Here is a 72,089-nt window from a genome sequence, read left to right on the forward strand (position 1 = left end):
GAATAAATGAACAGTGCATAAAATACATGGCATGCATTAGCCTCTGTACACTCAGTGATGGGTCATTATTGCTCTTCGCAGCAATCGATCACTCCAGTCCCTTTTCCTATATTTGTATACGCATCATGCCCATCCAAGCTAAGAGAGCACATGTGATTTTAATTGTAACTTAAACAATAAATAATTAAATAAATTATATATATATATATATATATATAATTATATATATATAAGTTCAAATATAAATAAAAAAAATTACTGCATGCAATAAAAATATACATAGGCCATGCTAAGCTACATTTTTGCTTTCAACAAAAATTCTGTTCACCCTCATATCTAAGTAACTTTACAATGAAGAAGAATAAAAAGAGTTATTACAAAAATGTCAAAGCTGCTTATAATGTACAATGTAACTGACTAAAAAACCTTTAGGCTCAAATACAAATAAAAAATGTGCTATTTAAACTAATGAAACAAGGCACGTTTTACGTGTCTAAGGCAAAAGTCAGCCCAAAAATTAACAACAGTTAAGTGTGGTATTTCAAGCCTTAATCAAATTCAAACTTCAGTTTTAACTTGCTTCATCTTGCTGTGTGATGAGAAATGTGGAAATGTGTGTTTTTATAATTAGTCTCTGTTGTGGACATTTTTGCAGAGCTCTGGGACGTTTTAGCGCCTCACACTTAGGTCTGTTAATAAGCTAACCACAAGCACAACATCTGGACTCGTTCTGCTATTTTTAACTGTCTGTCTCTTATTTCTCAACAGCAACACTTTGATATCTTACTTTCTTCATGAAGGTATATGACTTAATGTTGTGTATTCTAACAAAATCAACTTCATCAACAATTGTTTAAATATAAAAAACATAATATTATGCAGTATGGCTGTAGTACAGAATATCATCTGCTGCTTCATCTAGACCATCTGATCTTCAGCTATTCCTATTATTAATAACAGAATCTTAGGTTGTGTATCAATCCATCTCTAGTTAAGTAGTAAGTACACTGACAAGTGAGCCATTTCTCAGGTCGTCCAATAATCAAAATCATTCCAGTGCACTGAAACATCACTCGCCAGGAATGAACTGAGCATCAGTTGCTCACAATATTCACTTAACAGAAACAGTGTCAAGTTCTCCAGTCTCATCCTCTGATAGGAAAAGCACCTAAACCTTTGAAACATTTCATCATATTTTTAACACTAGCTAGTATTTCATTTTAAATGATAGGCCTCAAGAGTACATCTACCGCAGGTACAGACATCAAGCCTGTAGTGGCTTGTATCAAGCATCAGGTGCAGTTCAGAGACAGTGAGATGACAGAAAAGGGTAGCAACCCCTCTGTGTAAGGACAGTCAGCTCACATTTCTGCCCCATCAGCGGTTCATCATTAATGACAGGGCACAGCAAGCATGCATGAACATGGCACTGTTTTTCAGTGTAAAGACACTCAACTAGGGATGATCTGGACAGCAAACACTGTTATTTGGCACAGAAAAAAACAATGAAGGTGACACAGGTGCAAATAACATTAACAAGTATACAGTTTAACAAACACAGTGAGAAATGATGCATAAACATATGATCATTAGAAATGCACCATTAACAGAAAAGGCTGAATTTTTTTCGGGGGTGTTTGCTTTAGGTAGGACGTGGAGTCGTGTTAAAGGGGTTTTATGATGAGCTTAAAATTTTACACACATTTCATTACACCAAATACACAAAATAATGTTCTTTTAAAGCAACATCATATAACCCCTTTAAAAAAGTTTGTCTTTGGCTTTCTACTCCATTCCACTGCACTGTGTCTTTTATTTCTAAACGCACGGACACCTTCTGAAACACAGCATCACAAGGCTTAGAAACATTCACGAATCATTTGTTTTAAATCACTGTTCGAAACGCATGTCATACTTAGTCACGTGATTTCAGCAAACTTAACTTCGAACTTTAGCCTAGCCGCTTCGAACTGTCATTAGGATGCTATTGGTTGTCTGTAACTTGAAATATATTGTTTTATCTGATCTTGAGTGAGTTTAAGAATTTAAGTTGATTATAATTTATTAATATTTAAGTAAAATTTTCTGTTACAATGTACAATGTTACAAAAAACAGGCATAATACAAGATAATAAATATTGATCACTAATAGCATTTACATTAAATTACACTTAAATTACACTTTTTTTGAAAGGAAACAATATTTTTTAAATAATTGTTTTCTTAACTTTCAATATGCCTAGCTTTTCTGGGGAATAAGCTATGATGTGAAAATTGGTAACACAATTGTTACTTTAAAGAGCTATTTCCAGCTGATTTAAGCCATTACAATTTTTACTGGTATAAATTATTGTTTTCAGGTTAATTTGGTGAAATTTATTTTCAGTGTAGAACTGAACATTTGCTGGGTTAGGCTAGGAAGTGAGACAACAAGGCACCTAGGTTTTAGACACAGCATATGTGTTTTGAGCTTGAGTTGACAGAAACATGTAAAGTATTTGCAATATGTGCTGCAGTCTTTCCCTCCTTTCTCTTCAGGGCCTCCTGCGCTCTTTTTCTCCGAGAGCATTCCGGGCAATTATTCCAATTAACTAAAGAGCAAAGTTATTAAGCATATGCACAGATCACTTAGGGAGAATTTCACCAGGTGTTTCTCTCTCTCTATAGCCTCCTCTGGGCCTGCTCCACCATTTAGAGGGGGGAAAGAGAAACAGTGTGGAATTTCTCTGTCCTGCTCGTGTCAGACTCTATCGTTTGTCTCTCAGGGACAGCAGATGCTCACTCTATAATTATTTTCGGTGTGGAAGCTGGCGGCTGACAGAGTAGATGTGCATCACTCTAAATTGGCTGGGAGTGACCCCTGGCCATCCAGGAGCACACCGGTCAGTAGAGATGGAGGAGAGGGGAGGCGAAGGAAAACATAGGTCCTAGCGTACTAACAAGCAGCCAACTCAGAACACAGAGGGCTGCAAGCATCAGTCTGAACTGCACAAACTTTATTCTTTCTCTGTCCCTTTTTTGCCTTTTTTACTCTTACACTTCTCGATTGTTCTGGATTCCTCTGACTAACAAGCAGCCGAATGTGTATGTGGGATCACTGGTGAGCTCAGCATCACTCAACAGTCCCCTCCAGCTGCCTAATAAGGATGTATTAGACCATTTCCCGCAAACAAACTGGACCAGGGCTCATCTAGTCACACTGGGAAAAGTTGAAAACATTCCCTGTTTGCTGGAATGCTAGACAGCAATGTGGTCCGGCATATTTTAATAAAATAACTGAGGCATTATAAGGGGAAAGAGACACATAAAATATGTTTAGTATGGTGACAGTAAGAATTAAGTCATGTCTTATTTTTTTTTATTTTGTATGTTATATATTTCGAATTTTATTTATTTATTTATTTGGCGTGCATGACATTCTAAGCAATTCTGATGATGAATGATCACAAGGAATAAAACTGTATGAACAAGATCTGTTAATTACAGTTACAATTACAGTTTTCAGTGGCCTAAAATAGCTCATAAGACATTTTTGAGTCTCTTTCTGTCTCTGAATCTGTGATTTTGTCCAGGTATGCAAGGCTAATCTCTCTCTCTCAGTCTCTCCAAATGCCTCGTTGTTGACCCAAACGGAGGCTAACATCTCTCTGTGATCCTGGGTCAGAGTCAGAACATGCTGACATCACAGCAGCATGCAATTATCGCCTCTTAGTCTCCAGACTGGGTGTCCACTCCTTAGACACATATTTCGGAACCATTAAGAGTAATTTCAGCATGTTTGAAGTTTGCCCTCAGAAGATCTTGACATCATTAGCATTAATATTAGACAACAGCTTAGAGCTGTGATTAGTTTAACCATCTGAGAGTTGAATTCATTAATTGACAGTTATTAACACGCAAAGATAGCTTGTCCTCTACCAAAGCGACACTTTAAATTGATTCTGAGTGGCTCAACCAGACGTTTAATTTGGAGAGGCAGAGTAATTCTCTGAATGTCCTCTTGACAAAATAATTCTTCTCTCTCCCTGAAGGACGTTTGTCCTCTCCAACTACTGAAAACAATTTAGGAGTCCTTTTGATTAAACATTGTTTAATTAGTTTAAAGGAGTGAGTGATTTCTGATTAATTACGGTTCTATTAACAGTGATTCCCCATTTTTTTAAAAAAAACCTTATCAACCAAATAATGCCCAGTACAGATGGATAAGGTTTATTGAAATGCAAAACTACCTCAAAAAGATTTAGTCAAGCCATTAACCCGGTCTTTTCTTCACTTTTGAAAATAAAGTTTCATTATTGGCACCTGTGGCTCCATGAAGAACCTTTAATATATGGAAAACGTTAAATAAAAAACATTTCTTCAGATTATTATTAAAATGTTCTTCACACTAAAAAAACGGTTCTTTTAAAATCACTGAAAGCTTTAAATTTTAATAGTGTTGGCCAAAGAGACTTGCTGGATAGAGAGTTTTATATCTACGGTTTTGTAGACTTTCTATAAAACTGAGCATTGCCTAAAATAATGTATGTAGCACATATATTAATAAAAGATGTTATGATACATAACATGCAATGCTTTAAAAATCCTTATTGATGTGTTATTGGAAAATAAACCATGATTAGTCTGATGCAGAACATCTGCTCATAATCAATCAATAAACTGATAAATCGATAAAGTGATGGACAGAGAGGTGGATGGACAGATGAATCGAGGTGACTACTGCAAAACAAACCCAGACACAGAGCACTCATTCATGAATCTTAAGGCTTCTGTTAAGAAAAAAATATTGGACCTGGGGTTGTGAATTTAAGCAACAGGCCTGGATCAAGTCATCAAGAAATACAACCTTACTTACTGTGGGTTACACTGTTTAAACAAAATGTTTAACTAAACTCCAAGGCGATATTTCATAAAAAAGCAGCAGCTAAAATTTTTAACATCCATGAGGCCACAATCTATTTTGTCCTGGTCTGCTCCGGCATCATCTTCACTGAAATATAATACCCTCAGAACTCTGGAAGGATTTTCTCCCATTGCATCACAGGGTATAAATTGATGGGCACTATCACATGTGAGCCAAGCAATCGAGTCTTAGATTAGATCCATATGTTCTCAGAGAGCCGGGTCAACTGCAGATACGCACTGGCTGTCTCTCTCTCCTGCTCTGACACAGGGGAATGAATGAGTGTAATTTCAGAGAGAGTGTGAGGGAGAGGCAGAAGGATGGAGAGAGGGAATGAGCGGGAGATAGAAACTTTCCCTTGAAAGTGTGCGGAAATCATTACGGTGCAGAAACCGGAGCGTTTGTATAGAATAAACAATCTGGGTTCTGTAAAGTAATACTGACAGTAAATAACATTTAGAAAATTATTCTGAAAATAGGGTCGATAAAAACTAAGTAAACAGCATGTACTCTCATTTTTCAGAAGATTACTATTTATAAGGCCAAGATCGGGCGCACTCAAGAGCTCTGAGCCATTTATAAATGATATTATTAAATAGTACGTATATTATGCAGTGTCAAGATCAGTTCTCTAGGTAAACGGCAGGAATACAGTACAGCAATCGATATTGATACTGATATAATCGACTGATAATATCAGCCTAACATCAGAACTTGGCTCCTCTCACAGTTTTAAATGAAGCCTTGAGGAGTTTGCTGATGTTTCAGCTTGTTTTTAATGCAGAAGGCCCTGTCATAAAAAAATTGCTATGATGAAAGCAACTGAATTAATAACAGAGGGGAGTTATTCACAACCTGAATCATCAGACACGTTTAGATGATGGAGCAGAGGACGCTTTAAAAGTTAATATATCCCATGTGCTCCAGTTCTATCTCTCTCTCTCTCACACACACACACACACACAATTTTCCCCATTCTCTGCCTACTTTTAAATTTAAGGGATTGTGCATAATGAAAACATTATCAAACTGCAAACAAATGAAGGCTAATCTTGCTGCGATAGCCGGCAGAATAGGTGGAGAGAGTCAATAGACGTGAGCCGAAAGGCAAGATGAGCTTGATTAGGGAGGACGGCCAGCGCATCCAACAAAGAGAATTACCCTCAGGTACACACCACGTGTCCTCAGTCACAATCTCATGTAGTCCTACCTCTAATCTTTCAAACACCTTCATTAGGGATTAAAAGGCCTTTCTATTTGCCTGCAAATGTAATGTGATTTTGAAAATCAGAATCTAATCAAAGTAGCTTTGACCTTTTGGTCCAGTAGAATTATTGTTAGACGAGCAATCTCATTCAGTTAAACAGGTCATTTATGTTGTTAGTCAGCTTTTTGTGCTGGAAGTGTCATGGGGCTTCTTTTAGCACACATTACAGCGGCCTCTTGTGGCTACCTCTGGAAGTGAAATACACTTGTACCACAGTACAAGAACATGCTGCTGTGTGACCATAACAGGATAGCATCAGATGCTAATGTCATGGTACTTTTATGAAAATAAATAAATCCGATTTTATCTATATGGAAATTGTATTTTAGTTGGATTGTCTAGAAAAGATTCAGAACTCATCAATTAAACAACATTACAGTTCCCGTGTAGTCATGTATGATAACTTTAATGACTCATTAGTACATATTCTCATTTCCATCATCCAAAGATCAGCTCTTTTAAAAGATACAAAAAAAAATAATAATAATAATAATTGTCTAAAAAGGAAACGAAAGACATAAAAACATGCAAACATGACACCGCACCCAATACTATGATTGCCCAGCAGAAACCTGCAGTGGCAGTTTGATTGCTCTGAAATCCATCCCAGACACAAACACAATCTTTCTGTGACTGATCCAGGAATGCATCCCAATATCATTACCACACTGGGTTCCTGACCGAATGGAATAACTGCCACTAATTGCTTAATTCTAAAGTTTTTAGAGTAATGGTCTGCATCCTTAGTAAACACTTTAATTTGATTGACTTAATGCATATTCAACACTCTGAGCAGCAAAGGACTTGTTAATATTCTTTCTCTCTCTGCACCCAGAGCTTCCGTTCTTCTTCATTACGCCAAACAGTATCCACTGTTTTGCAGAAAATAATTTATAAATTGCATATATCATTAAAAATTTTGGGGTCAATCAGATTTGTTAATGTTTTTGATAAGATAAATGACACGGCATTTATTTGATCAAAAACACAGCAAAAGGAGCAATACTGTGAAATATTTTTTAAATTTTAAATGACTATTTTCTATTGCAATGAAATTATTGTCATTACTCCAGTCTTCATTGTCACATCATTCTTAGATGCTTAAGAAATATTTCTTACTATTATCAATGTTGAAAACAGTTGTGCTGCTTACTATTTTTGTGGAAACCATTATATATATATATATATATATTATTAGGTCCTTTACACTGAAATAGACCCACTACATGAACCGTTTTAATTGATGACTTTGTGTTTACATATAGAATCGGAATTCATGATTGAGATTTATTCCTATATAGTATGTTTAACCACTTCTACTGTACAGGACACAGTACAGTAGCTACCACATTTGTAAAAGCAGCTGATTTACCAAACCATCATCACTTTTGTCCTGTTTATTAAGATGATTAAAAAAAGAAAAAAAAGTCTTTAATTGACTTGCAGTATGTCAACAATCTTCACGCTCAAACTCTGAAACAGTGGCCACACTTGTGAATTAACATACAATTTACAAAACGGAACAAGACAAGTGCCACAGAAAGGGCCAGCACTGGTGTTTCAGCTACACAGACACTTCACAAAATGAGTATGAAACTTGTCAGAAATCTTTTAACATCTACTCTACTACAATTTATTCTTTAAAAATCTATGTTTTGGCACAGCTTTTGTCTACTTTTATGACTTGGTCGAGAAGGAAGCACAATTGTGTTTGCTCTACTAGTGCATGAGATACATTCAGAGCCACGGACTTCACAGCGAAAACACTACAAATGCTTATTTAAAAATCATTTTTGATTGTGATTTCAGAACAGGAGATTTCAGTTGCAGTTAATGCTAATGCACATCCTTATTAGGGTGATTTATTGCTGAAGGTTTATGGTGGTCAATACTGTATGATCAATTATGGGATTTAAACTGAGCACTACATCTGATTTTATTACCAAAAAAAATTTTTTTTTTTTAAATCCATTGATTCATCCGACTAACTTTTTAATGACTGAATGATTTAAAATAGTGATATGCATTTAGCACACTACATGGATGGTCAAGCAAGTAATATCAGCAATATCAGTGTACTTGTGTACAATTTTAGTAAGTCAGATTTTTAAAGGGCTTACAGGTGTATACCTCACATTAAAAAGCGCCACAGGTGAAACTTAAGTGCTGTAACGTCAATAAATGTCTTCTCCATTTTATTCTTCTCATTTCTTACAGAATAAGTGCACAGTCTTTGGTCAATAATAAAAGCCTTTCCAGGCTTGTTCTAACACAACAATTCAAAGCTTCCTCCTTATTCAAAGTAACAAAAATCAAAGACTAATCTGAATGGCAATAGAGTGGAGGTAACGTCAGTGAAAATGACCCATGGCTTCAGCGGCTTTCACCCGCACGAGAGGATCTGGATCCTGCAGCAGCATCACCAGACCTGAAGAGAGGAAAAAAGGACATGAGAAAAGAAAAAAAAGTCTTTTAGTTTTTCCATTAATCAAAGTAAACAGATTTAACATACAAGATAGTTTATAACCAAACAAATGCGTAGTGCATTCATGTGTTAAGAGTTACAACAGCATTATATTCTACACTGCAGACTACCAGACAATATCACCATTAAATAGAAGCAAAAATAATATTCCTTTAAGTGCCACGAAACAGCAAATGTAGCAACATAACAATGATGTGCTGTCCTTCTTTAAATATATCTCTTGACTGCAGATATTATTCAAGAACTGTGGTACCTACCTTTGGTCACTGACCCCATGTTCATATGGGAGAAATGCTCATCAGGAAGGTTCCCCAGCAGAAATCCTAAACACACACACACACACACACACGTTTACAAAACAAAACATACATTACTAAATACTAAATAGTGAACTAATATATACATATATATATATATATATATATTTACCAATAAACATGGCAGCACTGGCTCTGATCTCAGCCCAGTTACTCTTGAAGAACTGAATGACTGTGATGTGGTAGAAGTTCAGCATGCCTGGAAAATCCTGGATCTTTTGAGAAAACACATTATGACTTTTTTTTTCTCTTTAGCTTTATCAAACAGATCACAGTTCAGGAGAAAAAAACAGCATTTCATTTTTGGGTGAACTACTAAATTATTTATAAAAAATCATCTATTCATTTCATAAACAGAAAAAACATTTGAGTATAAAAAAAAATCCATACAAATGTGACAGAGCAGTTATAATAACATTCTTTATAAAAGGGAATCTGTCAACACATAAGCACACTGAGTCAGTTATTCTACATGTGTTCTTATAATAAAGAAATCTTTGGCTCTTGCCGTACTAGGTATTTGGTGAGGTCATTAATGAACTCTCCATAATGCAATCCCTTCTCCTCAAGCAGATGTTTCTGGAACATGGCAGAGATCTGTTCTGAACCTACGACTGGAGCACATATGCGCATGGCATACTTGCATGCCTAGGGGAACAAAGAGACACGTACTAAACTCATACACAAGCAGACGTCATACTTTATATTCCTCATATTATAATTACTCTTAAAAGACTACTTTTTACATTATGTTTATAATTTTCAGTGTTTATAGACATTTCAAGAAAATCAATCTTTGTAGGAGTGTTTGTGTACTAAACACTGACCTTGACCACTTGAGGGTTGGGATCACTGAGATGCAACAGCAAGCTGACCAGAACATTGTGGATCTGATCTTTAAAGACAGGCTCACCCGAGCCAAACTTCGACAGGTTCCCCAGGAGCATGATGGAAGCACAACGGATCTCATCGTTCTCCTGACAGAACATACAGTAACAACGGATCTTTAAGTAAAGTCATGCAACTACAAAAAACCCATGCTTTCCAAAACACTGTACTCTTATAGCCTGTATTTACCAAAAAAAGACACAATTTTTACAAACAGAATGCAACTGGGCCTAAAACAGCTCAATTGTCAGCGAATGTAGGTGTTTAACCCTTTAGTGTGTTGATTGTCAGCTTCAGGAGGTCAAACAAAATATTATATTTGTTTTGTTTGAAATATTTGCAACCCTATTACTAACAATAGGGATGTCTCTACATACAGTTCAAAGCTGTAATAATTTGTTTAATTAATATAAATATTTATGAGTTAAATTATTAATGAAAAACAAGATTTTCCTTTAATATAATTTTTTTATTAATAATTTATTTATCGAATTATTTATGTCCTCCCATTATGCTGTATAAAGGGTTCCAAAATGTAGGACACACATAAAATGTTTTTGGTAATTGTTTTACGTAACATAACTATTAGCTACTAATAAAACACTGGGTTACTACCTTTTTATCCTTTTAAAAAATTGTGATACAAATTAACCTGTTTTTATCAGTAATCAAACTGAGGTTCTCTTAGCGCAGCAGCAGCATAATAACTACTGTGTGCAAATTCTAGCTTCACAATTGTCCCTTTGCGAAGACCCGCCCCGCTTCGTTACTGTTGCTACATCCATATTAAACTCTTCACTAGTTTAATAGCACGAAATAAACATAAGTGAAACGCAGATGCTATCTTTTTGTTTCAACCGCAGAAAGATGTCAATACACACCATTTTTCAAGTTCAAGTTTATTATTATTTTTTTGTTTTGATCGGTCAGATCGCCTGTTAATCAAGCTCCCAGCAAAGGGTCAATTTTTATTTAAATATTCTGTGTCTTGTCTCAAGACTCACATTCTCCAGAAATGGTTTAATCTTCATGAAGATGTAAACCACAAGCAGTTGGACGTTCTTTTGGTCCAGGTAAAGCAAAATCTTGGACATTCCAGACATGGCCTCCAGTGTGATGAGTTTCCCTGGATCGTCCTTTTCTTCCATACCCGAACTCATGGCTGCTAAAAGCTCCTTTGCATATTTATTCACCTGAATGGGAACAAAGGCACTGAGATGAACATACAGCAACATATAATTACACACTTAACTGACCACTTTTGTTACAATGCTGTTGTAAGTAATGAAAAAACTTCACTCGACTATAGAGAGAAGACATTAACTGCTAAGAAAAGAATAATAACAGAGCAGAACATGAGCGGGCGTTTTAAGCAAACAACACGGGGAACTTTGAGACAGCAGTTGTTAGGCAGCATTTCAGAATACAGACAAATTTCTGCAAACGTCCTTACTGACTGCTGCATGAACAAGCTGACATATGTCAAATGCATATGCCCAGAAAATCAATTAGACTCTTCATCCAATAAGTGTTTTCAGATGTCAAGCAGAGTGTCTATACCTTTTCAGGTGAACCCACAGCAATGTTCCCCAGGCCTCGGACCGCCAGCATGCGAACCGTACCACAGGTGTCAGTAATTCTTTCCATCATGTTGTTCATCAACATGTCCAAAATCATCAGTTCAGTCACTACATGGTGGTTCAGCAGCTTGATGGAGTAAACAAATAAATATTGACATCTAATTTACAACAGTTATTAGTACACATTAAAAAACAAAGGTGAAAAGGCTCCTGTATAAAAATAAATAAATAAAAATATATAAAAAAAATATATATAAAAAATAAAACACCCACTGTTTGGTACATTGCTGTTGCATGGTTCATTTCTGATCTAAAAATGCCTCAGAAACCGGTTCAAAGAACGAAAACAGGAAACAAACCAAATTTGGACAGGAACAGAACCAAAAACAGAAACGAAATCAAATTTTATAGTTCCTAACAGAATCGAAAATTTGAAATGAACATTAACCGGTTAATAACGTTATTTTATCATATTTGAAATTTGCTGTCAATCAATCACGAATTCCAGTAGTACGGCATATGCAAATGTGACGAAGCCAACGGGTGAATGTCCGCTCAGCTGTGAACTGATAGGTAAGAGTTTATCTGAGGATAGTGTGAGATGAATTCAACAGATCACATGCACCTGCAGCGCTTCTGTGAATGGAGAAAACAAGAGAACTATAGGATTACATAAAAAGGAACATAGGCATATACACTAAATATATTTCACTTAAATCATATTGACAGATTAACGAAACAAAAGAAAGAAAGTGCCAAAGTTCTCGGAAAGGAAAACGAAACAGCAGAGAGTAGTTTTTTTATTTTGCAGTTTACTTTACAGTTTAAATTATTTTGCAAAAGCTTGACAGCTTTGAATAATGTCTTGCTTCTGTAAAACCAACCAGCGTTGACCATCGCGCCGACACCTTATGCGCACACACAACATAATTTTGCTATATTGAAGCCTGTTCATTATCAAAATAAAATGGAGTTAAAGAAACAAATAAACAGTTGCACTGCTCTGTTGGACAAAATGTTGTGTTCAGCGTGACCGCGGCTCACTGTGCTGATATAGCCAATGTGAAGGATGATGTTTTATGTTGATGAAAGTACAAACACTATATAATAAATCATATTTTAGCATCCAGATACGTTGGGAATATGGAAACATTTGGATTCGTGGCGAATGAGAAGGTATGCATCAGCTTCACCTTAATTCGTTTTTTTGATTGACGTTTTTATAACCTAAACTTTAGATGATTTGTTTGGAGAGAAACTAATAACTGTTTTTACAATGTTTGTAAACATTTTGCATTAGACTACAGACATTTTAGCCTTCATTATTTCGGAAAGTTATAGGGCTAATAAAACGCAATGTGATCCGTCACTTAAGTCTTTTTTTTTACTCTTAAATATCTTAAAAATACTTTGATGTCTTTAAGGTGTTGATATATATATATATATATTTTAGTAGCCTACATTTGTCCAAAATCTAGAAAAGATTATGCTGTATTGGCTGTGACTAAACGCAGCGGGTTATTGGTTAACGTTAGATCTCTATTTTTTCCTTTTCTTTTTGAGTAAAGAAAACACTGTACTTTATTATTATTGTTATATTATTATTATTAGGCAAATTATAGGCAAATAATATTGTTTTAAAAAAATAATGTTATTAACCGGTATTTCTTCCACCCGAACCGGTTTTGGAACGGTAATAATATCAGAGGAACGCAGGAACAGAAACGTTAAAATATTGATTCTGATCGGAGTGAACCGATTTAATTTTTTTTTTTTTTTTTTTAAGCCCTGCATACAAGACAAACTGATTGATATTTGCATTATTTTGCAATTTATTGCACCCTTGCTAAACTGAAATATGAATATATAAAAAACTAAAAATCGAAATCACACTGACCCCAAACTTTAGTGCAAATCGAACCATGAGAAATTTGAACAATTACACTTAATTAAACTTAAAAAGAAAAAGAAAGACTAAGATTTTGAACCAAGAAAACTAAACTAAGATATATAAAACAAAAAAATGATCTCACCTCAGAGAAGAACGCTGTGACTGTGATCCTCTGACACTCATAAATATTACAGAGAGAAGGACACAGATTTTCCACAATTGCAGGAAGTCTTGGACCAGCATGCTTTGCCATTGCTCTGATAGAAAGAACAGCTTCTTCAATATGTAGTATTGTAGAAGATCACACTTAATCTTACCACAGTGGAACAGAAAGCAGCATGTTAGCTCCAAATTCTTACTTTTATGTCAGAACTTAATTTCCTTGAATACACTGCATGAGACCATGCATTTTAGAAAAGCTATAAATTGACATGTGGCATTCACAATATATGGTAAAAAAGACCAATTCTACCGTCATACAGATCTCCTTTATCAAAGTAGAAAAGTTCCAAGGGGACCGGGGTATGACGGAGGACAGGTGTGTGTACCTGGCGAGCAGAGTGACTCCTGTTGTGTGCTGCTGTGGGTTCTTCATCTTGTCCCAAGCTCCCTCCTGATCTAATGGTTTCACGACAGCATCCAGCTGAGCTCGACCCAGCAGGATCCGCAGGGCCTCCACTGCCACCCTGAACACACAGCAAAGAGAAACACAGGTGTCTTAATAACTGTTAGAGGTATCTAAATCCTGAATCCCATATTTATGCCACTCACCCGCAAACATCAAAATTGGCCACATTCATTTTGTTGGTTGTTTTACGGTCTGAAATGATGCTGTTGCTGTTGAGATCTTTAGGTAGCTGAACTCCCACGCTGGAGCCCAAACGCACCAGCAGAGAGCTGAAGAGCTTTGGAAACACGTATGCCACGGCGTCAGCTGACTGGCCATTCAGCATCATCTCACGTAGGGCACAGGTCATCTAGAAAACATTGCATTAAAAAACAAAATCCCTACTATTAAGAAATAAAATATATTAAAACAGAAATCAGTTATTTTAAACTGAAATACAGTAATGCACAATATAACTGCTTTAATCTATTTTTGATCAAATAAATGTAGTCTTGGTGAGCATAAGAGATTTCTTTCAAAAACAAATTACCAAGCCCAAAATTATGAACAGTTGAGTAAGCCATTGAATAAATAAATGGAACAAAAAAGATTTAAAAGTGTAACACCATTTCCTAACTAATATGACAATTAACTGCTTTCACTAGCATTTCTGTGAGAGTCAATGGAATCACATGTCAAGACTTTTTGCAAACAGTCTCCATTTTTGATGTGTTTAGGCACTGCTCACAGTAAAATCTTTAAATCCTGCTTCTCAAAGCTGCATTTTAAGCATTCGGTTTTAAATCTATGATTATTTGTTAGATTTTGTAGCTTCATGAAGCATTTCTCCTTCATTGAAATTATTCAACGCTGCATAATTGACACATTGTGCCTAGTTAGGATGAAGCGTTAAGGGTTTCAAAAGCCAAATTATATAAATCCTACAGATATTAATACTTACAGCCAGTGGTTGGCTTGTGGCAACTTTGGTCAAACCGGGTCTTAACATAGACTCTTTCTTATCTACATAGGGAACCATAACAGTCAGCTTCTCGATAATCATCTCCATGATTTGCAGGGCCAGAGTGCTGTCTGCTCCTAGAGCCATCCACATCTCACAGCTCCAGCTGGAGAAAACATACAATGACACAAACATCAGTATTATTATGCTTGTACATCATGGAGCACATGACAATGAATGCTATGCACATCACTAACAGTAATTACCTGTCGTATGGTAGTGGGTAGGCAACGAGCGTGTTGACCACTGTCTGCAGATGCTGTGTAGCGAGGATGAGGACGGACTGACCGATGGCCACCTTCACCTGCTCTTCACCAATCACCTGCAGCCGGTTGTGCAACACCTCCAGCATCTCTGGCACCTGACAAACAGTCAACACAAAAGAAGTGAAATCTGACAAGACAGAAAATAATTACAATTTAATTGAAAATGAAAACCTAAGTATGAAGAGAACACTTATATCCCATGTAAGGGGTTTGGGGAATGTTGGAGAAACGACTTTTAAACTAGTTTTCTGAGCTACTAGCAGTTAAACTCCACACTGAAATTGAAGTCTTTAGTCGCTAAAAATCCACTCTAGTGCTTCTTGCTTTGGTCACCTTACAAGTGTTACTCAATTCGACAATTAATTGTGTCTTCATGAATGATTCATTAACGAATCAGCTGAAGAGTTAGATTATCAGTGAATAATTACATAAATTGCAGATGCTTGGAGTCAATAAACTAATACTTTTATTCAGCAAGGATAAAGTGTTTGACATTGTTACAAAAGATTCTATTTCAACTAAGTACTGTTCTTCAAAGAATACTGGAATATATATATATATATATATATATATATATATATATATATATATATAAAACATTTAATTCAATGTATTCCTGTGATGAAAAAGCTCACAAAAGTACTTTAAAATAGAAATAATAATTCACAATATTACTATTTTTTTCTTTATTTTCCATCAAATAAATGCAGCCTTGGTGAGCATAAAAGACTACTTAAAAAAAAAAAAAAAAAACATAAAAAATGTTCACAGTTGTATTTTAACAACTGTTTCAGAACTTTTATGGGATTCAAAAGCTTGTAACAGTTTTAAGTATATATTTTGTGGAAAAGAAAATCTGTTTAATCTGTGGGTAGTTTATTTACATAAACTGTCCAAATAATCTAGTTCACTGAAATAAAAAGGATGATAGATACAAGAGATAACATTATCTCAGTTCATTGGTTTATAAAGATCCATGCCCAGTATAAACTGATCATGTCAGAACATTTGTTGAATGTTGTTAAAAATGTTTGATTTCCCAGAATCTGATGAAAGTGCAATGTACCAGATCCTGCAGGCCAGCACCTCTGTTCTTCAGCAAGGTGTTGAGGATCACGCTGGATGCTCTGGAACAGTTGGACTGGGAGTCCACCAAACCATCAAACAGCATAAACAATAGGGTGCTCAACTGCTGCTGAGGCAAACGCTTACTGATGATCTAAAACACAAGACACAGGGAGTGGAGAGAGTCAGTTTCAGAAAGACAGCTGGTGGATCTGTAAAGTTTTTTGGAAGTATCAGTATTTTCCATCAGGACAAATAACCTTAGTCAGCTCAGAGCATGTTTTATACAAGACTGAATGGTCAGGATTGCTTAGCTTCTCGCGAACATCTAACAGGGCCTCAACTGAATCATCCTTGTAGTCCAGTGAAAAGCCTGTCAGGAAGATGAAGGAGGCAAAATACTTTGCTAAGCATATCAGCATAACAACACAGTAAACAAGTTCATATTGACACAGTGTGAATCTGAAGCTCACCCTGGGTTAGACAAAACTGATTTGTGCTATAAAAACAATCATTACCTTCATAGCGCAGCTGTATGTACATTAGTCTATAGATGCAGTCTATGGCTGCCCGTCGCACCTCAGGGTTTGGGTCTGTGCACCGTGGGCCCAGACGCCCCACAAGAGCTCCCAAATTATGGAATGACACTATATTCTAGACGGAGAGAGAATGAAAGAAAAAGATTCATTAGCACGGAGTTGGAGATCCAGTAAAAAAATACTACATTTGTTTCCCAAAGCACATACTTCATTAAACATCTTTAAGGAAGAGCAAAATAAATGATCCTAGTTAACATTTCAGCTTGGGCAGAGTAAAATAAAAAATATTAGGTGTTCAAAGGGAATGCTTTGTATTTAAAGGATGTGAGAATTTGGGTTACACTTTATTTTAAGGTGTCCTTGTTACATTGTAATTATACATTTAAGTGCTGAGTAATATTAATTAACTACATGTACTTACTATATGGTTAGCGTTAGGATTAGGGTTTGGTTTAGGGTTATTGCTTGTAATTATGCATAATTAATTGTTATTATAATAGTAAGTACATATAACAAGGACACCTTAAAATAAAGGGTTACTGAAAGACACTCACACACTTATTTAACTTGGTTGCACAAGTATTCTAAAAATTGCTGAAATATGTTTGAGCATGTTGTGGATTTTACAAATGCTTAAAAAAAAAAATAACAAAAAGGTAATAATAATAATAATGAGTATCTCAACATTGTAACACACAACCCTTTAAACAAAACCTTTCCCAACATTAGAACTATCACTAATTACTGTATTAAGGATCTTACAGATGTGTAGGTAATATACATTCACACACACACATATATATTAGTTAATGCGGTTCCTTGCCTTCACACTGAGATTGTCCAAGTAGAACTGAAGGAGCTCTGCTGTGGTCTTTACTGCTCTCTCCCGCTCATGGTCTTGTCCTGAGCTCAGCCAGCTCTCTATATGCTGGGAAATGCACAAGCACTCAATAAAAGTGGCTCAGACAAAGGGATTACAAATTGGCAGGAAATGTTTATAGTTTCTTCTTTACCTTGAACACAGACTGCAGACCATCAGGACTCAAGTCTCTGGCTAACACATTCCTCAACAATTCATGAAGAGCATTAAAAGTGTCTGAATATAAGATCTGAGGAAAAAAGCATTGCAGTGAAAAATATTATTTTATGTTTAAAGCCTACAGGACAGAGTAGTCACATTCCCAGGTATGTGCAAATGCATGCATATTTTATTCTGACCTCTCTTTGCTGTGGATCCAGGGCTTCTTCATCTTTAGCCTTGTCAGGAGTGTCCACAGTAGGAAGCCCATAAACTCCATTAAGACATGTTTTTAACAAGTCAAAGTTTTCATTTTCCGTTAAAGGAGGATCTAAGTTTCTGAAGGCTTGAGTCAAGTACTTAATAGATTGTGGCACTGCATCACAATGGTCAAATGGGTAATTTTTTTAAAAATGAATGAATGCAGAAGCACAACAAAAAAAATGGTAGGATACATAAGGTTGGCACATGTGGTCAAAACAAGATGGCGAACAGGAGTCCGCATGACATCCGTTGGTTCTGCTTTTATGAAATCCTGCAGGTAAATAAAAGACAAATGTCAAAGAAGTCATGCATATTCTGAAACTGATCTGAGATTTACAAAAAAACAACAACAACAACAACAACACCACCACTTCATTTCATATCACATGATGTCATATTTATCTCCTAGATTTTGGCCAATGGAAACCAATGGAATTGATTTTTTTCTTACATTGAAAACATACATACATATACTGTATAAAACAACTGAATTATATACATCATCTCACCATCATAACACCCATCAGCTCTTGTTTGCGGGAGAACAGGAAGCCCTGTTTACGAACACTTCGGCTGATGGCCTTGGCAATGAGTCCGACACTATGAATAAGACTGAGCTTCATAGTCAGGTCCTATGAAGTGCCCATTTACATACATACACACACAAAAACACACACACAGAAAGAGATGTAAACACACACTCAAACTATGGAACAGTGCATGTGTCAATCAAACAGCACAGGCAAATCAAGACCTGGAATTAAGAAAGTATTTTCCTGGTCAAAGCTGTACTCAGCATGCTCATTATAACTCAATTTACATGTTTGACAGTGCTATAAGAGAAGAAACTCTATCAGATCTAGACAATCTATGACAATATAATTGTGATTCAATGAAAAAAGAGTTGAAGTGATGAATCAAGCCACCTAAAATCCACAAAAGCCAGAAAACCAAGTATCTAGACACTGTGATGCTTTAGTAAAACAAAGGTTATCTGGTTAGTGAGCACTTTTTGACCTTCTCAAAAGAACACTTTACTTTTATTTACGACTGTAGTGTAAAGCGAGTTTAAACTTATATATCAATAGACCTTTTTAAAAGATCCAGAATAAATAGGATGCCTACAAATGCTTTTTCAAATCCGTCTCAGGGTCATAAAGACATAGATGAGAGGTGTATGCACTTTTTTTGAGAAGCTCAAAAGGTTATACTTTAAAGGTTTTGATTGCAGCATCAAGACTGAAGAGAAAGTGAGTTAAAGTTTAAAGGTCAGAGGTGAGAGAAGCTCCCTGTGATCGCTTCCCTTCACGGTACCTTGGTCTCTACTTTAAATCCCAGGACCTGTACAACAATAAAAGTAATGATCCAATGTAATTCACAGACATTAAAGATAATCAGTTTTTTTAACAACAGAATGGATTACTGTATAAGAATGATGAATTATGTGACCCTTCAGATACTGTTTGTACATTGAAATGTAAATTTAATAAACACCTTTAGTCTGTTTTATATATAGTCTTTAGTCTATATATATATATATAACATCTCAGTTTAGCGAACTCGTTAGAGAAAAAAGCTACATTCTCCTCAAATCCCATCAAAGTCCAAGATGAACTCAACTATATTCAAATGGTACTGCAGAACATTAAAACTAAATGAGTTACATGGTTCCTTAACAGTGAAATTATTTTAAATCACACAATTACGTTCTGATTATTGATGAGGTTTGATTCAGTCTCGAAAAAGACAATTAATGATCCTTGTCATTAGAAATCATTTAGATCAAACTGTCATAACTGCAGCCTCCAAAGCAACCAACTGAATCTTGTCAACAATATACTAGGACTTTCAGAGGACTCGTTTAGCAAAACACCTAATTTCTAAACACATTTTTCAGTTTTGCTCCTCACTGCTGTAACAAACAATGAGAAATGATAAATGTATTAATTCTGATCAAATAAATGAGCTGTTCTCCTAAACATAATAGAACCACAGAGGCATGAGCATTTCAATTTATCCAAAAACCTCCACCAAGCATCCAACGCAAATGCAAGTCAAGTCATATTTTTGGACCATTTTCCCAGAAAAATCAGCTAGAAGTTACTTATGTTAACTTAAGAGAAATAAATAAATAACGCTTTAGAATTTGGAAAAAAATCTCAATTGAACCCAATGTGTTTTACCTTGGTGTTGAAGTTCTTGGAGATGTTTTGGAGAATGTCACTGTCTATGCGAGTGAGGAGCTGTTCTTCTGGAGCGTGCAACGCGACATATCCATAACACAAAATGAGAGTGCTCTTCATTTTCTCCACATCAACATCGTTTTTATCCTTAATGAGAAGACAAGTGACACACAACAAGATACACTGTGACCAGTTACATTTTGCAATTACTATTATTAAAATATATATATATTATGTTAAAACAATTAGTGCAAACCATATTTATAAGTTATAGTTTTTATAATAATCTATAATAATCTAATGTGGGAAATTAAATTAAATTTGCATCATGTGAGAAGTACAATAAAGCTCGGCCTACTTTGAGAAGACCAAATATCCCGGAGGCTTTCCTGAAAGCGTCAGACTTCCCAAACTCCTCCAGTTTTTCCAGAGTGCCATCGAGATGACTGCTGGCACACAGCCCGATTCCCATGGCAACACCCTGCATAACAATTACTGCCTGTTCATTATTCCTAATTAGCGGCTTTAAAATAACTGCAGAAACCTCAGATATCCAAACTGTGGAACATTTGAATCCATTTTATACCAATCTATGATTGGAAATTATGTGATCCATGTTCTCTTCAGATAACTGACACTAGACAGTTGAAGAATGACCTCAATTTGGGTAAAAGAATTGGTCAGAAAGGTTGACTGGTCATCTAACAAATGGCCTTCCATATTTTCCAGAAGTCATGTTTTTAATCACCTGAAACGTGATCGAATAAGTGCCATACCGTTCTTTCAATTGCATCATTGTGTCGAGTGCTGATCAGGATCTCCTGCAGCTGTTTCCTCACCAGCTCTTTATTACAGCACTGCTGGAGAATCACGCCGATACACCTATACAAAAAACTCTGAGAAAAAAAAAAAAAGAGAAAGAAAGAACAGTTTATCACAAGAACCCAGGAAATGATGTAGAATTTACATTCAAATACTCTGTTTGGGCTAACTGCATGGGAGATTTATTATGTAGGCAATAATTTAAAAAAAAGCTGAGAACAATTGTCTTGAACAGCTGTTTTATACACATTTATATTTCTCCAAATCAACAAATGATTACTTATTGGCAACAGCTGCAATCACAATGATGATTATGTGATTCATTGTCAAGCCCTACAAAATGACAAAAACATAACAAAAGTAATACAAAATATAATGAGACTTATAAAATAGAGGGGAAAAAAGGGATTCCTATAAAATTCCTAAATCTTTAGGACTTAGAATGTTTCTTTTCTGAAATAGGTCTATAAAATGAAAACTCCTAGATAGATTTCTAAACTGACCTTCTCCTCCAGAGCATTGTTGTAGGTTGGAAGATATCGTGTGGCTTCTACTGCAAGCTGACCTGTCCACTGGCTGTCGTCAATAGCTGCCAGGGTTTTAGACAGGAGCTTCATCACAATCAGAAAACAATGTCTGATTAGTCACATTAACTTTGGCCATTAGGATGTTTGCATCTTGTCAATGTGTATCTTTTACTTATTCTTCTAGATATAGATATAATTTATTCCTATAGATTTCTTAACACAAGCCTTTCTTGCAATACCAATTTATAAAGTTATATACATTACTACAGACCTGAAGTAAACTTTCTTCCCACTTCTTTTTATCCAGAGAATCATCTGTTGATTCTGGTTAGAAGACAGAGGACAAAATTCAGTCAGAGATGCATTCAAACCACTATCTGGAAAGAGTCAAAGATAATTGGGGTACCCAATATAATTTTTTAAAGCTGTGCTGTGTAACTATCTTGGAAGAATGTGAAATACGATTTATCATATTTAAATATGATTTTGGCTGTATCTTGGAAACATCTGGTTGTCTTGTGAGTCTCAAGGACAGGTGGTTGTGGTTTTGGAAGACACACGAGAGGTTTCACTGAAACCTCGTCAAAGCAGATGATTTAAGAACCTCTCCTTCAACTAAAAAGTGACAGAGCGAGTCTTAAGAACCTGTGAAGTATCAGTTACTAGACTAAATATGGTAATAACCTCTAATGCCAGAAAAACTTACTTCTCTAAAATATCACAGCAGGTTAGAGTAGACAGAGCTGATATCCAAAATTAGTTTTGAGATGGGTGGACTTTTGCAATCATGGTGAAACACTGATATGTGCAGCTGGATGTTATGACCAATAGGTAGCATGGTCTGGTTGCCTTATGAGGCTGTACCTAATCCACACGTACACTACATCACTGTGGTATATTTGAACAAACCTTCAAGATGACTGAGCAGCTTTGGAATCTCGTTTTCCCACAGAGGCTCGGCTTTAGGGTGAATGTTAGGGCTGAGAGCATTGAGCAGACTCAGGGAGGGAGCACCGTGACCCCTGCATCGAAACGGGAACGCTGCATTCACCTGAGGAAAATGCAACATTCATTTTAGATGTTTAAGGTCTGCATTTAGCAGTGACTGAATGACATCATGATTCAAAAGATTGTATGAGGAGAAACTGTCTTCAGAAAAAAGTCACAAAAAAAGGGACAAAGAAATGCAGCAATCAAGACTAAAAACACCAACTAAATGGATATTGTTAGCTTGAAATCAATATAGTGTTTATTATGCTTTTAGAAGTTTAGTGTTGGTATGACTATGTTTTCTTATGTTCATAAAGAATTCACAAACAGTAATAACAGTAATATTTTTAAATACACTTATTTTTAATTTCAAATAGCTTTTCTATTTGAATATATTGTACAATGTAATATTTAACATTTAAGCTGTCACTTTTGAATGAATTAATGCAACCTCGTTCAATGAAAGTATTGATTTCTTAGCAAAAAGAATCTTACTTTTGAACATTATTGTATGAAAGTAGTGCCTGGTATGTTGTAATAGAGAACGGTGAAAATATCCACTTTAACGGTCATCATAGAAAAATATATATTGATCAGAATCAAGAATCACGTATTCCAGAGACGCACATAAAAAATAAAAAAATAACTGTTTACCTCACTCATTGCCCGACTACAAACTGACAACAACCTAATTAAAAAATCACTAGGAATGCAAAACTTACCAAGAGCCTTATCATCAGGATATATTGTGAGGGAAGACTAGAGCCTGTGGGAACAAGGAAGAAACAGAGTAAGACAGAGGGGGGGGGCAGACAAGGGAAGTAACCCATTAGTGAAGCACATGATCCAAAAGCATTACAATTAACGAATAAATAATCACTGAACCTGGGACTTATTTGTCCTACTAGAGTTCAATTTAATCACTGTCAGCATAAGAAACAATTACAATCTGCCCCAAACACTTTATTAAATTGATAAATACCACTTTTCATTTAACTAATTAGAAACAGACTCAACAGGCAAAGCAAACGACTTGCAATGAAAACAAAACGTCGGCAAGTGCAATTTAGTTTCTGGCCAACATCGGAAAATAAAGGTTTAATAACTGCTGCTGCACTCGCCACACTGCCAAGAAGACAGAACGTGTGATTCCAGGGTGTCTTTAGGTCAGACAGTGGAAAAGCTCTTAGTCTGGGACTAGGCTCATCAGTGACATCATGACTGTATGTGTGAGTGTGAGTGTCCACACCTTGTGCACTGAAGTCGATGAAGAAGCTGGCTTCTTGGGCTGCTCGTTTCTTATTGGCCAGCAGAATTAAACTCTTGCACAAGGGGGTAGTGGCGCTGGCATACTGATTTGGGGTCAGGTAGCAAAGCAACATAGGCCACAGAACCTACACAAGAAATAACATAATTTCAAATGCAATAATTATATGAAGATAACCAAGGAAATACATAGAGGAAGTTTTGGTCAATTAAGGTTAATACCTCCCATCAGGGCAACAATTATTACATTAAACTCTAATGCAATAAACAAATTAAAGAATGTAAATGATATGAATCTTCTTATTCAAAAATTGTACATTTAACAGTATTTTACTGTAAATTTACATGAAATTTCTATTACCGTTTTATTAAATTTACACTGCACATAGTCTTTTACAATTAAAATTATGATGTTTACATTGGATATTTGTTTAACATTTTCCTTGAGGTAATATATAAATATGTATAATTATGTATGTGTGTGTGTGTGCGTGTGCTCTTGTTTTTGTGACATACCAGGACACAACTCTGTATAATGACATGGGTATGACACAGGTATTACAAGGAGACTTATGAGGACATAACCCATGTCCCCATTTTTCAAAACGCTTATAAATCGTAAAATGAAGCTTACATTTTAATATGGACAGTCATGGAACTTGTCAAAGTTAGCATACATTAATCAAATCAAATCTCCATATGGACCAGTAGCGGTAAATGTTAAGCCGCAAAAGTTGTTTGAAATATGAATCCGTGTTCTGCGCGTCTCTGTGTGAATTAATGAATGGCAGACGTGCGGGTTTTGTTTACTACATAGACTGAAGCGCATGACGCTTGCGTTAATTTCAGCATCTGAGCTTCAGAGTTCTCTCTCCATCAAGCGTTCTGAACTTTTCAGTTCATCTCAATGGACGCACAGCGCACCTGATGCTCTGTAAACTCTTTGTGAAGGCGCACGACTCACCGTCGCTTTACTGATAGCGCTGTTTCTCAAACATGCAAAGAGAGAGAGAGAGAAATAGTCTTACCACGCTGAATCGACACGCTATATGTAAACTATTCTTTGTTGTCTTCTCCTGTCAAAATAATGGAGTTCATTTAGAATTATTCATATTCATTTTCGAACAAGCAGAAGACATACCGTTTTCTCGGGTAGTGGGCGGAGCTAATGCGCAAATGGCAATTTCATTGGCTGGCGCTGATCTAGTACCGTCCCTGTTTTAGATTTCAGCAAATCAGTTTGACCGAACACAGACAACTTGATTAATATTCAATAACTCAGCAACTCATCAATTCATAGTGCATTGTATATACATTAGTATGATAGTAGAATTAGTAGTAGTATTATCTTTTAATAATAATTAATATGATCTATTACTATTTTTTTTACAGAAACCCTCAATGACCAAAAATAACTTAAGCATCACCACCAGTCTCAAGTTCAGTTAAAATGACAAATATGCATTCATTAGGCCTAAAAGTTAATTTTTACACAAAGGCATTGTGCTAGAAATATTACTATTATTTAGTAAAATGTATGTGATACTGCTACTACTGTTGAAAAAAATTTATAAAACTTTATTTTTTAAAGAAATAAATCACAATATTTCTTCCATTTTTTAATTTTAATAGCAAATCCCCTTTATTTACCAAAAATAAAATGTGTTTAAATTTCATAAATTAAAAGACAAATGAAATTTGGGTGAAACTTGTTTACTGTTTTTCATAATTATATAACTTGTAGAAAAACTTTAAACACAATTGTAAATAAGTATAAAGAATGGCATTGGTTTTATTTTTAGTGCTAAAAAGTTGTTTTTTTTAATTAGCATATTTTTGTGTTTCACTTTGGTACCGAAATTGGTATGGAGAACCGTGGATTTTTACTGGTATCGGTACTGAATACTGAAATTTTGGTACCATGACAACACTAGTGTGTATATATATATATATATATATATATATATATATATATATATATATATATATATATATATATATATATTTTATATATATTATTTTATATATATATATATATATATATATATAAAATAAAAAGAGTGCCATCTGGAATTTTCTTCTTAAATTAGAATCTTTATCTGGCTCCTACTGTATGTTAAAGTTCAGTAATTTTACTTTAATGGCAATGTATAGGACATTTTCTGTGCCATTAAAGTGATATATAAATAAAGTTTTTATATAAATAAAACAAAGGAAGACCTCAAGGAAAACAAATCAGTGTCTACCCTGATAAATCCCACAAAACATAAATCCATACTCACAATAAATCTCATAAAAGTCTAAACTCTGTGCTTTAAAACAACGTTAACAACAAAAATCTAAAAATAGTCTGGCTGTTTATTTTTTTCCTGACATTTTCCTGGTTTTCATTTGTTTTGGAGGAAGGAATGGAGACAGTCTCATCTGCACATAAACTGTCTTCGTCTGTCTGCTGAGGGGAGATCGCTGTCAACAGCCTGCTGTTGATGTTGGGAAGCTCACAGGAAAAAAGGATCTAAAATTTCTCTAGACACTCTCTCTTACAAGCGGCAGTGCCGGGCCGGGGCTGCTGACTTTGGCTGTGAAGATGATGGACTGTGCTGAATAACTGCAAAGGCCATCTCTCACTATGGAAGCGTTTCATTGAGTTGTCTTTAGGATAAGACGCATTGCAGATGTGCAGGTGTCTGATTTAGAGGCAGCAGGACTGTCACCACTATAGACACTGATGTTCTCCCTAATTAACCACAGTTTTATTATAGTAAAAGTGTGGTAACTATGTTTTTTTTGGTGGATTGAATACTTTATACACCATGGTTAAACTAAGGTTAGAGTAAGAAAACAATGGTTTAACTGCAATAACCATTGTTTCTTGATTTTATTTGTAGTAAAACCATGGCTAATTTTCTAAAGGGTATTTAGAATAATGAGTGATCAATATTGGTTTTTAAATGGTTGATTTTTTAATTATTACATTTGGACCCCACCAATACTGAAAATTAGATCAAAGATTGATCAACAGCCTTAAGATTGACAGTTAAGATATAACAGCTTTATGACATTTACCAAGCTCGCTTATAAGGGCATAAAATGACAAATGACATGCAAACATGGTCAATCATAATGCTGCACAACATTAACAGAATAAAGCAAAACAAAAGTGAGGACAGCACATTTTGAAAGAAGAACCGTGACTTCAAGTGTCAATATGAGGTAGGTGTAAATTGTTTGCACTCGTCTATATACTCACATCTGTCAGGCGACCCACTGTGGTAGTGAAAAGATGCAATGTGTTATCACACATGCTACGCAGAGCCTCATTGGTCACTTCCTCTGGGTCTGGAGGTCGCTGTCCTCGCTGTGTGAATAATAACAATTTATTAGCTATATTGGATCACACAACCTAGCATAACTAGGGCTTATAACAGTTCAAAGCTAACAAACAGAAGGGAATCACCCCTAGCTAATGTAAATATTTAAAAGCTGAGGAGTGCACTGACATATGACACAGCATGGGCTTTGAACTAAATTAAAAAAAACTTGCTACATAGATCTCAAACAAATCAAGGACAGTCAATTTTGGAATTCGTTGCATAAGAAATCAAGCAAGGAGATTTGTAACTCCAACAGAAGTTCAAATATGATCTACAGTCATGTGACACTGCTGATCTGCAGTAAGAGAGGTGTTAGTCAGTAATGGTTGTTTGTACATGGTAAGTGTCTGGTAGAGCACAGTGCTGAATGATGAAACGGACAAGCAGGTCTCCTCCCTCTATCTCCAGGTAACCATGATGAGCCATAGCACTGATCACCTGCACCACTCTCTTCTTCACCTGCACAGACAAAATGAGCATTTCAGCACAATTATCTCACATGAAAGAAACAGATCACATATATTTATATAACTTATATGGTTTGTAGTCATATTTTAACTTTTAAAAACATGAAACACATAAAACAATATACATTTTTATAAATATTTTATCGCTTAACCCTTGTCTGACTTTAAATGATAAAATAATCAACAAAGACTGAAAACAAATATTTATTGTGTTTATATATATATACACATACATTTTTACAGAAAGTACCACAGTTGTTAGTTTCAATTGCAAATCAATGCAGTGGTTCTCAATTCCACTCCTCGTGTACCACATTTTGTATGCATCTCTTATCACTTCAGACGTTTGTTCTATTCGACCATAAGTGCCCTGCAAAGTGGACATCACTGGATACTCCACCATGATTCCAGTTCAAAGGAAGCGTATATGTTCCATTCAAAGGGCATTAAAGTGTGCAAGACATAAATGTAATTTGTATTTATTTACAGAGGTATATTATGTCACACTTGTCTAGTAAGTTTCGTCTGTGTGTGAAGAGCCTGCAGGCCGTGGTGTAGCACAAATCTGTGAATGAATGTTCCAAAGTGAAGTAAACTTTAACGGACTTCCCCTGCTCAGGCAGTAGGGAGCAAAGAACACTGTGTAGGGACCATGTCAATCGGAGCACAGTTCATGCATGGAGCTCTCTCCTAATGATGATCTCAATCAGGTGTGTTAAATAAGAGAAACATGCAAAATATGCAGAGCATGTGGTACGCAAGGACTGGAATTCATCGTTTTCACGTGACGTCCACATGGAGGGCAAAACAAGGCTTTCCTCCACTGACCAGCAGTTATTTTTATGAAGTTTGCATTAAGAAGTAATATAGTAAGTGATATTTAAAGGGCAAATTCAGTAGGCACCTTATTGATGTACAGACAAGCATATAAACCAGAATATAAATGCACACATCATTTATTATGTAGGAAAAAAGAGCGACAGGCTTCCCCTGTTGCAGCATCTTTCATTTATACTACTGATACTTTCCAGCACTTTCCCAGAAAGTGATGATTTTGTTCTTTTGAACTCATGGGATGGAAATCATTTTTTAATCGCAAATATTTTATCCAATATTGTAATTCAGCGCATAAGATCAATTTGCAACTTTGGATGGAAGCACAGCCAATGTCAAATCCTCCTACGATGTAAATACACTGACTAACTGTTGAGCATTTTAGTAGACAAATTAAATATAATAGTGATATTGTGACCAATGTGCAAATGTCCGCAGGACAAAGAGAGCCCAAAGTTGATGAAACATATTTTGTCACTTATCACATTGAGAGGATGTATTTCTGTACCTTATTGCTGTGGTCAGCCAGAGGTTGCCTGATGCTGGCTAGAATCAGGAGCTTCTTGGTTTCCATAATAGAGGCTTGAACAGACAGAGCAGAGTTTTAAAAATAGAGATTCTGATCTTTTCGTAGCCAGGAATGACAATCTGGATAAGAGCGTCTGGCTGAGGAAGAAATCACTCATGAATTTAATTACATGTTTAAAACTCACTGGATGAGTTGATGAGGTGTCTGAGAACAGCCAGCGAGCCCATTCTGTTCCTTTCATTACTGTTCTCCAACCTCTGGAGGACAAACACCATCAGACGGTCCGGGAATGTGTTGGCTGGGGGCAAAAACAGCCAAATACAGAACTTAAATGAATGCAATTTGTCAAGTTAACCCTCAGTTAACGAAGGCTTTGACAGTGGAACAGTTTGACAAAGGAACTAAGTTGAACATTAATTGGTTCAAAACCTGGGTAATTTTAAATAAATAAATACAATTTTAAATTAAACAAACAAACTAGAATTCTATTAAATTTAAGGAGTCATTGTTCTAAATTTATATATTTTTTATGCATTAGTGCAAGTCTGGAACTAACAGCAAATCTTTTCACAGTTGAAACACTCGCTCAAGATTAAAACATCATGATTGACATCCACACACTGAAAATGCACAACAACTCCTGGACTCCTTGCATCTGCTTGACAAAACACAAAAGCGAGAGGAAAGCTGCCCAGCTGGTGTGTGTCACCTCAAATCAGCACCAAGCACACAACTCTAGGATATGATCTCACTGATTGGAGAAGTCTGCTGGTCTGACACTTTAACTTAATCTCAGCACAAACTCCATCAGCAAATGACAGGGATATTGCTTCAGCAGACAGCTGACTGAGAATGCAACCTTTGCTTGGGTTCATATCCACATGACTAGTCCAAAAAATAGACTTCAATCAGATGTTTATCATGCACCTTCAAAAATAAATAAATACAAGGTTTAACCAAGACCCACCAAGGATAGTGAAGCATCGCAGGACCTCGTTGTGATTTTTCACAGTTGGAGGGTTGCTGAAGTCCACAGGTGAGCATACCTGGAAGGAAAAATAAATATAAATCTAATAACAATGAGTACCTTAAAACATTCACCTCAAAATATTTTAAGTTTATTTAATGTGCTTTATTGTATATGCTTTATTTGTTCTAGTAACTGACAGTTGTCCAAAAATACAACAAAATTATATTTTTCAATGGAAAAACCAGTAATAACATATGAATACAATGAAAATCTAAATGAAAATGATCAAAATTAATTAAATAGCAAGAAGCTGTTAACTTAAAAAGGAATACAAAATGATAAAAACATTAGTCAATAAACAACTATTCTAATAGGATTCGAAATATTACCCTATTAAATCAAAACAAACTCCAAACCCATAGAGGTGAATATCTGTGAACGATTCCTATTATGGTAAACCGCTAAATGGCCCTAGGCTGTTTTCAATGTAACACTGTGGTTAGGCAACTTAAAACCTGTTCTTGCAAGAAGTTGTGAAAGAGATTTAGAAGAAGTCTATAAAATGCCTTTGTCATCATGACTTATGAATATGAAAAGTGGTGCACATAAAGAACGAGCGAGAGAGACACTGACCTGCTGGTGCAGAGCGAGTAACAGACCATCAATCTGTGTCTCCAGCACTCTGCTGCCCATATTCACAGAGGCCTCCAGGACCTGACATAAGCTCTGTACAAACAAACAGAATTAGACTATATTAGGCAGTACAGAGTACTGGATTTTCTCATCGATTGATCCTAAAATCTGATCTGATTCTGTCAAAGTCACAGCAAACTGCTTAAATAATACAATAACAATGATACGAATACATGTCTTTATCAAAACCAATGTGGAAACAGAGTGGAAAACATATGGCAACTTGGATTGACCCTTTAACTTCCACCAAACTTTTCCTATAATAGTGAAATTGTTGAGGAGGGCTTTACTTTGGTGATGATGTAGTGTTCTGAATTCTTCTTATAGAGGCCCAGTATAGTGAGAAGGAGTTTGGGAAGCTGTTCTTCCAGTTTATCATGTGCCATCAGGTGACTCATTGAGCCAAGAGCCTCTGCAACAGTCAGACGCAACTGCACAATGACAAACAAGAGCAATTGCAACACATAATTGAATCCACGCTCACACTAGAGCAAATGAACACAAACACTGAAACAGATAATAACCAAACCAGGCAGAGGAAACCTGAAATAGTTATTTTTGAATCTTAAATGATCAGAGACCAGGAAGTAGTTTAATTAAAAAATAAATAAAATAAATCCACCTCTCTGAAAGTAGTGGGTTTAGATAACAATCTCATGTTTTTTCCCGCCTCAATCCCAAAGAAAACTAAATTGAACCCAGTTGGCACACATTCATGTCCCTCTTTAGTCTCAAAGTGAGTTAGCTGTAATTGGCTGTGTGCTCTCTCTCATTGAGTGTACCTTGGACTCTCTGCTCTGGATCCAGCTGTTAAACAGGACGTCGTAGGCTGAGTATATCTCACTAGAGAAGGTGTCTTTACGTACAGTGGGGTCCGGAGCCTTGTCCAGGTTGGCCAGGTATTCTAGAATGCTCTCGCTGAAGCGGCAGAGAGCTGAGAGCAAACGTTAAGAGAGAAGAAGCCACGTCAACACACAAATATAACAGTAATCAAAGCATTTCATACAAGTAAAAGACAATATATACTTTTTTGGAAGAAATGAAGATAAAGAATTTTACAATGTAAACTTATTTTTGAATATTTCAAATTGTTATTTTTTTACGTCCTATGCTTTAAAGAATCCTATTTATTTTTAAATATATGAAAATATATTTCAATGTTTATTTATTAAATATATGTATATATATATATATATATATTAGTGCTGTCAATCGATTAAAAACTTTAACTAGATTAATCACACATTTTTTCTGTGATTAATCGCAATTAATCGCAATAAAAAAGAAATGTTTTTGTACGTTTTTAATATATTTTTTAATGTAATAATTTCACAGTTAATAAAATTAATGTAGAAACAACATAAAGACAGTATATTTTAAATACTTGTTTAAATGGCATCTTTTTATGAATGAAGGCCAGTATTACTGATATTAATACAGCTACTGATTTTTTTTTTTTTTTTTACATTTATTATTAGGCTTCAAAAATATAACAGTTTTTAATTTAAGTAAACTTAAAACAATGCTAACATAAACCCATAATAAATGTCATGTTTACTCCTGCCCTTCCTGTCTTAACAGTTAGGAAATATACAGAAATTTAATAAAGTTATCAAAGTTATATGCAGTCTGCACTGCATAAACTATAAATTAAATAGTTAATCCTTATTAAAGCTACAAAAGTTATTTAGTCAAGAGCAGCGAGTCATTTGCTCTGTTCCCTTTGTTCTTTAACTTTACTGACAGGAAGCTTTATTGGCAGCTGTCTCGAGCAGACAGACACGCGGATCTCACCGTTTATATACTGTCTATGGATCTCGCCTCATTCTCTCACAACTCTTTTTGTTCATTTCAGACTTTATATAAATCATTTAAGATTGCTCTTATGAGCATAATCGACAAAACTGGCACTTTGGGATGTTTATTGTTAGTTCAAGCGCTTAAGAGAACTGGATTCTGGCGCCCTGTCTATGCATTGTGTGTGTGTGTGTGTGTGTGTGTGTGTGTGTGTGTGCGTGCGTGTGCGTGCGTGTGTGTGCGTGTGTGTGCGTGTGTGTGCGTGTGTATGCGTGTGTGTGCGTGTGTATGTGTCACATAAGGGCATTCACAGACAGCGCATTCTCTTTTGTCTTGCCGCGCTTGAAATGTTTAAAAGCATTTAAATGAATAAGAGCGCGATCATATAATGTAAGCCAACGGATGGCAGAAAATACGGATGCTGCGTAAATTGCGTTAAATATTTTGACACGTTAAACCAGACAAAAATTAATCACATGCGTTAACGCGTTAACGTTGACAGCACTAATATATATATATACTTTTTTATGTTTCTGAATGTACAACAAGAACAACAGATTATTATATATATAATGTAAGATTTATACATTAAAATAAAAAAATACAATTTTAAAACATATTACTATTTTCTATTGAATAAATGGAGGCTTAAGAGAGCATAAGAAACGTCTTTTAAAAACAATTTTTTTTAAATCTTACCAAAACCAAACTTTTAATTGGGAACGTAAACATTTATTTATTTAGCTGAATTATTTTAACACTTACGCAGACCTATAACTGAGCTTACCAGAAGAGAAGACCCATTTCATGTTGTCCTGTTTAGTCATGCCCAGCATGGGCAACATGGTCCCCATTATAGCATTGAGAAAAGGTACCATACCATATACTGTGGGCAGAGGTCAAAATATCAAAACAGGTCAAAAACTTAACCACCCAAGACCTAAACAAAGTCATTGTAATTAATAATTAATGTCATTTCCCTTTAAAAAAAAAAAAGCCTAAGGACAGTTTAAGCTGTATGTGGTGTAAACCGACTCAAAAGGAAACATGAGCCTTGCTAAAATGGCTACAAAGGTACAAAATAGGTTGGAAAAACATTGGTGTTGATCCCACTGAAACCTGTAATGTTAAAAAAAAGTTTATAGCAAGTGAAAATAAAAATGTAAACGCTCATATGTTATAAACCAGTTTAAACAAAGTTTGGTGAAATGAGGAACAGAAATAAATGTCATGATCAACTGTCAAATGCAAATCTAACATAAAAGGTTGCAGGTCATACTGTAACTTCCATTTCACTTTCTAGTTAAGAATAAAGTACAAATGTGTCCAAACATTAAATAAAATTGTATGGATACAGAACAGAAAGACATAACTAATTTTAGGAGTTCTGATACGTTACCATTTGAGTCCGAGAGACTGGCTAGTGTTTGGACCACAAAAAAGTGAGGCAAAACTCCAGGCTGGAACTTGCCGAGTATCTCCTCCATGATGTCATTAATATATTTGTTTCCCACAGCAACCAGAATATTACTGGCTGCTTGCTGCCATTCTGGGACGACCTCCTATACAGAAGCGGACAATGATTTTTAAATGTTTAAATATAGAAAAATCAACATTCTATAATTTGTGTTGTATGTTAAATACACAAATGATAAATAACTTACTAATAAATGTAAACCTTTGTATTACTAAACTTTTCAAGATTTATGATTGAACTGTCACATAACTATTTTCCAAAATGTAACTTAAAAGCAAGAGACTCAGAACAGAACCTTTGTGCTTGTATATATATATATTATTATATATATATATTTTTTTTTTTTTTTTTTTTACTGGAACGGTTTAATTATTTGGGGTCGGTAAGATTTTTTCATGTCTTTTAAAGAGGTCTCAAACACTCAACAGCAGTAAAATTGTGAAATATTATTATAATTAAAAATAACTCTATTCTATTTTACTGTATATTTAAAATGTCATGCATTCCTGTGACGGCAAAGCATGATCCTTCAGAAATATGAAGTATTAGTACCTTACTGACCCTAAACATTACGACAGTAGAGAATGTCAGCAGTCTCACCTTTGATTTAGTCATCTCATCTGATGCCAGCTGTATGACATTCTTGATTTTGGGGTAAGTGATGTCATCAATCCTGCTCTTCACCACCAATTCAATGGTTTGCAAGATCAACACTCTGTGCCCGACTACCAGCTGCACATAACAAAGATGACTTGCAAGTAAACTCATGAACATGTACTACAGAGATACACTTTGAAAGACATGCTTCTCACAGTACTAAATTTATCACAGACTCATACATCCCATATTCAACTCTTAAAACAGACCTGAGTTAAATCAGAGGCACGAAACACAGAAACACAGTCAGAAACATGTCTGTGAGCAATGGGTTCGGCCTGCAACACTAGGCTATACAAATCAATAAAAGGATGAGCTCTAGTTACAGATAAGGTTTATTACAAATGAGATTAATGTGTGTTACCTTGAAACATGCACTAAATTATCATCTTTTTATTTCTGTTTAGGGAAGTGTTTTCAAAAGGAAATTTTGACCTTAAAAATGAACACGCAATTGAAACTGTTTTTAATATATTTTAAAAATGTAATTTATTCCTGTTATGGCAAAGCAAATAGTGATCAAGAAATATGTCTTATTATTATAAATGTTGAAAACAGTCGTGCTGACTATATTAATGGGACATGAAATCTTTGTCACATCTTTATTGTCACTTATAATCAATTTAATGCATCCTTACTGAGTAAACATTTTACAAATGTAAATGGTAAACACCAAACTTTTGAATGGTAGTATATCTAGATGGAAACTCTTTGACTGACCTTGGGGTGTTTGAGCAGGTAGTCCTGGCACATGGACAGGACTTTATCAGGCTGCTGGTTCCCCAGTGTCAAGATGGACTTCCTGACCTGTTCCTGCACAACTGGATCCCTGTCATTGGCAGCATCCAAAAGAGCCAGGGTCACCTCTGATTGGATAAAACAAACACATTAATTTGATAGGCATGAATTGCTAATATATGTATACTGGTACATATTTTCTATTTTAATATATATTTATAATGTCATTTATCCCTGTATTGGCAAAGCTGAATTTTCAGCAGTCATAAACTCCCCTTAAATGTCACATGATTCTTCAGAAATCATTCTGATTTGCTTAAGAAATATTTCTTATTATTGTCCGTGTTGAAAACTGTTGTGTCGCCTGATATTTGTATTTAATTGTTTTTTTTTGTTTCAGGATTCTTTGTTGATTAGAAAGTTCAAAAGAACAGCATTTTTGTCAAACAGGAATCTTTTGTAACATTTTAAATGCTTTACTGAAAATTCATTTTTAAAATTACTGCATCCCTGCTGAATAATATCTTTAAAAAAAAAAAAAATCTTACTGACCCCAATCTTTTGGACAGCACTATATACAAGTACATCAATTGCATTGTTTTGCCACTGTGTTTGTTTCTCAAAGGACAAATTCATCTGAAATCATTTTACTGGCAATACTATATATCAGACTATGTGGTAAATCCAGATAGAACACTCTTACACAACATATTCTTTCAACACCTGGAACTGCTGTTTCTTGCCTACTCAAAAACAACTCTTTAGTGAGTGGGTGACCAGTTAATCATTGGGATTAGTGTAATTAACTCTGCCTGAGATGTGCGCTAATTGGTCACAAGCTCTACACTGAGGACATGATGGATGCATATGACTCACTCCTGCTCCTAAACTCACATTACACAGAGTACAGCGTAAGGGGGGAGACCTGCAATGCAGAATATCTTAAGACAGACTTTGCAACATCTGGACATTTTAACCATACTTAATCTTCACATACAGTCCCATCTGATTAGATTGTTCTAATCTACCTACAGCGCACTTAGTAATCGAGTTGCCTAAACATACTCATTGGGCAATTAGCTTCAAATCCAACCTAAAGAATAGTGCTGAAAGACACTAATGGAATAAGAATCTCTTGACTGTTCAGTGTGACTAGATTCATGTGGGAGTCCATTTTAAATGAAAAACTTTTTTTAAAAAAAAACTTTTGTTTTGCAACTAAATATCCTTATAGGCATCAACAAGCAATATTAATAAAGACATATACTGGTACAGATATGGGCAAAAATGGATGAATAATCATTAAATACACGAAAAATTTGGAGATAGCAAAGTTTATTTGTTGTAAAAGACATTAATACTTTTATTTAGCAGGAATGCGTTAAATTAGCCAGAGGTGACAATAAAAAACAATTATTTTACAAAAGATCTCCATTTGAAATAAGTGCTGTTCTTTTGAACTTTTTATCAACTAAAGAACCTTGAAAAAATGTATCACAATTTCCAAAAAAAAAGAAAAAATATTCAGCAAAATAACTGCTTTCAAAATTTCAGAATAATAAGAAATCAGCATGTTAAAATGATTTATGAAGGCTCATATGACATTTTACTTGAGTTATGGCTGCTGAAGATTCAGCTTTGCCAGCACAAGAATAAATTAAATTTTAAAGGGGAGGTCTAACGCTATTTCATGCATTCTGACTTATTTACATTGTTAAACAGTTGTATTTTCACACTAAACATGACCAAAGTTATAAAACATTAAAAAAAAAGACATATAATAGAGTATTTATATGGCAAATATACTCCTTCGGGGTTCGTTTAAGTTTCAGAATGTTTTTTTTTCTGAGTAAGGCCCTGTATGACATCATAAATGGTGGAATTTTGTATTCCAAAATGTGGAATTTTGTATTGGGCACTTCTCCAGGAAAGGATTACATTTTTGTTCTTTCTAGTGTTTATTATATTTGTAACTTTTTTTTCTACTGTTGAAACTCTTAATTACTGTCCATTCATCATTCTGAATCTACTTAACAATATTTGCTGTTTGCCTAAAATTATAGTTCCACTAATTGAAAAAAAAAAAAAACATTTTTAAACGCTTTCAGGACAAATACACAAATGTTGAACTGTAGCCACCTTTTTCCTCAATGCGGAAGTAAGCCTATGGGTGAGACTTCCATTTCATTAGCTGCTATAGGTAAATAACGAGGAGAATAACAATAGCAGTAAATGGTAAAGCTGTTTGCAGTACAAACCAGTGTGTTCTTAATTCAGATTACAGATTTAAACAATATGATACGACACATCTATTTTCAATATCAAGCAGCAAAACGAACTGTTTTGTACAGCTAAAAAATAGCTGGACGCAAATGAGACCGGAAACGGACCCATAGAATTTACAAATGGCGGCGCCAATTTTTACGTCAAGAAAAAGGTGGATACTGTGTAATGTCAAAAGACTGAAAAATACAGATATATTTTCAACTACATCACCCTGCCTTAACCTCTTTGTTTCACTAGCCTGTTTCAGTCAGCAGCCAAATGCACTACAAGTAACCAGAGTTGCTTTATACATTGAGACACTGGAGATAAAAAAAACAATGCAATGTTTAACATGAAAAACATACATGATATTATAACTCTCACAAGATCATGCTTAAAGTTGCTTATGTGTAGGTGTGTGTGGCCATTAGGACATAGATTCTTTGGCATGAAGTATATAGTGGGCAAAGTGGATAGTGTGTTACTCACGCTCTACATCGGTCTCTTCTATGACGCCCATAATGAGGCTAGCAGCAAAGATTTAGGAATTCATCTGGTGGTCCAGTATCCCTCAAAAGAGCCCACTCTACAGATATAATCAAACAACATAAGAGATAATCAGAACCAATGATCAGTTTAACCACTGTTATTCAAATTTCGTAATATCAGGCCTACCAATAAAGAGCAGATTTTTCTTTAAAAATGTTCTCTTTGGGACATACATAACTTATTCAACAACTTTATGATTTGTTAGTATTTTTAGGGTTATAATCAACGTTATTGTAGTATGCATTGCATAAGTTGACTACTTGTTGCATTCTAAAGATTATTTAATTAAATAAAAATCGAAAACATAAATGTATCCGTTGTACATAACAGTACCAGTCATACAAAACATATCTAAACTACACATAGTGTTTAAGCCTAGCCAGCGGTGTGGGGTATCATATGTTAGTGCACCTATGAAACCTAGAAAATGCGGTCTAGGTAGGCAGCTCAATAGGTTTTGAGACACAGCCCGACACAGCGTCCCACGTGATTGGGCAATATGACACAGTAAAAGCTCAGATCATGTAATATGCATTGAAAACACAACGTTTCGAGATATTGACACATAATAATGTTTGTTCCAGTCTTATTGTACAAGCATTGTAGATCACTTCAACAGTCGTAAGTATCCACAGTCACGTTCAATGTCAACTTCCTCAAAGCCAAAGCGACCCATCAAACTACTATGACAGCGTTTTCATTTCAATCGCGTTAGCTGTTATGCGGTCAAGACGACTGCAATACGAATACAACGGTTTAATATGATTTTACAGCAACGTCAAATGTCTATAGATGCGCAATATGTCAATCTTGTGTTACCTTTCCCCTCGTCTGTCTGCTTGGCTGGCTTACTCGCTCGACCTCAGTCTACACACACGACTCCCCCTTTCTCAGATGCATCGAGCAGTTAATAGTCAGCGAAGGGCCTGATGAAAATCCAATAACCGCTTCTGATCCTAAACGTGACCGTATAATTGATTATTGGGTTGAGGTTGACGGTCTCACAGACGCTACATTGTACCATAGGTAAACACGCCTAATCACGTGCTTCTGCTCAGGAAGAACGCATCAGAGTAGGCGTGGTCTGTCACGCAAGTCATCCAAACACCAGCGAAAAAAACGCACATCATGCAAATCGACCTACTTAATTATTCATATATGACGTGTCCGATGAAAACGTACAGTTTGGGATAGCTGAATATGCATTTATAACCCACGTTGACATGCTTATATATATATATATATATATATATATATATACAGGGTGCGATTTGTGAAAAAAACAGGGGGGGGGGGTGTTTTGGAACATTTAATTCGTGACGTCATGCGCTAATTAGCATATTTATGACGTAAGTGCGTCGTACTATATTGCCTCCCTATTCTCACATACTGCATTTAATTCAGCCATTTAATTTAATTCTCAATAAAACTGTTTTTATTACTATATTTAAATGTTCCTGTTGTCAGACAACAGAATGAATATTATAATGACTGAAACGCGGTCCATGAAGACTACATAACCAGCTCTCAAACATTAATCTGCACTAATGAAATCAAATACACATACGATAAAGTCAGTGGTTGTGCTGTGACTGATGTCGGCTATACTTGCTTGTAAAATAGAGTTAGAAGCGACAGAGTATCTGTTTTTTCACTGAAAGTGCTGTAGTGATGGGATTTATGGCTCTTTGAGGGGATCCGGATCTTCGCGATCCGTTCCTTTCAAAGAGCCGTTCAAAAGAACGGCTCTTTTGGCTCTTTTAAATATTTAGTCAGTTTTAAGAAGCCAGCTTGGAGGCATCTCAGTTTATCCTGGAAATAATCACTGGGAAGAATGATGAGGTGAGATTTGTAGTCAAATAATTAAAACTCAGATATCACACACCAATATCTGAGTTTGAATTATTCTGAAATATTGATTATTACCTCATTTGTCATGTGTGGACTATATTCCATAGGGTTGCACAAATCCCTCTGATTAGACAGTGACATCACTATTTTGGATTTACCTTTAGTACAAAGTGTGTGTGTGTAAAGCTACGTTGGCTTATGTTATTCATACAATACCTACTCACGAATAAACATCAAAAACAAAGCCGGCTGCAATGAATTTCTGTGCAAAACAGCTTTTACTACAAACACTTTCACACAAGAACATTGTTATCACACAAGAACATTTTGATAGAAAACAAAAAATATTTAAAGTAGATAAAATTAGAATAAATAAAATGGAAATGTCTACATACTACTACTACTGTAAACTTTGCAAATAGGACATCAGCCACTTCAAGTCAATGAACAATAACAAAGTGGGCTGCAATGAATGTCTGTGCAAAACAGCTTTTTTTCAACGCTCCTACCCAATGACAGAGGCATGCAGGGTTTTTTTCCACTGGAGTAGTCACGTGAAGGATGCGTGCACAACTAATAACTAATATCATCACGATATAAAGGGTTGGCCTGCGCTGGGTGCGCCCCTCCCCCTATAACTGTTCTGTCTCGCGGAGGAGCTCATTTGTGTGCATCTGTGTGAAACGCATAGGAAAAAAGAACGACAGAAAGAACGGCTCCCCTCCAGCCGCGACTCGGCTCCCATCGTTCATGTTTATGAGCCGTTCAAAAGAATCGGTTCGTTCGCGAACGTCACAACTCTAAAGTGCTGCTCTTCTCCGCGCTAGCTGAAACAGCAGAGGCAGAGAGAGGCTCGCGCTGGGAAAGAGAGATCGCGTTCGTGCGGCAGCACCAGAGAGTCTAATGATAGTCCAAAAAGTCGCTAGTTTTGTAGCTAGTCGCTTTTTTGGAAAAAAAATCGCTAAATCTAGCGACAAAGTGGCCAAGTTGGCAAGACTGCCCAGCAGACCGGCTTCAACCGTTTCGCAAGTGTTGATAGGCTATTACTCGTAAAGTGTAACCAATCATATAGCGCCGTGGGCGGGACATTGAGCAAGCCTGCAGAGTGGTGAATACAGAGAGACTGCGGGCAAAGCCAGCCAAAGTAGCGCTTTTAAAATAAAATTGACTTTAATCAAACCACGGATCCGTGATTAGTGGCAAGATCACGCATCCCCCCGGGGCAAATCGCACCCTGTATATATATATATATATATATATATATATATATATATATATATATATATATATATATACTTTTTTATGTTTCTGAATGTACAACAAGAACAACAGATTATTTAAAAATAACCAGCTACAGCAGAACTATCAGAAATATCCTAAATGTTAAAATATTGTGTTGGAAAACGGGGGAGGTCAAAACATTTTGGAACCACTACAGACAGACTGAGCAGCATGCATGATTTATGAAGATATATCCTCTATATTCTTACTGTATTGCTACATGTGCCATGTCCCGAAAAATAAATGCTTACATTTAGAATTTTTCCAGTGAGCTTGTCCCAAATAGGCTCAAGTAGGTTTAGAAGTTAACAGCTGTTATTCTCAGTTCACACAATACCCACTAGAGGGAGATAGTGGGTGACATGAAGTGGATCAGCAACCTTTCAGGCTGTCAGACAGAAGGCATATCCCTGGCCTTAAAACTTTTTCCATATGGGTCTAAAAACTGGACTTTTGACTCTATACTATAGTAAACTATACCTCTAATTTTCTAATTTTAGTTGTGTGTTTGTAAACATTTACAGTCACATTGCATATACTGTAAAATTCAACGCAATGCATTCTGCAACTGGCCAACATAAAACAAATAGTTATCATGCATGCACATTTTATATTAAAGGTTTTTGATATCTGATGAATACGAGTACTGAGAGTATGGTTACATCACTCAAATACATTTGCCCTTAAGAATGACTTGTGGCTCTTTATAAATCTGTTCTCTACAAATATTTAGCTTAGAGGATTTTCTAAAACTGTAATCATCCAATCTTTTCTTATAATGATAACCTTTTCTTTTAATTGTTTGAATGTCTTTTAATTTTTTTACCAGCATTTTTTCAAGTGCTAAAATTCAAACAGCATTTCAACATAGCTTTGAATGCAAATGCCTTGAAATGATGTATTGCATAAGTGATTTGTGTGGCCTGCTTTTCAGACACTGCTGTTATTAGACAGCTTTTATTTGCACAGCATGCACCATATTTTTGCTCCCTTCTTTATTTCTTGGCCTTGTCAGAGAGTTTATTGAAAGTTTTACTGCAATTGATGAGATACAACAGGGATTTTGAGTCTTATTAAACAAAATCCAACGTCCACTAGACTGTATGGCCTTTTTAATTAGGAATCCAAAAACTACTGAGACATTTTCTCCTCTGTTAATGCATAGAAAGGACCTTTAAAGTCATTCTGTTTCACCCCAGTAGGGACTCTAGGTCTGAAAGAGAATTACAGAGTCAGTCTCATAAACAGAGCTCAGAATGGATCGCTCACAAAAACCTGCTGCTTTTACTGAGAGGCACCTAATGTGTGACAGAAACATGTGTGCTCTATGCAGCCAAATAAGCAGATGAGATATTTTCAGTCATGAAAAATGTGACATTTTAGAACTGCTTTGAATATGTTTCGTAATATACGTTCGTTTAAACAGCCAGTTATAATGGAAAGGATTCTTTTTTCGGCTTTCATGTGGAAACAATAGGCTTCGCTGCCATCAAAATATGCAAACCACCTTTAATTTAGATCAATAATTCCTATAACATTTACACACTCAATAAATCTGGTGTATGTCTAGCAATCAGACTCACATATGGGTCTGACTTTATATCAGCACAAGAATTTTAGTTTGAAATGTGCATAAATAAATCAAGTTAACAAAAGTCTATCACACTGCTTAAAGTAGTGTCTGTAATGCACTCAGTCTCTTTAATGGCATGACCAATTTTAGAGCCCCTTGCACCTCTGTCATTACTCCTAGAATTAATATTTTCATATCCAGTGAAACGAAAGGTGAATCGCATGAATAAAAAGGTTAGGCACACGCCAAAGCTCTAAATCTACCCTAGAAATTAAGACCACATGTAGGGGAAAAAAATCCAAACAGCAGCACTACGTCAGGGGCAGTTTTGCTGTTAGTGCAGGGTGGTATGGATCAGTACAGACAGGAGTGGAATTTGATCTGAGACCAGATCTCTGACGCAGAGCTTGAGAACAGTTCAGGGCAGTGTATTCATCAAGCAATGTTCATTCCAAGTTCACTCTTTACATTTTTACAAAAATGTTTTTATGTTGATCAGGTCCTATTTTCAGTATTGTGCATTTGAATAGTTGAAAAAAAAAAAAAACAGAAAAAAGGTGGGGGGCGGGGTGACTAGCAGGACTCGCAGGGGCATAGTAATTAGATAGATAGATGGATGGATGGATATAGAAAGATAGATTATAGTCAACGTTATTAGCCACACAGTGACATTTAAGAACCATTTAATCACTTTTTTAACCAGTGCACTGAATCAAATCATCTGACAGAAACTGATCATTTTAATGATCAGAGACCTTCTCAGCATCAAAATAATGCATTGTCTAAAACACAATCAGTGAAGATTTAGAACCAACTGAGAAATACAGATACTTACAAGCCAAGTCATTATGTGACGATGTAAAAAAAAAAAACCCTGATTAGCTTTTTTTAACTGGTGCATTGAATTGAACAGTCCAAAATAAACTACTCATTTCAATTTAGAGACCTTCTCAGCATCAAAATTATACATTGAGTCTAATAATCATTCATTGAATTCTGAGAAACAATTGAGAAAATCATTATGCGATGCTGTAAAATAACTACTGAATCGCTCTTTTGACTTGTTCATTGAATCAAACCGTCCAAAAGAATGGTTTGTAGACTTCTCATGGCTTCAAAAGCACAAGTGTGTGCACATGTGCTAAATACTGTGCGTAATTAAAAGAGAACTTCTGTCTCATTTCTTAACTGGGTTGATTTGTGATTTTGACCTTTTGATCTGCATTTACATGTATAGGTCTATATAACTTCCATATGAAACACACAACATAAACATATTTGCCCGATAAAAAAAGTGCAGGAGTATTTTAGCTTTATTAAAAGTGACACGTCCCCCTGAGGACACCGACAGCAGGTCTAGGTCGTTTCAGCTGATGAATTTGTTGACAGCTGGTTTAAAAACAGTATTTTAATGCTTTTTTTATACTAGACAGATTTGACAGTTATTGCCGTTATGAAGAATATGCAAGCCCAGAGGTTTGAAATCTAGAGTCCAATATAACTGTTTTTAAGTCACATATCTACAGCTGGAGATTACCTGTTATGATGTCATATCACGCTAACTGGCGGGAGGTTGGAAGAGGAGGAAATGATCTTATTAATGGTATTAAACTGTATGCAAGGTCTGGAGCCAAGGTTCTCCTTGGTCTTGTTTTGTGTGCAGCATGAATCCAGTGCTGTTTGCTGGTAAAGCAATCCATATGACGAGGGCCCCGTGGCTGAAAGCTGATACGGCATCTACCTGTCAAGAGTCTGGCAACAAATGTGTCTTGGATCAAATGAGACATCATGCAAATCAGGCATAAATATGAGATACAATTTTTTGCAGTATGTATGTTTGTTTGAACTGTACTTCCAAATGACCAGCCCAACCTGGAAATATTTTCTTGCGGTTTATGCTCCTGCCTTTCTCAACTTTTAAAATGTGGCTCTAGCTTTCTTGACATTAATACAATCCACAAACACAGGAGAGAGATCTGAAAGATCCAGGCGCGCTCTATCTCTCTGTTCCAAAGGCCAGATTTATCACACCATACCTGTCCCAAACAACACGCTCTCCAAGATCCAATTGTGTTGTCACTGTCATTGATTTAAAATATGTGAATATAGCTGCGTGTAAAATATCCCAGTGAGAAATTGTGCATGTGGAATTTAGTTGCTTAGGAAACAATGAAGTCATGATAATGAGGTCATTTTAGTGACCTATGCAATGTGTGTCTGAATTCATTTATTTCTCCAATGAATCACTTTCTTTTTTTCTTATCCTGCACTGTGGAATTCTTGGAAATGTTTCAATTTTAATTCTAACCTTTTGATTAAAAGTAACACTAAAGACATTGATTATGTTATAAAAGATTTCTATTTCAAATAAATGCAGTTCTTTTGAACTTTGCACCAAAGAATCCTTAAAAATGTCATGGTTTCCACAAATAATATTAAGCAGAATAACTGTCTTATAATAATAATAAATCAGCATATTATAATGATTTCTGAAGGATAATGTAACACTGAAGACTGGAGCAATGGCTTCTGAAAATTCAGCTTTGCCATCACAGGAATAAATTACTTTTTTAAATATATTAAAACACAAAACCGTTCTTTAAATTTGTAACAATATTTAACATAACTAGAGCTCTTACTGTATTCAGGATCCAATATATCCAGCCTTGGTGAGCATAAGTGTTCTTTCAAAAACATTTTTAGAAAGTGAAGATACTTCTAGTATTGATGAAATTGTGATCTTTATAGTTTAAGTCTATGGGATTTTTGCCTTTGGGAGTTTTTCCTGTTTGCCTGGCAAAAATCATAAGGCTGACACAACTTCAGCAATAACCAGCACTGTTTAAGGCCCATAACAGGAACTAATTACATGCCTATGTTTTTCTAGATGATGATCAATTGCAATAATGATGCAAAAATGAAAAAACATTTTAAGATTCTTGATTTCTGTCCATTGCCAGGAGCGGAAGGTCCTAGCTTATCAGAATGAATGGAAACAGTGCAGTGTTAGGATCTTTGCAACTCTCCACATACACAGCTTTTTATTACACAATATTTTACAGCCCTTGTGGATTTTTCTCATTAAGCACGCTGAAATATCTTTGTGTTTGAACAGCTGTGAACTACAATTTTGCTTCTCCTGAGGACACTCAACACTTGTAAAAATATGAGTTCACCCCTCTCCTGTCTTTCGTCCTGGACACTGACACCAGCTTGTAAATCGGTAAATCTCTATGAATAAAGTTTTATTCTAGGCTTTGAGTGATTGGCGACCGCAGGCTGGGCTTCATATACCAGGCAGCGCTGAGCTCATGTGTGTGTGCTTTGGGCCATTCTCAGCAATGAGTCAGATGATACATGATCATGTTTGAATAGTGAATCCTTTAATTGCAGGTTTAATCTCTAAGAAAGGCTAAGAGCAACTTGTACCTGCTGACCCATTACAAATCTCTGTGGTGGCATGCTTAGAAATCTTTTATAGTTTATCGTTTTGCACATGAATTGTATTAATCAGGAATCTGAGGTGGGCGCTTTTGGAGTTAACTGTGCTTACTCGGAGGATGTGAATTGCAGAGGCACAGTTGTAAGAACGTAACTAATTAATTAAAACCTCTAAACTAGAACTCTATATACTCCGAACACATTCAATGGACATAAACAAGCGTGATGGTCCATTTGAGTTAAAATGTCAATATTTGTTCCAATAATACCTTATTTAAAGAAAATGAACATTTACCATAAATACAGTGTATTGTATTTCACACTAAATTAAAAGCAGGGCTTTGTTAAGAAGGAATTGGCAGTATCAGTTTTTAATTCTCTTAAGCAAGAGGATTAAGGTTTAAAAAATTAATCATGTTGTTTCAGCATTTTTTTTACTGTGTCTCAATTCCATTCCATTTGAAATGGAAAAAAAATATCCATCGGCCAACTAAATGGTGTTAGATTACCTGCACTTTGTATATGAAGTGCTGAAGTGAGCAACAGCAATGCAAGTCTGCCAACATAGTTAGTTTCATCATTTTGCCCATTGCTTCAAACTTACCATAAAATTTATTTATATTTTTTATTTTTTGCACAGTGCGAAGAATGTCTGATCCAGTGAATAACGAACTCTATGAAAACCTTTTTGCATAAAAAAAAAAAAAGACAGCATTATTTTCGGTTAATGGAAAATTTGTGATTAAATTAATGCTTTGATAAGGGGAATATAAAACAAAGCAATTGATGTGCATGCCTCAAACTGTACACATATTACATAAACTAGAACATCTTAAGGAGATGAATGCTGTTTAACGTTCTTCCGGGAGGTCCTCAAAATACAGTGAAAAGCAGCAATTGTGAAACATTTTTCATCTTTCGTTGTGCAGCTAGAGAAAGGCTTTAGAGTCCTGGCACACACAATGGTGCTTTACAAGCCCCATAGTTTTTCTGTGAGACTGAAAGTCAGAAAGAATGAAAGGAATTTCGTTGGAAATAAATATGACCCTGCATGTCAATATTTCTCTTTAACACCATGCACAATATATTCTTAGTATTCAATTAATTAAATCACTGTGGCTGAGATTGGACAGTCAGAGAAATCTGAGAAAGAGAGAAACATTCTGTCCTTTGTATAAATTTCTACCAGATACTTTATTACAAAGCAGAAGTATGAATTTAAGCTTTATGCATGCTTGGGTAACATTTAGGATAGAAAACCTGAACCGTTAAAGATCCACTAAGGACATGTTCAGACTGCATATAAGATCTGCCAGGTCCTAAATCTTTCTAGCCAACAAACTTATCTGAAGATGTCCTTGTTTCTGTGAATACATCTACCACTTCAAGCCACTTTCAGCTTTAATACAGTTCATAGAGCTGTCAATCTGTTAAAAATATGAACCATTAAATTTAATCCATCAACACATTTTGCCATAGAGTTATTTTTTTTATACATTTAAAAAAAAATAAGCTACACTTTTATTGATGGGGAATAAAATGCTGGAATCATTATTATATTGGTCTCCAGTAGATGGTCCAACTCAGCTATCCAAACTCTTACGTATAACATTCCCTTCTACAGGCATCTCATTGAAAACCAATGCATGTATTTGCTTATACATGCACTAGATGGATGACTTTGACCAATGGTTTTTCAGCCTTGTATTTAGAAGGCAGTGTCAAATTAAAAACAGCTAAAAAATGAACTTTTAAAACACATCCCAAGAGTGCTGCATTCTGTTCCCATTTATTGCACTTCTTTTACCTCATTCTTTGCTACCTGTCTGTAGAAGTGAACAGGCCAGGGAGCATAAATGAGTACTTTTTTATTATTAATTAATTAATTTATTTATTTATTTTTTATTGGCTCCACAAAGAACTTATTTAACAAGTTTTAGCCTCATCTAGCCATATTTCAAACATTATTTCATTGTTATTCAAATTAGGGAGCAGTCTTTGCTTGCTAAATTCTTGTTGTCCAATGCCATCTGTTGGAAGTAAGCCACTTGTCAAGCATGTGTTTTATACTAAGAGGACCAGGGATTCATTTCACGGTCATTCTGCACATCCCTAAAGAGTGTAAAACGGCCCGTCTAGCTCTTAAATTAGGAGATTTATTGCGGTGCAATGTTCATGCAAGCTTCAATAGCAAACAACACGATTCTTAATTCTAAACCACTAAGTATGCATTTCTTCTGTGGCGCACAAAAAAAATATATATAATAATTATTATTATTTATAGTTATTTATAAGTTGCTCTTTTCACCAGCAAATGGTGATCATAGCTGTCAAGTAAGATTTTCTGTAAACTTTAGTCTGATTACCACAGAAATCTATCAAATGCTCTAAGAAGATTTATAATCTAGTTAGTCACACTGACTAATTTTGTGATAATTTTATGGAACTTTCTTGCTCTTTATGTAGTATGGAAGACAGCAGCTCAGACATTCTGCTAAACTTCAAATTTTGTTTTTGCAGAGAGGAAAGAAAGCATGATGGTGAGTAAATAATGACAGAATTTTTCATTTCATTTTGGGTTAACTATCCCTGTAAGTGCTTTCCAGCTGAGGACTCTGGCTTTCTGGCTCACGGCACTCTGGGGGTTTCCTGTTGTGCTGAAGGTCAATACACAGCTGATGCCTGAGAATGAGGGAAGGATAAATCAAAGTACGGTTATGAAGGAGGTGAAGAGAGAGAGAAAAGGGTAATCAAGGAAAGGAAGCAGGAAGAACTGCTTTACTACGGCTGCCATGGTCAGTTTTTGACAGCTAAAGTGGCTCGAGTGGGTATCCTCTTAAGAAAATGAATTACACAGGAAACACTACAGCACCTGCTCTTACAGTAGTGCTTTTATACTTTGACTTTGTAACAAATCTCTTCTTATATTTCTCCAAGTGAAGTGAATGTGAGAAATCACAGCTTCATCCTCATGCTCAGTTCAACATTATTTCCTAAGGTAATTATTTTATTTACATGGAATAAAAAATCCTTTAGACTTCCCTCCATAGATAGAGAGTATATTCATCAGCTAACATCATATCAAGTCCAAAATAATCAATTTAATAATAAACCGCACCTTAAAAGAGGCCCATAATCCTGGAACACTGGTGGTATTTGAGATCTGCAAAAAAATAAAATAAAAAAATAAAATCACTCATCTGAAAGAAAGGAAACAGAAGAAAAACAGAGTTTATTCAAGCCATATCTCATAAAGAGAACTTTCAATAATAAAATCAAACATTTTATGTTTGGTATCAGGGAAAATGTAAGCCTTATGGACCTCCACTTCATTATGACAGTTTATTAAATGTCAGAATACACATGCAACCAGTCACTGTTAAATCTCACTTCTGAATCACATAACGTGCTTTTCTGAAGCAGAAGGTGTTACATTGGGTTTTGCCATTGTGTAAAGCCAAGTCAAATATTACTATCTACAACAACATACTTGAGTGGGAAAAAAAAAAGACGGAAAACGGTTTTGGCTGAGAGTTTGCATTTCCATGCATCTAAATTATTCAGCATAATACATTTTGAGTGATACTGAATCTTGCTGACATCAAAACCACATGTATATGTATGTGGGCTCAAACAGAACATTCTGTATCTTCAAATTCTCTGCATAAATGTGAATGAACACCGCAAATAATCTTTATTGATAGTAACACTGTGTTATAAATATAACATTCTGAATTCTCACAAATTATTTTAATAACTATTTTTGTGTTGCATTGCTTGCTAAAGTTGCGTTATAACTCCAACTCATAAAATGTAAGAAATAGATCGTATCAGACAAGTAAATTAGCAATAAAGAACGTATCAGGTTTAGAGAGAAAGAAGAAAGGTTAAACAAACTCCACAAACCCAACACATTATAATACACTGCTTAACATTTCAGACACAAACCATGTGGAACTCAAAAATGATGGATCTGCCACGAGGAGAAGAATATTCTCCAGGCTTGAGCATGCTTTTCTGTCTACTTATGTTTCTCTTGGCAAAGCTCTGCATGGCCATCTTGTTTTTCACAAGGAGCCTCTGTCCATGCATATATGGTTGAACTTTATGAGCATAGTAGACAAAAGTGGCAGAAGCGCATTTCACTGGCTGGAAGACCCTCCATCCTCTGTCAGGTCTAGCATCGGCTCGGTGAATGAAACTAAGCATATCCACAGTCACAGAACCGGAGCCTTGAAAGGCTCTGAGGCCACTTAGCTCATGACTTCAGAGTAAAATTGACAGCTGGAAATATATTCCAAACTTACAAACTCTCTGCAAGCCACAAGCACTGGTAATCTTGTCATGAAATTACAGACAAGAAAGTTTGTTAACAAAGGGTTTTCGATTTTGTCAGTGATTAGACGAGATGGAAAATGTGCATTATGACAATAAATATGCGAATTGAATCAAAACATATTGTTGGTGAAAATCTGATAATAATAATAATAATCTTCACAAATAAGCACAACTTTGAAGACTAAATACAATTGGTAGAAGTGAAAATCCTAGGATATACAGTAAAGGAACTACACCACAGTTGCATATTAGATCACAAGATAAAAATAGTTTGATTTGATTTTGACTTTAGTCTAAAACTGATAGATTACATCAGTATGGTTGCTGTTCTGAGGGAAAGCAGAAAAAAAATACTCTTTAATTTTGGATTCTGGCAGGCCCATGAAAACGTAGTGTTGCTGTAAGTGAAACATCTTACGCCATGAAGAATATACCAAGCATAGAGATCACTCCTGAGGGCAGCATGGAAAGGCTTGGAAGAGAAGTAATCAGCCCCTGAGTGGATGTTGTAGAAATTAAAAGTCTTGAAACATTCTCAGTTCAGTCCTAAAACTCCTCTTCTTCATTCAAAGATAGCCAAGCAATGCTTAAATAAGAAATAAGAATACAAATATTTGTCAAGTTCCAGTACAGAGAGAAGCAGGGTTTTTCGGCCATAATTTATTGCATTTCATCAAGCGTTCAGAGGATTTGAGCTGTAAGCTGCACTTTCCCTGCATTTATTTTCTATTTTACAGCCATTACAAACACATTTGTGTGATTTGTAATCTCTGCAGGCTGCCGTGAGGACATTTCAGCTGAATTTATTCATTATACTCTTGAAAGACCGTTTCCGGGCAAAGGTTAAATCAACAAGGCAACATTCCAAGCCACCTTCAGGAAAAACTGCACATCTAAATAAGCAATTTACATCTCAGTAAAATAAATAGTTATGAAATGAAAACTTTCTAAATAATCATGAATAATCTAAATGATGAATGTGGTATCCAGATAATGTGAGATAAGTGAGGATGTGGGAAGCCATTTTTTTTTATATATGTTCTGTGTCACTCACCTCTTTAAAAACACTTCAGAAACCCAGACCATTTCCAGTTTCAGTCAGTCCACTTTGCAGCCATCTTTGGGATCTCCAGGCAGCTATTTCCATTAATTCAAGTACAGCTCCCATTTACTTGAATGGCGGAAAAAAAAAAGTTTCATCTATGAAACTATTCATCAATGATACATCCATTATCATCCCATGATGACGTGTCCAGTACTGATGAAACTCTTTTACAGAAAGTTTTTTTGTGGCGCTGATGAAGTGCTGATATCCCCTCTCTGTCTCCAGCCGGTTTCAGGCATAACTCAAATTCATCTGAAATGAGGCAGTATTAAGAGGGCAATCTGGCAACTCATTTCAGATGGCGGAGTGACCACAATTATTTGTTTTTGGATGCTATTGAGAATGTACGTTTTGAAAAAAAGATGTGTGAGGGCAAATGATCCGCCAATCTATGACTGATATATGCCTTGTGGATTTCCCTTACGCTCACTCAGAGCTATTCCTCAATGGATAATGACAAGCATATGTCCTAAGGACCCTTCGAACACTGCAAACACAGGAATCAGTTTAAATTATGAATAGACCGCATGACCAAATGTGCTAAAGCACCATCATAAACGAATAGCAAAAACTTCCTGTTAGGCTTCAAAAAGTACATCTGAAAGTTCATACATTTTATTGACATTTCGCTGTAAGTTTCAACGCCAAATTTACTGAGGCCATTCTGTAAATCATTTGAACACTTTATGGCCTGCAATAAGCATTTTCATATTATTTCTGATCTGGCCACTAACTCTATCAAAAATTTTTCCCAAACACTATAAAGAAAAGAAATAACCGAGCCAGCAGCGCTTGAGGATAAAGCAGACACAATTGTACATTATACTCAATTTTTTACACCATACATAATGGAGCCCTGAGAGTTTCCAGCAAATATTTATTCTAAAAATCCATCTGCGTGTACTCACCAACACCCAAAATGGATGACTGGTTTTTGGGACCTTATCTATACATTAACAGGACCGTACAGCCAAAAAAAAAAAAAAAAAAAAAAATTGGTCTCACTGCAAATGGATGATATAAGCAGCCAGTTAGCTACTGCTTACATTACAAATGACCACAAGCAGCAAAGTGGGGTGTGCAATGTTGATGGAGATGAAACAGTGTTGGAAACAGTCCATGATGGAATGAGATGCAACGGAAAAACTCCAGTTTCCATTTAAGGTCTATTTCCGTTCAGATATGTTTGAGATGTCTGTGTGTTTCTGGCTGCTAGTGAGCTAAGCAAGTGTAATATAAAAAGCATGGTCATTCACTTTTATGTATAATGATGGCTTATATTTCAGTTACGTTATATTATGCATCTAATTCGATTGGAATTTAGATGAAAGACAAATGCTGAGGATAGATAGTAAAGGCTGTACACACCCACTGTTACTCATATATTCCTCAGAGCTTTCTCTGATGCATGCCGTTATGTAATGCACATACTTCAAACATAATGTGCAGTGTAATGAACATATTTCATGGTCCATGCTGGAAAATGTTGTAATGAAAACATATGTGACCTTTTGCACTCTTGACATTCTGCCTTGGTCGAACAGGAATTGCCAATGTCGCTGAGTAATCACCATTAATAAAAAATAATAGCTGCAAATTGCAAATTTCCTGCCAAGCTAGCCACCCCCTTTAGAAGTACTTGCGCCTGTAAATGTGTGATTTTTCTTTACTAAAGCCCGCAAAATCTGATTATAATCTGATTATTCATGATCAGAACACATTTCAAGAACATTTCTGAACCACTAAAAAATACTGTACCAATGAAAACTTATTTTTAGGTGCATCATCGATAATGAAAATATCTTTCTATTATTATTAAGTCATTAATCATTAACTCTTAATTATTAGCTGTTAGCTATTAATTAATAGCATATATATGATTATATAGAAAGTTTTTCTATGTATAAACCAATTTTATAAACACACACAATTTAAAATAAGTTTTCCCCACTGTAAACCCCGTAACTCTAATGTTAAATAATGTAAAAATAGTATATTTTAAATACATTTCCTGAAACACCTTTGTATAGTTAAAAATTTTTTTGTATAATAATAATACAAATTTATTCACTAAAATAAAAAAAAATAAAAAAAGTGAAGTTACAAATTGGTGAAGTGGTTGCATCCTAGATGACGAGCAGATGTTTTAAGATTAGGTTCTAGTGTGGCACCTGGAGCAGATATATGAAGTGTTCCCACAATGAAGAGTGAACAAAGTGGAGAACGCTTTGAATTTAAAAAGAGTCACTAAATTAGCAGTGAGCCATTGTTAGCGAGGCCACAGGTTAGTCCCAGGGCTCCAGTTACAAAGGGCGGAGGTGCATTTTACAAGCCCAGGCTGAAGAGCCACAGTGGGATTTCCCTCACCAGCTGTCTGCTTTACAAGGCAAACTTCAAAGATTAGGCCTTGACTTACCCCCCTTCCAGTGCTAGCCACACCACGAGTTCCACTCCTTCTTTGGGTTACATGGTGTGAGTAAAGCAACATGTATCACAGTTCACTTGTAATGACTTATTCTGAGTGACACACTCCAGTGTGTGAGAAAATGCCTGTTGACTAATGGGGTTTGAGGGGAAACCTGTCACACAAGATGACGCCAGGGGTCCACAGACCTCCAAATACGATGATCTCTTTGCAAACCTTACCCCCTCCCCCTGACTAATGTATACTGTACAGGCAGCCGTATAATTTGAAGCATAAAGACCAATTTATATTTGTGAGAAAAAAAATATTGAAAACAGACATATTGTCTGCCAAATGAAATAACTGGCTTTTATATTATTATGTACAGAAGTTCTCTATTAAAATATTCTCTGGAAATGATTAAGTTTGTATTAAATCGATTTTTGTACTCACTATTACAGTAATGTTAGATATATAAACCTATAGAGAATTTATAAATTCAACTTAACAACAAAACCATTTTTTTTTTTTTTATAAAATATTTTTATTTCATTATTACATTACATTATATTATATTATATTATATTTTCAATATCTGATCAGGATTCTGTAGGGTAAGATCTGTTAGAAAAGCTCTATAGGGGAAAGTATTCCAGAAGATTCTAAATGTTTGTTTTTTTCCCCCATCTCAAAACCCCACTGACCTGCTTTACCGTCTGAATTCTTTGGCTTCTGAGGAATGGGACGATTATGGCATGGAATTTCAGTGAAGAGTGACTTCATTTCTGCTCCTGAAATAGAGGGGTTGGAAGCCAGAGGCAAGGCCACAAGAAAGGCAATTACCAGCGAGCAGTGGAGAGATGCCAAATTATTTGTCTTATTTCAACTGAGGGGTTGAGCTTGCATGACCTGCTGTAAGCAGGTAAGCATTTAAGCATTGCCCCATTTTACAGAAACTGCCCCAGTCTATACATCTAACTGATGAGGTCACAATTCATTAGACCTATTGAGGGACATGTAAAGTGATATGCACGTTAAAATGAGACAGCTGATAGGGTCTCTCTTTCCCTCTCTCTCTCTCTCCCTCCACCTCTAAATCCATCTCCTCTTACACTAAACGAGCCAGCTGCGGAGACCCTGTCCTGTCAGGCGTGGCTGCTGCCTGCTGGCCTGTCCCCAACTATGGCTAGACAGCGGAGTCTCCCGATAGTTGACTGGACGTACATCCAGAAGACATCCATAACGACCATCTGCAGTCTTGAGCAAAGGATTAGTGATGGATTTTGACACTTTCCAAGCAATGCCAGAAGAACTACATAGGGCACAAAGAGAGGGGCACTTAATACTGGGATGACGATTTACCACAGATGTTCCACAGAAAGTAACGATAATCAGATGTTCAGATCAGAATACACAGCATTAATGCAATGAGCTTATGCAAGTTTGTTCACACTGATGACACAAGCCTTCATTATTATTTCTTTCATCTAAATGAGTAATTCTGGTTATGTATATGTATATTTGAATGAGGACAGGAAAATGTATACTAAACTCTACATTTAAAATGCCATTTTTTGTCTAACCAAACGTTTTTAATCAAATGTGTTTTCTTGTGAATTATTAATAAAAGCCAGGTACAAAATAGTATTATCATCTAGGAAGTGACAACATTTTGGGAAACAACTGCAATAAATACATTTTAAAAATCACATATTAAACAACAATGTACTTAATAAATAATATTTTGTGGTTTTACTTGGTTTGTCTCATTCTAAAACATTCCATCTTGTTTCAAAACAGAAATTAGTATGAAAATACAACAGTTTAAAAAGATGATTAAAAATAAGTTCATGCTCAATCCCTTACTGAGCAATTGCTAACTCTGCCTCATTATTTTCAGCATGTTAAATTCCTTTGCACATTGAGTTTTCAAAAGCTACATTTTCAGTTTTCAAAATTTACATATATAGCTCAAAATGTAAGTGCATTAAGATCCTATAATGGTTGAAAAATGTTTAGATAATGAACACACAATTTTTGGCAATGTTTGACAAGAATGGCAAATGAAAATGTCAGTTTGCCCATGACTGTCATACAGCTTTTCAAACAACCAATCCACCCATCACCTCCACTCAACCATTATGAGCGTCATTATATGCTTACAGTCCAAACTCTCCCCAGCCCAGGGCACTTCCTGTTTAATCAGCACTAGAGCTGCTAGTGGAAAATCTCCATACACAAGAACCAATATTATGAATTATGAAGAATTTGTATTATGAATGTTGCATAATATCCTGTGATATTACCCCTCAGCAACTGTGCAATCATTTGTTAGGCCTCCTGTGACTGTGGTGCCAAAGGCAAGATGATCTGGCCTAAAGTCTACAAACTAGCTGTATTTAGGTTCGGAGCATCTGGCTCTGAGAATTCAAATTTTTGACCGAGTGAGAGGGCGTAGAAAAAAATGAAAAGTTAATGGATTGAATTGAAATTTCAGTGTGAAAGAAATAAAATAAAACAAGTAATGCTCTGAAAGAAATGAACCAATCTATCACAGAGATGAATCTTCAGGGGAAGCATTTCAGGGTCACCTTTTTAAAAAAAAATCATGTGGAGTGAAAGAGACAGAGGGAGAAAGAGAAAGAGTTCACATATTCTCTCATTCCTCCTGCTTGCTCACTGGATTTCACATTTACAGTGGTTAAAGGGAGAGTGGACCCCAGCCACACCCCCTGACTATAAATCCAAGGCATAAGGAAACACTCAGCTGAAATCACACATGGAACTGAAGGATCTGGAGCTCACAAACTCATTTACACACATGAACATACAAAGTCTGGGAGGTGGCTTGGCATGCTGTTAGCCCAAATAACTGATGACAGTGGAAAGAAGGGCAGTTCTGATGAATGAGTGAGTCACAAGTGACTTGATCAAGCATCGCTGGATTGGTTGGAGCCTTAAGCAGGACTGGTTACAGAAGCTTTGCAACATGCTGGGGGTGTACGATTAGAAATAGGGATTGAGTTCACTCTTGTGTTTGGGCAAAATAGAACGGTTCAACAGAGATTTCTGTGCAAGGACAAAGAGCAAAGTCTAGAAGTCCTGTAAGGTGCTGAGCATGTCTTTTGCGATGGTGCGACCAACCCCAGGCCATTTCTTGTGCTCTGAGATCAGCATGCACTCCGAGGACGACGACAATGGCAGTGAAGGTTCTGGATCTGACGACAAGTCCTTCCGTATGGCCAGCCGCAGCTATGGCACATTTAAGTTAGGTGCTCGTAAACAGAGGTATGGCTGCCAACCGGTAGCGGCTCCCAATGAGCTTCGTTCTCAGATTGTCGAGATCCGCCAGCGGAACACTGCAAATGCTCGAGAGCGGGATCGCACGAACAGTGTGAACACAGCATTCACTGCTCTGAGGACGCTGATACCTACTGAACCGGCCGACAGGAAGCTGTCCAAGATTGAGACGCTGCGGTTGGCCTCCAGCTACATCTCGCACCTAGGGAACGTGCTGCTGGTTGGAGAGGAGTGTGGAGATGGCCAGCCTTGTCTTAGCAGCTCTGAAGCCTTGTATCATCGTCTTCACAACCTTCCAAAGAGCTTGACTCCCAGCCCGGACTCAGAAAACTCTCAGCCCAGACAGATCTGCACCTTCTGCCTCAGTAACCAGAGACGGCTGGTGAGTAGCTTGATGGAACGTAATTGTTGGTTAAAGATCAGATCTGACTGACATTTAAAGAACAGTCAAATCTTAGAAATTAGGTGTTTAATAATAAAGTTATTATTTTGTGACAAATCAGAGGTTAAAGGTCAGTGCACTGTTATTGATTCATGTCATTCAAAACTTTATCTGAAATTTAGTGGGATAGTTCAGACTTTAGACTTTCTTTCTTCTATGGAACAGATATTTTGAACAATACTTCATTTGTTTTTGTCTAAACTATAAAAGTCAATGGGGTCCAAAACAACATTGGATCCCATTGACTTTTATTGTACTGTATGAAAAAAGAATATATATAATTTTTCTAAATATCACCTTTTGTGTTCTACAAAAGAGAGTCATAAAAGTTTTGAACGACATGAGGAAGACTAAATGATGACAGAATGTTCATTGTTGGGTGAACTATCTCTTTAAAATCCCATTTATCATAATGTTATATTGACTGATAAAATGAAACGTCCTGAGTGTGCAATTGACAGATAAGTAGATATTTATGCATCAGCTGTTTGAGCGTACATTAGCATAATTTCTTGATGTCATGTCATCAGATCATAAATACAGATCACTTTGTCACTGAAACTTGGCGAAACCCTTAATATGCTTGTTCTGACTTTAACATCTACCACGAGTTTCTGTGATGAAAACAAGTGGTTCATTTAGCTCTAGACAAAACTTTCAAAGAGTGGTATACCAAATGACATGAACACACTCTACGCAGGCTGCTATGCATCTGCTGTATTTGTGTAGTGGACTAGAAACATCTGGTCTATTCCCCTGACAACCTGAATGTCTTCCTGCACAGTCCACGTATGTCCTGAGTTCCACCAAAGCCTTCAACACCCTCATCATCATTACGACGGCTAATCCTGAACAGACCCCTTAAACACCACAGTTTAATGAAAACACTCCAGATTCATCCTTTCATCTAGTATTTCATACACTATTGCTGAAATAATATGGCCATATTCAATGGGCCACAGAGGATTATTTATTTATTAATTAATGAGAGCTGATGAACTCAAACTTGCAATTTGTCAGTGTCCAATGGGAAACATTTAAAAGACTTTGTTTTATCAGCTGAAAGCACTTATTTTGCTGTTATCAGTCAAACTGAAGATTAATTTCTCTCTCAGAAAAAGTTTTTTTAAAAACTTTTTAATGTTTAAAAAAAAAAACTGTATGACAGTATGGTAAGATTCCCAGATTCCCCAAATGAGATCTATCTGAGAGATGGTTCTGATTACGGTTCAGATGTTGGTAATGCCGGTCAGAGTTCAACTGCTCATCAGGGTTCTAATGTGTTTAAAAATCTAATGAGATAATTGTTTTTATGTGTCTGTAAAATAAATGGATGTACAAGATGTATAAAGACCCTTTAACCTTCAGGCTACTCATTTGCTGATCACTTTGTTTTCTTTTCTTTTAGAACAAAGACAGAGAAAGAAAAACTGTGTTAAGAAGTTAATGATGAGGAGTAGAGAGAGTAAAAGAGCGTCCCCATCACATCTGTCTGAAGAAACGCGCTGGAGTGAATTGAACATTTACTGTAAATTTCCTGTAAATAAGCTGTTTAATTGAATACAGCACTGCTTAACCAAGTAACAAAAGCCTAAACTTCCTGGTGGACAGCATCATAATGGACAACTACACTGCCTCTCTGCACTTACATATTTGGAATCCAAAAACTATGTGAATTTCATCAGAACCTCTTTTTTTTGTTTTATACAGAGGTGTTATACGTTTATTCAAAAGTGATATGGGATGAAGACTGTTGACTAACATGAAGATGATTTGTAATTTAAAAACAGCAAAGAAAAAAAATGAAAGAAAAAAGGGACTTGCTTTCTTACCAGCAAAGAACCTGTTTTTTTGTGCTTTTGGGTTCGTCTGTGATGCATATATTTTATATGCACTACACTGAACTTTATTTGCATATGTCAACAAAGGCTTTTCTGCTATTAGAACACATTCCCACAGAACAAGCAAACATTATTGTCAAGTAGTTGTTTTTAAGCTGTAACATAATTATTGTTATTTGTATTTATTTATGTCAATTAAACATTTAAAAACATTGTTTAAACCAAATTATGTAAATGCCAGGGTCGGAAAATCTTGAGGGCTCAAATGAAATGTGAGAGGTCTGTAAGAGTAACAGAGAGAGACTGAAAGGTGAACAGGAAGGGAGTCAGTGTTAAGTCTGGTTCTATAAGTTCAGTCTAGATGCGATCTGCAGGTAGATTGCTGTTGGCAGAAAGTGTCCTCTACTTTACCTCTGACCACAAGCTCTCACTCACATTCAAACACACACACACACACACACACACACACACACACACACACACACACAGGCAGTCTGGGACTTGCATACTAGGAACCCCGCTTTCCAAAGGTATAAGGTAAATGCCTGTCCTGGGTCATCACCCTTCACTAACCTAGGATAGTCTTCCAAAGACAATTAATAGACCACAATTATTTGCACAGAATATTTCTGATGAAGTGTCACATAGCTCATAACTTTACTTGTGGTGAAAATTTGCTATAAATATTTTTCTACCTTTTGGAGCTTTGGTGTGCCAGTTTACTCATACTTGTTACATTATAACTTTTTGTTAAATTCTTACAGATTCACTTATTTTTTTATTATAAATCAATAAACCTAAGTTCTTAACCATCAGGCGAATGGACCTGCTCTATTTATTATTTATGAAATGCAGGAAACTGAAGCAACCAGTGATTGATTCATTAATATTAACTGTTAAGTTACAGTTTTAACTATATTGGCTGCATAACACATAACATTTGAATAAATAGGGAATGCTGTGAAGCCTATAATGCATCTGTCCGTTTTAACAGCCACACACTAAAATTGACAAAACTGATGTTTAATACTACAAATGAAGTATTAAAACCAACAGTGACTGAGTATTACCCCCAAAACAGTTCTCCTAGCAATTTCTATGAAATCTAACTGACCCAAAAATTGTATTTGTTGTGTACATTCTATATACTTCGTAACACAATTATTCCTACAACATTCACAAAACATTATCTAAACCTAAGTAAACTTGGTCAAATTTGTCAAATGTGTGATTTTCTGTAGTTCTCCCAAGACCATCAGCATGGTTCTCAGTCTCAGTAAACTCTTAGTAAAGTCTCCCACACTCAGTGGATCCCTCTGTTCAACTCAGCCATATTTCGCTCAATATAGAGTCTGTGAAGTGCAACCGGTCTAGTGCTTTCAGATCATTTAACTCACTCCTTCCCTCTCCATCTGTTTGTTATCCAACATCAACAGTGCTTCATCATCCCCTGTGGCTGGAGACGGCACTGTAGAGACTAGTTAGCATGGCAACAGAAATGGTCCACTAATACCACTTTTTGCATGGAAATGTTTCATATATTCATACAGTTTAACTAAGTTTAAGAGCTCGAGAACTGAAAGGCACAAAAAAGGGAGACACTGTCTGGGACACAAGTCTTCAAAATCAGTTTAGAAATAGAAAAAAATGTTTGAGAGAGTTCAATTAAGTTGTAAATGGTAACTAGCATGGTACTATTAACATCAAAGACAAAAGTTTAATTTCCAGACATTGCATAAAACAATAAAATGTATAGCCTGAATGCAACGTGAGCTGCTTTGGATAAAAGTGTCTGTATAAAAGTACTGCACACAGTCCTGTATGCTGGATGTCACTGGACCTGAAGTTAAAAGACATCAGAAAGCTATTAAAAACTTTCCACTTATGAACTCCACCAAAAATAACCAAACTTGTATGACCTTAAAAATAATCTAAATGATTTCAAACAAAGAATACAAATCCTTGAAAAATCCTCTAAGTGGAATAATATGTGCCCTAAATATGCTAAACAGTAGCTCCTGAATACTGAAGAGGGAAAGGGTATGAATAACCTCATGTCATTCTTTTGGTTATTGGTTTGGATTTAGTGTGTTTTATATGGTCCAAATGAAAAGCCAGTTAGATTCAAAGGATCCCGGGACAGTTCTCAATATGTGTCAGTCAAAAAACGTTGTCTTTTTGGTATTTGAGTTATAGGATTTCATACGGACTTGAAGTGCATAAAGATGTTCTCTTCTTTCATTCTGATGCCTTTTTTTGTATTAGATCTGTTTTGTTTTCTTTCAGAGTGTTTATTTATCAGTCCATATCTCAGGCTTCTGGTAAAGCTTTCACAGTTCCAGCAAGGAGTCTTGTGAATACCACAGGACGGGAAGTGGTGAAGCAATGATGGAATGACAGGTGTCCAAAGAGTCTGGCTGGCCCGTTCCTACTCTCTCCGAGTCTCGTCCCTAAAACACACACACACACACACACACCGACCTGTAGGAGAGAGAAAACTATTTTTCTGTGACTTGAGTTTCTGCCAGCTCCCTCTGTGTCAACATTTCTACAGTCAGAAAACATGATCCTGTCCACTTATACCTGCTTTTAGCTAATTGTTTCCTGCTGGAGAGGCTAATATTGAGCTGCTATTGTTGAAATAGTCCTGCTAATTTGCCCTCTCCTAATGCTGGGTTACACAGAAAACAGTAGAACATGACCAGTACTATACTAATATATTACTTTTAAAAAATCCACACTGAACAAAAAACTATTAGGCCAACTTATTTGAGCTGTCTTTTTTTCTTTTCATGTAAATATCACAAGAACATTTTGTAAACGTACTGTATAAATAAGAATGCCTTATCCAAGCATCCAAGAAGTGAACTCTAATCTTTGATTCAAGTGACTTTCCCTCAGATTTTAGTGTGCAGCTCAGTCTTGAACACTTATCCCTGAAATCACAGTGAGGAAGAGGATGAGGACAGCGATGGTGAAGGTCAGTGAGGACAGAGGGAGTTGGACTTTGCAGCTGCTTCTATCTCCTCATTTGACTGGCCTTAGGAGAATAAGTTCTTGGTTTTACAGCGCTCCTAATCTATACACACACTTTTATGCCCAAACATGTGTTCTCAAGACCCTGACTTTGATGCATCCTAACTCCACCCTCTCCTTCTATACACTCTCCCTTCTGAATCCTTCTTTCTCTCTCCATCCCATTCAAAAGTAAGAAATGTGAGTTAACAAGTTTTGATTGTAAAAGAAGCCTAGAGATCTTAAGGGCCAATCTGTAAGCTCCCTGTGGTGAGCCACAGAACTATTGGCTTCATAGCATACGAAAAAGAAAAGGAAAAGCGTGAGAGATAGAATGGTAGAGAGACAGAAAGAGTATTACTCAGTCTCAGTAGCTCAAAATCAAGACTTGGTGTACTTTGCCCCGTTCAATTGGGCCTAGAGTTTAATACTGGAAAAATCTTCCTTTGCTGTCAATCAAATGCTTTAATAAAAACAAAGTATAACACTGCGGTCTTGCTCACTCTCTCTCTGCCCCTGGGAGAGTGGAAATGCGAGGGGTGCCTGCGGAACTGTGAAAATCCCTCCTTTTATTGCCATCAGCCTGCAAAGGAAAATTGGGTTTGCGGAGGGCCCATCTGTTAGACATTAAACAGCCACCTGGAGCTTTAGCCAATCATGAAATTAAACATGAGTATTAAAGAAAAAATGACAAATCTCCACTCTCAGACATGTGGGTCGCCCAGTCTTTGCCGCATTTAATAAAATTTCCGACAAGAAGCAAAGGCTTAGTTCACAAGGTTGTCACCCACCAGTAAAACCACTCCTGTTTTCCAGGTTTTAAAGAATAAATAAAATAGGGCATATGCATATTAGCCTAAACTGCAAACTTCAAAAAGAAGTTTATGAAGTACACCAAACAAAATGTATTTTCTTATTGAGAGATTTTGTTTTAGTAACTAAACATCCTTAATAACAATATTTAATTGTAAAGAAAAATGAAAAGAAAAATGTAATTAAATCTACTGGAATATTTTAGATGCTTAAAACAATTTTAAAAAGGGTAAAAATAACTTCTCTTTAATTCACGTTGAATTACATCATTTTTTTTTTTTTTTTGAGTTTATGTTCTCAGGATAATGTATACTTTTTATAGGATGTTTATATATTTCTAAAATGAAAGCCAAGACAAAAGGAAATTATTAAGAAAGCAATGTCTTGCAGAGAACAGTTTTAATTGTAAATGCAGAATCAGCAGAGAGGCTGTTTTTACAGCTTGGTTTCAAAGACATAAAATGTAGTCCTTGGATTAGGTGCATTTTCAGAGCAGAAACATTATTAATAATATTTAAGTATGTAACTATGTGGTAAACTTTTAAAAAACCAGACAGTTTTTTCTCAAAACATATATAATATATATATATATATATATATATATGTGTGTGTGTTTCTGTAGTTCAAGTGTTAGAGCATTGCGGTAGCAAGTGCAAGGTTGAGGGTTTGAATCCCAGGGAAAACATGTTAGAAGAAAATTGTTAGCTTGAATGCAATGTAAGTCGCTTTGGATAAAAGCGTCTGTTAATGCATAAATTTTTTTATTTTTTATTTGATTGTATTTATATAATTTAATTGTATATCAAAACGATACACTAAACAAGCACAGAAGAAAAGCCATAAGCCTGATTCCTGACAGTCTCCATTATTTAAAAAATCTATAACAGCTACTTTGACTTCAGTGAATTGGATTTTTGTGCAGAAAAATTTATTTAATGTTTCTTCTACAAAATAAATACTTTTACACTCACACTAGATTATCTAAAATTTCTACTAACATTGTGCACGCATCACAGGAGAATTCCGTAATTTTTTTCTGTCCCAGGAAATATTATGTGGCATTTATTCAAATTCGGTAGTGGAAATTACATTTTCATTTTTTTAGCTTGTTTAGCTATTTTTTATGTATTCTAAATAAACACAATTTAACAACAAATCTATCTCAAAATATTTTACGATTTCATTCTTTGTAACAATATTTTATGATGTATTTACATGCATTAAGATTAAAAGTCATCATTAAAAGAACTAACAAAATCTATACATTTAGCCCATATAGGTAATTTCCAAAATAGCAAAAATATTAATATATATGAAGGTATGGTAAAATTTTCCATGGCAGTTATAATGTGACTTTCACATAACAAAAAGAAAAAGTTAGTTGTTAGTTGTAATAAAAAATCACCCCTGGGACATAAAAGTGTCTATAGTTAAAGAAACACCCAATTCCAATAAAGCACAATGGAACTTAATGTCAGCAAATATCCCTGAAGCTCTGAGCCCAGATGTTGGGTTTGAAAATGAACAATGAGACTGATCAGATCCTTCAATGAGCTACTTTAACATTTTGAATAAGGATTCTAGGAGTTAGCTCTTGACTTTCTCCCAAATCACAAGACCCAGTATATACTCCCTGCACACACACTCATTTTATCCATCATTTAATATCTGGAAATTTCAGATTTTACTCCGAGAGGCTCTGAATAACATGTTTTTGTGTGAAGGTTCTCTGCGAGGGGTTGGAATCTGATAAAATTAGTCTCTCTCCTCTTTCTCTCTCTGCATCTCCTTCCCATTCCTTGTTCTGCCTGGAAAAGCCATTGCAGAATAAACCCCTACTTCCTCCCGCAGAGGCTGCAGCCAGACATGAAGCGGTCACACATGTTCCCCCTCACTCCACATAGACGGAAACAGCTCTCCATGGTGAACATACACACATTTTTGCTCACACGGGTGATCTGGTGTGTGGATCGGCATTGGGTCTGAGGACAAATTGCACTGGGGGCCGCAGGGGGTTCTGGACCCACAGCCGGAAGATTTCAGGGGTTTGAAAGAAACCAGACACATTGGCAGATGGTCAGCCATCCAGCAGTGATCATGGGACAGGACCTCAAACAAGGCTTCAGTCATTATTACAAAGTCATGATTTGGTTTTGTGTGTAACAAAGCAAAGATGTAATCGAGACTCTATTGGATGAGCAATAAACCCATCAGCTCTGTCATCATTAGGTCTTGCTTCAACAGTGTCTCATTTTCTTGTTGGCCTTTCAAAGTCCTGGCAGAGAAAAAACCTTTTTGATGTAGTATCTATATTATATTTATCCATCCAAAGTGGTCACTACATGATCACGTTAACAGAGTCAACTGGCTGATCTCCAGATATTTATACATTTAGAACATGAAACATTCAACATGCTGTTACCAGTTTTCCAAATGATACGCTGAATCAAACAGATTCCTGAGTCATCCAATAAAACCTGAGGGATTGTATACTATACACATGGATCCCCATGTGTAAGAATGTGAAAAGAGCGGAAGTCAACAGCACATAAATGCCAGAATGTGAAATTAGCTATTTTATGTATGTAAATATGGTTTCATTTTCGTACTTTACCAATTATCGAAACATTAACGCATATTATCTAGTACAAGTGCCCTGTGCTCACAGTTATTTGTGCATTAAATTACAAATTAAAAATCTTGCACCTTATGTAATTTCGAATTGCAGATTATTTTAGTAGGCTAAATGCATCTGAGAGACGTTCTTAAATGTGATGGGTGTGTGTGTGTGTGTGTGTGTGTGTGTGTGTGTGTGTGTGTGTATAATCACAATTTTGGTCATTTCATGACTTAACTGACGACAGAAATACGACGTTGGAGCTAAATAACACGAACACTTTGAATCTGAATAAACAAGAAGGAATTTTTGAGTAGGCCTACTTACGTTTTAGACACAACATTCCCACAGTTTATTTTTTGCATGCCCAACAAAAACATATCCAAATGAAACCACATCAGAATCAATCGTCATCTATCTTCAGTCGGCACATGTGGCGAATGAATCAGTGTTTAAACGAATCACTTGAGTGAACGATTAAATTCACTCATAATACACGCATAAGTCACTTTTTGCCATCTATTGGTGTAGTGACATAATAAATATATTCAAGAAGAATCTACGCAGAACACCAGCAAGGTCACACAATAAGGTGATTTCATCAAACAACTGCTGCCATGAGCAAAATATACAAAAAACATCTATTTGAATGTTATGGTGCCATGCTAATCACGGAGGACAGATAGCTTCCAGATATGTTAATACGTGGAATCTATAATATTTGTCTGTCTGTTTGTTTTAAGTTTTAAGAGAATTCAATTGAAAAAAAGACTGTGAGTCTAAAGAGAATGATGATAAAGAGGGATAAAAAAAAAGCAGACAACCACAACCAAGAGGGAAAAATCGACTTATTTGAGTGATTTTGTTTAAATGGGAAGACTGTTGTGTCCCAAAGGGATTTAGGTTCCCACAATTTTCCAATTTTGTGTATCATGCTGAAATATGAAACTCACATTGACTTATTTTATATGTGGTAAAATATATTCAACATCAAACCACAGACAGCGTTCAGGTCTGTGTATCCAGCATGGCCTGAGACCAGCTGGATGTGCTGATGGTGCTCAGTGAAGCACTCGGTTTAACAGGGCTCAAGTCCCAGGACAGAAACTTCATAAAAAAAGGAATCTGAAGAATGTAGAGCACAGTGGTTGGTGTTCTTGGACACGGTTGACAACTTTAACCAATAAAAAAAAAACATGTCTGTTAGGCTATTTTTGGTCTATAGAGACTGGTTACTTGTGAATCATCTGTTGTCCTGGATGTACATATAAAATCACTGTGCAGGCACATATATACACACAAGACACTGGAGCTGCACTGTGTTGTCTCAAAGGCTTCATCCAAGTGATAGATCTTTCAAGAAATGTTAAATGTCTCTAGATTTAAAGGGTTAGTTCAGCCAAAAATTAAGAAAAAAATTAAGCCATAAATTAATCACCCTGATGTCATCCTAGGTGTATATGACTTTTTTCTTTCTGACGAATTCAGCTGGAGTTATTAACAAAATTGTCTTTGATCTTTTAACCCGTTTCATGCAACTTAGTGGGTGTTGCACTCCATCGGTCCATGAGGAGTTTAATAAAAAGCTCATCCATTTAAAAATGGTATCTCACATGGCTCCGGGGGGTGAAAAGAGGCCTCCTGTAGCGAATCGATGCGTTTTTTGTAAGAAAAATGTCACATAAAACATTCAAAACGTAATAATCAAACGCTGACCTCATACGTCATTCCCCTGGAACTGCTTCGTTTACAACTGTGAGTGCAAGCTAGATTAAAGATATTATATTTGAATATGGATATTTTCGATTCGCTACAGGAGGCCTCTGCTCACCCCCTGGAACCGTGTGAGATACTATTTTTAAATGGATGAGCTTTTTATTAAACTTCTCAGGAACCGATGGAGCAACACCCGCTAAGTTGCATGAAACGGCTTAAAAGATCAAAGACGATTTTTCAAATAACTCAAACTAAACTTGTCTGAAAGAAGAAAGTCATATAGAGCTAGGGTGACTTCAGGGTGAGTAATTTATGGTTTAATTTTCATTTCTGGCTGAACTAACCCTTTAATGCACACAAGATGCATAACAGGACAACATCTTTTTCATGAGAAGGTAGAATCTGAGACTGTGAAGTTTTAAATAATTATCTTAATGTCGAAAACTGACAGATTTGCTTTGCTTTGATGTGTCAGATCAGTTGCCCCTTGTCACGTTCCACTCATGGGAACTATTGCTGTAAAGCTGAATGAGCTGACAAAACCAAAAACAGAGTGATTGGTATTAAGTACGAGATCGGTTCAATACTAGTTAAACTCCGCCAACTGTATTTGTGGCATAATGTGGTATAAATACCACAAAAACATTTTTGACTTGTTCCTCTTTCTTATTAAAAGAGAAGAAGAAACCAAAATCGAGGTTGCAGTGAGGCACCTGCACTGAAAGTGAAAAGGGCAAATCTTAGGGGGATTTAAAAGCATACCCTCTTAAAATAAAGGGTTCTTTAGTGGTCTTTGAAGAACCTTTAACATCCACTGAACCTTTCCATTACACATAAGGTTCTTTAGATTTTTTAAATGTTCTTCACAAAAAGAAGAAAAAAAAGGTTCTTTGGGGTACCAAAATTGTTCTTCTGTGGGATCACTGAGAAAAATAAAACAAACAGTGTATTTTTACAGTGTAGGTACTGTCATGGCAGTGAAGTACTAACATTTTAATTAACTTTAGTTAGAAAGGGTTACTAAGCGATTTTACATCAATTTTTAACACTCAGTGACAGTCAAATGAGTAGGAGTAAGTATTTTTACATTTACAGATTGCCCCCTTTCACTTACAGTTGCCTCAATTGTAACTCAATTTTTTTTTTATAAAAGGAAGGAAAAATCAGCATTGTGCCACAAAGTGTCGTCAACTGCACTTAACTAGATTTTATTCCAAATAAAAGGAGGGAATCAACTCAAAGTGCAGTCAATTGAGCTTAACTTGATTTAGATCACTTTCATGCTTTTCATAACGTCCTGTAGGACATTTTGTTTCATATGATCCATGTCCCTCATTCAACAGGATTAGTTGTAATTTGATGATCTTTTTGCAGACGAATGTGTCTTCAATAACCCCCAGTATTTCCGTGTGGAGGTCGATAGGCCTGCTGGACCAGCCGCGCAGCTGTGAGCGGAGTCGTCATTCCACAATTGCTTTGAGTGAGAATCTCTTGTAAATCTCCTTAGACATGCTGACATGTCTGTCACAATTGTGTGTCTGACAAAGACTCTCCGGGGCCTGGTTGAGTTGATGAAGCCTGCCATCGTCAAGAGACTGCATGATTTATGACCCTGACAGGACACCATCGAGCCAACGATACCTGAAGCCCCTTTCATACAGTCAGTTGGAAACTGATTTTAAAAACTCACCAAAATCAACACCGTAAGACAAATAAGAACCAGGGGTAATGAGATCTATGTGATAAATGGAGAAGACAGCGGGATCTGTCTGATAAACAGATATGAAAGGTGGATCTGGCTGATGTATTAAGACACTCATCACCATCACATCTGTAAAGCTGCGAGCTGTCTTGTCATAGCTGATAAATACCCTCTATTTGTCTGTCTAAAGCTAAACGCTGAGAGATTTAATCATTTAGGTATGTTAAATCACTGACAGACTCGCAGCAAGCCATTCTGTGTTTCTGAGCTGGGTCTAAATTTAGCAGAAAATGCACTGGTGCTAAGCTCTGACCTGAAAAAAACTATTTAAATCTTTTAAAATACTGTCAGTGGAACACACAAATCAGTTCAGTGGAACATTAGTGCCATTAACTGCATATGCAGGACGTTTAAAGGTATTTAAACAAGGTGCACCATACAGTAAACATTGCTACTTAGGAAGAACAATGGTAAAGTGTAACTCTTCCTTGCACTTTTAATTAGGATCTAAATGCCAAACAGCTTTAAGAATTTGTTAATTCCATCTGCAATTAAAACACTTATTAGTATTAAGTGAGGGGTTTTTTTATGTGCTTGTTTATGATTGTTTTATTGAGTTAGAGACTAATGTATGTTCATGTTAATGTATGTTTTTATTGTGCAATGCATTAAGCATTGTGATGCAGTGGCTGTAGTTTGATCCCAAAGACAAATTTCCCTCCGGGACCAAAAAAGTATACCTTAACCTTAATATTATCTGACATTAAACTTTAATGGAATTCTTTGGAAATTCCTAAATCCAGCCGTGCTCTTGAGTTGTTGGATTCTCGTTCTCTCTTTGTGGGACATATTTTCCTCAGCTGGTTCTGATAGCTCTTTGTGTCCGTTTGAATCTTCTGGTCCAGATTAGGGGCATCCAGACTGTTGTTCTCTTCCATGGGATGTTCAGCAGATGTTTCTGTGCATCCCAGAAGATAATCTACTGATTCCCTACTGTCGTCCAGTATGTCCTGCTTATCAGCATAGCTTAGTTTCAATTTGATTCCTGCATAATATTAATGGTTAATATAAATAAAAGGTAGTAGACTGACCTGAGGTTTGTATCTGAGATGTTCCTCGACCACCATCACGTTCTTCACTGTCAGCATCTCGGTCTGGTCTTTCAGAGGTGTCCTCAAACTCTGGGCTGTCTAAATCCACTGCTCTTTTGTCAGTATCATGTGGTTTATCAGCCTGGTCTAAAAGTCTGAACATTACATCAGTTTTCCATCACCTTCTAATCACTCACCTGCAGTTGGATCTGCCAGATGTACAGGATCCAGAATCTTCTTTGTTGCTAGATCCATTTCTAAGGGGAAAAAAGGGGAAACCAATGACCAGTAGCACAGCTGACTATTTTTCTGATTCTCACATAGGAGTATAAACTGCACTTTCCCTTTATTTCCATGCAACACACTCAAGAAAGGTCTGAAAAAACAAAGCACAGACCTGAGAGCGGTGTTGGTTCAGTGTGGTCAAGAGGTAGATTCATTTCAAATGCATCTGAGGCGAGAATGTACAAAATGAGAATTAATAATGAATGTCAAATTGTTCCTTTTAGCAGGAAAAAAAACATGCTCACCCTTCAGGAAATATAGCAAATCTTCACTCCCTTCTAAAATGTATAGTGAATTATGTCATTATGAATTATTCACAGCAAAACAAATCATAAGAAGAATACTATATTGTCCAAAACCTAAAACTGCCCATAATCAAATCAAGTCGATATCAAATGAAGTTTACCTCTCATAGCTGCTGAATGTACAGCATTTATAAAGACGAGAACAGTAAGGCAGCTGTTGATCCTGAGCCAGGAGGGAGAATAAGACAGAAAATTACAACATTTTCCAAATGTCGATGTAAATGTATAATACACATTTAATATTGTTGAGCCATCTCTCCCATTGTGCAATGTCATTCATTTTACACCAGCACTCATGAAACAGCCCTACATATTTGAAAACTGGTAACATGGATCATGTATTTTATCGTGGAAAATGCTGACCAAACATATCGCAACAAAATAAACCCAAGTAAAAAATAAAATAAAAAAAAATGTTTGGTAACTTACAGCTTCATATTGAGTGCTGATGTCCTTCTGAAGGGCTCGTATGTCATTTGTGGCTTTATATGAGTGCGGGTCGCTGATCTGGACAACAGGGTCATAGATGACCGGTTACAGGGACACTGGAGATGAAGCCTGAGAAACCAGCAAAGACCTGTTTTGCTCTGAATGGCAGGTATGTTTTTTAATAATTAAGGGGATGCATGGCTGAATTTACCCCATGGCATTTCCTTCCCTTCACAGAGATCCACTGAAGCATTTTGTTTGTTCCATTGTGAAGAAATAGGAAACCATTAG

At 36.0% G+C, this 72,089-nt stretch overlaps 3 protein-coding genes and 1 long non-coding RNA gene across 4 annotated transcripts in view; 1 reads left to right on the plus strand and 3 right to left on the minus strand.

Annotated features, from left to right (window-relative positions):
- Positions 1-8,246: 8,246 nt before the first annotated feature.
- On the minus strand, positions 8,247-39,301 carry LOC132103152 (maestro heat-like repeat-containing protein family member 1). The gene is made up of 43 exons (XM_059508009.1): positions 39,069-39,301; positions 38,190-38,286; positions 35,418-35,563; positions 34,641-34,772; positions 33,963-34,125; positions 33,351-33,449; positions 31,549-31,700; positions 31,057-31,197; positions 30,707-30,799; positions 30,071-30,149; positions 29,288-29,401; positions 29,083-29,156; positions 27,610-27,732; positions 27,150-27,257; positions 23,883-24,027; positions 23,356-23,399; positions 22,553-22,694; positions 21,915-21,967; positions 21,620-21,727; positions 21,071-21,190; positions 20,653-20,775; positions 20,295-20,441; positions 19,426-19,452; positions 18,621-18,743; positions 18,303-18,382; positions 18,048-18,186; positions 17,843-17,938; positions 17,653-17,757; positions 16,809-16,944; positions 16,551-16,663; positions 16,292-16,444; positions 15,166-15,320; positions 14,900-15,065; positions 14,103-14,308; positions 13,880-14,017; positions 13,474-13,588; positions 11,421-11,567; positions 10,865-11,053; positions 9,800-9,949; positions 9,486-9,620; positions 9,085-9,187; positions 8,913-8,978; positions 8,247-8,598 (listed from the first exon to the last, which is right to left on the minus strand). The coding sequence occupies exons 2-43, from the start codon at positions 38,218-38,220 to the stop codon at positions 8,522-8,524; spliced, it is 4,956 nt and encodes a 1,651-aa protein (XP_059363992.1). The 5' UTR covers positions 38,221-38,286; positions 39,069-39,301; the 3' UTR covers positions 8,247-8,521.
- A 10,375-nt stretch (positions 39,302-49,676) lies between these two features.
- LOC132103665 (uncharacterized) lies at positions 49,677-55,110 on the minus strand. Its single transcript, XR_009423430.1, has 3 exons — positions 54,947-55,110; positions 51,788-51,904; positions 49,677-51,319 (listed from the first exon to the last, which is right to left on the minus strand). It is a non-coding gene; the product is annotated as an uncharacterized LOC132103665 (long non-coding RNA).
- A 1,919-nt stretch (positions 55,111-57,029) lies between these two features.
- LOC132103666 (basic helix-loop-helix transcription factor scleraxis-like) lies at positions 57,030-59,775 on the plus strand. Its single transcript, XM_059508764.1, has 2 exons — positions 57,030-57,924; positions 59,393-59,775. The coding sequence occupies exons 1-2, from the start codon at positions 57,361-57,363 to the stop codon at positions 59,429-59,431; spliced, it is 603 nt and encodes a 200-aa protein (XP_059364747.1). The 5' UTR covers positions 57,030-57,360; the 3' UTR covers positions 59,432-59,775.
- Positions 59,776-70,458: 10,683 nt separating this feature from the next.
- Positions 70,459-72,089, minus strand: part of LOC132103513 (uncharacterized) — a 2,017-nt gene continuing 386 nt past the window's right edge. Inside the window, exons 1-8 of the mRNA XM_059508633.1 lie at positions 72,010-72,089; positions 71,799-71,927; positions 71,471-71,532; positions 71,310-71,342; positions 71,177-71,230; positions 70,977-71,036; positions 70,780-70,926; positions 70,459-70,733 (exon numbers count right to left, since the gene is read on the minus strand). The exon at positions 72,010-72,089 is cut by the window's right edge and continues 386 nt beyond it. Coding sequence (XP_059364616.1) covers positions 70,459-70,733; positions 70,780-70,926; positions 70,977-71,036; positions 71,177-71,230; positions 71,310-71,342; positions 71,471-71,532; positions 71,799-71,927; positions 72,010-72,014 — 765 coding nt within the window. The 5' untranslated portion in view covers positions 72,015-72,089. The remainder of the gene's footprint in view (positions 70,734-70,779; positions 70,927-70,976; positions 71,037-71,176; positions 71,231-71,309; positions 71,343-71,470; positions 71,533-71,798; positions 71,928-72,009) is intronic.

Source organism: Carassius carassius, chromosome 24, assembly GCF_963082965.1.
Source record: "Carassius carassius chromosome 24, fCarCar2.1, whole genome shotgun sequence".
Classification (NCBI taxonomy): Eukaryota; Metazoa; Chordata; class Actinopteri; order Cypriniformes; family Cyprinidae; genus Carassius; species Carassius carassius.

Coding starts and splice junctions, on each gene's coding strand:
- LOC132103152 (XM_059508009.1), bottom strand. CDS start 38,220: ATGGGCGTCATAGAAGAGACCGATGTAGAGC. Junction 14,309..14,899: donor CCACAAGCCAACCACTGGCT/GTAAGTATTAAT, acceptor AATGTTTTCTAG/ATGACCTGTGCCCTACGTGA. Junction 8,979..9,084: donor CAGTGCTGCCATGTTTATTG/GTAAATATATAT, acceptor GTGTGTGTTTAG/GATTTCTGCTGGGGAACCTT.
- LOC132103666 (XM_059508764.1), top strand. CDS start 57,361: ATGTCTTTTGCGATGGTGCGACCAACCCCAGGCCATTTCTTGTGCTCT. Junction 57,925..59,392: donor TCAGTAACCAGAGACGGCTG/GTGAGTAGCTTG, acceptor CTTTTCTTTTAG/AACAAAGACAGAGAAAGAAA.